Source organism: Chamaea fasciata, unplaced genomic scaffold, assembly GCF_029207755.1.
Source record: "Chamaea fasciata isolate MVZ Bird 193981 ecotype frontalis unplaced genomic scaffold, bChaFas1.0.hap1 SCAF_8, whole genome shotgun sequence".
NCBI classification, from domain to species: domain Eukaryota; kingdom Metazoa; phylum Chordata; class Aves; order Passeriformes; family Sylviidae; genus Chamaea; species Chamaea fasciata.
This window is the reverse complement of record NW_027094093.1, coordinates 11876292-11948224: the sequence shown is the minus strand read 5'-3', so window position 1 is coordinate 11948224 and position 71933 is coordinate 11876292. Positions and strand designations below refer to the sequence as shown.

Genomic DNA, 71933 nt, shown 5'->3' with positions numbered 1-71933 from the left:
AGCTGCTCACACAAGGAAGTTGGAAGTAAATTGACAATAATTTTTCAAATTCTCTCCAAACTGCACAGAAGTAAATTTATGTCCCATCCCATCCCATCTATACCCTCCTGAACATATAAAATATATGCCCTTCTGGTGAAGAAATCAACTGAAAAATCCACCCCTCAGCTTGCATTACTCATTTTCCTACACAGAAAAATTAGGAGATTTAAATTAAGCTGACAGTAATAAAAAAAGCTGTTGGAAATGTTACCAGGATGTGTAAGTCAGACAGGCAATGCCACATCCAAAGGTTCTCATATTTTATTGGTGATAAAAGTAACACCCCCAAGCCCACTGTGGAAAGTCAGATGGTTGGAGACAGTTTTCAGCCAGCTGACACTCTCCTCCAAGGCAAACGCTTTGATTGGGAAAACGGCTGCTAACATTGAGTTTTGCAGTGTCTGTTGTACCAAGAACAATGCCAACCAGGAGTGAAAGGACTACTTTGGAAGCAAAATTCTACACCTCTTCCTTTTCCTTTCATGCTTTCCTTGTGCATGTGGAGAGTCCCAGCAGGCACCCACAGCTGTGGCAATTCCTCTGCAGAGGCCAATTCCTGGGATCACTCCAGAGCACTGAGCTGCTGCAGTCAGTTGTGGCATGGTAAGTTGTGGCAAGCCCTTGCTCTTCTCTTCCAAGGAAGGGAAATGGTCTTGCCATTGCCTTGCCAGGGCCCAGACTCCTTGTCTGACAGCTTCTTAGTGTTTGGAGGGATGTTAATTTTATTAGCAGGCTCTGCAGAGAAGCTTGATGGATGACAATGGCCAACAAAAGGCCAGTGAGGGTAGGTTCGTTGTTCTCCTTATCTGCTGAGTTGTTTAATAATTTTTCACTCCATAAACAAACAAGATCTACAGCAACAATAAACATACAGAGAAATTTCCTTATCCTATACAATCTCACCCTGATGCCTCAATGATGCTATTTCAAAGAGCAGGTACACAAATTCTCTGCACCTCACATGAGAAAATTTGAAAGACTAACATATAAAAAAGACTAAAATGAAGCTTATAAACATTTCATAAAAGAAATAAATAAACAGAAACTTGACATCTGCTAACTATTGTCACTCACAGTTGCTAATTTTGAATTTGGCAGAAATTCCATTTCTAGCAGTATTTTTCTGTATTTTTACAGTCTTACTCAACTCTGAAGCCAAAGAACTCATTTCAGTCAGAACTGCTGCACAGTGTGGGGCCCATTGCCTCTATTTGCAGTGTTTATACCTTTCTGTTTCCTACTGAAGGTTTGCTGTCTCAAAGCAGTTCTGGGTCTGGAGCTGCAGCAAGTAAACTGGGCTAAAACCCATCTGAGCTCTTTCCCTGAGCAGCCAGTGTCAGCTGCAGTTGTTGGTCCTGGCTTGGCTGCCTATTCTTGCAGACTATCACTGCAGCAAGACAAACAGCCATGGCTACTGCTCCTTGCCAGCACTCAAAGAACAAATGACTGAAACTTTCATCTATTACTCAAGTCCAACTTAGTTTTTGCTGGATGACTTTCATGATCTGTCAGTTTCTTCACTACCAACACTTCATAAGGTGAAATTCGCTCTGCATTTCTAGTTATTTACTTGGCTGTTAAAAATCAGACACTTTTTGCATGTGCAAGTAGCTGATACTCTTTCCAAAAATCACTGCTCACTCAGACTAGGCAGATATCTGATATCCCCATTCATAGAGATTTTCTATGAACAGTGAATAAGGGGTGAGGCGTTTGACTCTTTTCCTTTTCGACTGTGATTGGAATTGCTTTTGGCAGATTCCCTTAAGTAATGTGAATGTGTCAGATATTAAAACCTAAAATAAAAATCAGTGAAGCCTTCCAATAAATTACAAGCACATTAAATGCAGTGCTGGCAGCTCTAAAGGTCAGAAACACTGTTTTCTGTTGAATGCTTTTAACTTCCAGACAGAGAAATCCTTTCTGACCCATGCAGCTCAACACCTTAAAACACAGCAGAAGAAATATCACAAATGTAAATTAAATAACAAATCATTTAATTGGCATTTGCCAGAAGGCAATCTTCCTGCTAAAGACAAGTTTCACCCTTTGGACAGGACCATGTTAGCAATCACTAAAATCCCAAGACAGGAACACAAAACAACTCTCCACTTTGGTAGCCATCAGACAATACTTTCAAAACTGTGAACAGTCAGAATTTTGAGTAGATAAAGATTCATGTAAGTACTCAAGGGATTTTCCAAAAACACAAACAAACTCAATTCCCGTGGAAGTTAACTGGCAGAAAGCAGTAAATGAGATTTTCTAATGCAACGAGGGATTTACCCACCATTTCTAAGTGCTTGGATATCTTTCAAACCTAAATAAAGTCCCTTGTGGAACAGTTTTCCAGAAGTGACTCTGGGTGAGTTGTGAACTCCAGTTCAGTGCATTGTGCAAACTGAAGTTAGTCCCCACAGGACAGGAACTGAGAAAACTCTTCACAGTGGGATTTGTGCCTGTTGGGGTGATGACGCAGCCCCTGGATCAACTCCTCAGCTGATGTAAATCAGTGCCCATCAGACCTTTCCAAGGTCTGTCTTTATATGGTTAAATCTAAAAGTTCAGAACCCAAAAGGCACAAAATTTGGAACCCATATACTAATGTTTTTATGTAATGTCAGGCTTGAGGGATCCATGCTTCTATTAGTAGCCACTGAAGGAGAAACTGGAAACTAACATTCCTTTCAGTGTTCACCTAGCAGCAACTTCAGCTGCAAATTCATCTTCCAGTTTGACATTACCTAAGCGCTTAGTTTTGAACTGATTTGTAAGCTTGTGTGTATTGTCCACACACTAAAAAACAGCACAAGCTTACACATTCCTGCACATAAAGAACATGTATACATATTTCTTTAAAAAATTATAAGGAGAAAATGGCAAGCCTTTATTTTGTGATTGATTTATCAGTTCCTGGCTTATGCAGATTGGTACGCATTAGTTAGCAGAAAGCATCTTAGTGGGCATGGGTTGCTCATATATAAGCAAAAATGCAAGTATTCCCTATACAGGAGATGCCTGCCACTGGTCATCTAGACAATATCTTTATAGAGGTGTAGAGGAATTTTTTCCATAGATATATTTCTTCCTCTCCACCCTAAACTGAACTCCCTTAATCCCTCATTTTAGAGCTACAATATGCAACATATATCAAACATTCTAGGTGCCTGAATTGAGTATAGAATTTAAAGCTCATCCTGAAACTTTCTCACATGAAGAAACACCAGGGAGGCATACACAATGCCGAGCCCTGCTTCATGCTGCAGACACTTAATATTCCTCTGAGAGACACGAGCATGAGGCCAGTGTACCCTCCAATCACCCAGTGAAGCCTTTTCCCTGGTTTTTACCAAGGCCCAGTTCCTGCTCACATGAATGGAAATGCTTTTTAACTATTAATAGGAGTGAGTTCTGTATTACAATAGCACCTCTGAGGACATACTGTACCAGGTGCTACATCCATAACAAGTAGGAAGGAGAGACAGCTCTGCCTGGAAGAATATCTATGATCCTTCCAGAACAACCAAACCAATAAATCGAGGTAAATGACCAGCCTTTTGAACAGATGTACTTGAGGCACAAAAAGATCAAGGAAAAGGAGACCAAAATCACACAGGAAGGCTCATCAAGTCCAGAACTGGCTATTCCTTGCCAAGAGTACTCACATCACCACTGCACAAGCTGAACAATTACTTTTACTGCTTGACTGCATAGAAAATGCTCTACATTCACCTCAGGTGATATCCCAAAAGGTGCTGCTCTGTTTGCTCAGACAGTAGTCTTCACTAATTAAAATCAACATTTCAGTACCAGTCTAGAAATTAATTATAGAAATAAGTAAATAAATTAAATCACAACCATGTTATCATCTTTGAAAAATATTTTTTTAAAACAATTAATTGCCAGACACAATAACTGAACACAAAAATCCTCTCTCCAGTGCAAATGTACACCGACTGCTCCAAATCCTCTTTAGTTATTAGGCAACAGGGGCCTCCTCCTTTAATCACAGACATCCCATATCCCAGTCTTTAATTGAGCTACAGGGAAGTTAGATGTGCTGGACAAGCTGAAATGACCACGTTCGTCTGAATCCATGACATTTTCAGCCAAGTTTTTATTCTTAAGATCACAAATAACTAAAACTTTTTTTTTCCCAAGCATGCTGCTATTACAAGGGTTTGAGTCAGCAGGAACATATGCATATTTTTCAGAGAGTAATTTTTCCAGTGACTTAATGTCTGAATGAATTTATCATGAGACATGGAAGTGTCATTAACATTCGCCCCAAGCAAAAGAGTAGCTTTGAGTGTGTCCACACACATTTGCGTCATTCTAGCCACGGTTCACTACCTTGAATACTCATTCCACCAGACTGTTTGGTCCTGGTAAACACAGAACAAGTTTTCCTGGCTCCTGTACTCATTAAACCAAAGGATCATTTTGCTGACAAGTGTGTAGCTGGTGTATTTCAGAACCCCAGAAAGCAATCAGAGGCTATCTCTGAAAAAGTTTCTTTCATACAAGATCACAAATCTGGTTGGCACAGTAAGGGACAGAACTTTGAACTACATAGAGCCTTTCAATAAACCAGAAAAATATTTTGAAGATGGAAAGAGTGAATCTACAAGAACTTCCCAAAGATTAAAGGAAGCTAGGCAGAAGGTGATTTGAAATGAAATTCTGCTTCCTACTAATACCTAACATCTATGCCTTACTTACAAGGCACTGCTGCATTTTTTTCCAAATGCACATGACTGAGACGTATTTGTGAAGCCAAGTTTGTCAACTTTTCCCACAGGCCAGGATAATTTTGTTCCCGTCCAACTGCAGCCAGAGATCTGTTCTGCATCAAGTGCAGATCCTCCCAGAACCTTCCCGGCGCTTTCCCCCCAAATGTCAATAGCATGCAAATGAATTCCACATTCAAATGAGCAGCTCAGTGAATATGACAGAACTGTCCTGTTATTCTAGTTCTGTGACTCGAGAAAAACAAGGCAGTTACACTACCCGTGTGTTACCCTTTATCCAAAACCTCTGTTAAGCACATAGTGGCCAGATTCAGAATAACACACACAACTTAACTGTGTCCTAGTCCAGGAGCTCACTTAGTGCCAGATTAGGATTTATTACTCTGTTAGGTGGAAGGTAAAGGTAGCAAAATCCAGTTTCTAAAAGCAATAAAATGTTGTATGGGTACTGATGATCCAGTTTCTTCACCCTGTGTAAAAGCCTGAATAGGCTTTGTATGAGTTTATATCAGGGTATTGGAATACAGAATTCTCGTCTCCCCTACTTGCTAAGCAGTCAAGTACTGATGGTTCCAATAATCTCCACAGCCTTCCCCTACAGACCCACAGTCACAGGCTGGGAAAGTTCTGCTTTGTTCTCCCCACACCTTTCCATATCAGAGACGTGCACCATGGAAGCTCTGTCACAGCCCATATACAAAGCAATTCATGACAAAGCTTTAAATACTCTGTGATGTATCACATTATGAACTAATACTTTATTGTTTAGTTGTACCAAAACTTATGGTATATTAGAAGCAAGAACAATCTCAGATCTCTCTCTTGCCCCACAGTTTTAACTTTCATTGGATAAATGTGAATAAAGAGATGTATCAAGAGAGACAGACTGAAATTTTTTAAAGGAAACCACTATCAACACCAAATAATGAAAATTTTGAAAACCTGAACCACTTCTGTAAGAGTTTTAAAAACTACTGGCAATTTATAGCTAGATTCTGTTCCAGAAGCTTTACAGTTCCTCCTTTACAATAAGTACATGTTGTACTTCAACACAGTGGGTTTATAGCTCTTAGTATTTTAATTACACAGATTCTCAGAACTCATTTCATAGAGTTGTTCCACTGTACACTGCAAAAATTCAGATACCTTGTGTAAGCTCATGCAACATACATCAAACATACTGACAGTTCTCACAGTAAGAACATTAATAACATTTAAAACTGAATCACTCTGGTCATTATAAAAATCTTTCAATGCTAGTGTCACCAGTACCAGCACTTCTTTTAACTAATCTACGAAGTCCCTCCAATTAGATGTTATATAATTAATTTCAAAGAACAATTTGCAAGGGCAGCATTTTGCTTTCCATCTGAATCCTAAACAATTATTAAAACTTTAATAATTCTTGGATATTAATGTCACCTATTTAAAACAAACATCATCTTCTAGGTAACAGACAGAGTTAATTGTCTTGCTGCAGAACTGGGGCACAAATTTTACTAAATTATGCAATCTCAAGAAGCTGCAATGATCATAAAGTTCAAGAGCAACTCCTGTACTTTAAGAATGCAAAAGTTGTGCTAAAGTCTCACAGATCACTGGACTTCTGCCCATCCTTCTCATAAAAATTAGTATAAGTCCCACTGCATATGCCAAATTTATCCTAGGAAGTGGGAACACACAGAGAAAAATGTTCATGTAAAAAGCATCAGTCTGATTTAATTTTCACATTAGTAAGAAAGATGTCATGGTCCCAGGATGTATCTATGTAATACTATTCCAGAAAAAGCAAATATTAAGGCTTTATGTGATTCACTTTGAAGAAATCCTCAGGCATCATGGCCTAGGAGTTCCAGGAAAACGTAGGTATTGATTTCAGAATAACTCAGCTTATGGATCAAAAAGCTTTTGCTTCCTTCACCCGTCTTTTTTTTTAGGTTAAAGGTGAATTTCTACTCAAGTATGAATCCACTGCAGCCACAGTATCTAGCTGGAGTCCCCTGTTAGAGGCTGACTTAGAAGATTTGAGAAGGCTGTCCCTCCCTCTTCAGCTCCTGTCATATGGGGCACACATTCCTAGGACTTGTCGTGGACGTGCCACAGTGGCAATACACAGCTCTCCTATGTCTGCATCCACACCAACAATGCAACGATCCTGGGAAAGCCACCTGCCCCACAGACCCCTGTGAGAGTGGCCCTGCCACAGCTACACAGGAGAAACGATCCAGTTGTTTCTCCTGACAGAGGGTGTTTGTATCCACAATCAACAGCCCCCCGTCTCATCAGGAGCCAAGGACTCTCCTCTTCAAAAGAACAGCTCAGCTGGTAATAAAAGCTGTTTGATCATCAAGTTCAAGAGTGAGGCATCAATCCTAATGGTCTCAGAGACAAGTCTGAAGCACTCTGACTGCCAGGCTGTATTAAAGCATTCAGCTCCATATGGCACAGTACAAGAGCAAAACCTCTCTCCCGGGAATATTTGGAGCCTGCTGTGGACAGAGCGCTGACGCTGCACATCAGTGAGGAAAACACACTGCAGAGCAGGACTGAAAGCACTGTGTGACCTTGGAAGAGCCTCGTGTCCCTGGGGAGATGCACAGCAGGAGCACATCTCCCACAGAGACCACAGCAGGATATATTTGGAACTATAAATACAACCTAATGTGAAGACATTATATTTTTTTTTATTTACAGCTGTTAGGAACTTGCTCGTATCTCTGAAATCTCTTGGGTCTGTTCTTCCACCAGCCTTGCAAAATGGCCAGGAGCACTCTCCCCAGTTACTAGAAAAACAATAGGAGCAACCCAGATTAAAGGGGGCTCTTGATACAGACTGCTGGTTAATCATTTGCCTGTTAAATTAAACATGTAAACAAAGCTTCATAGCAGAGATGCTCGTTAGGGAGTATTTATTAGCTCTTTCATGTTTCCCTTCTTAAAAGTTATTTCTTTCTTCAGCATTGTATCTTGATGCTAATTTTATTACATTCAGCTTCAGCAATATAATCTTGTAGTATAAAGCTTCACCAGCGGTTATGCAAGAAAAGGAAATTAAGAGAGAGGTCAAAGGCAGATAGATGTCTGTTACAAGGTTTGTCAAAAGCATGTGTGTCCTGACAGATGCTGTGAGTTGAGTGGTAATTACACAGAGCTGAGATAATCACTGGGTAAGCCTGTGTAAAGTAATCTGGTGAGCCCACCTGCACAGGGTCCTATTTCTATCACCACCCTAAGGAGAAGAACTGATGATGGACTGGCACCCTGTGGTTACTGTACTTTGATGTATCTTTATAAATCCAGTGCCTGGCTTTCAGTGGCAACTTTGCTTTTTCTGTCACTTAATAAGACTCACGCTCAGTAACTTTAGAAATGCAGCAGTTAAGAAGATATAAATGTTTTGACGTAATGGTCATGACTACAAATGATTTTTTTTTTTTTATTTCAGCAGCTGAACTGCAAATGTGCACAAGTGAGAAAAACATTTAATGGTGGTCTATCAAGAGGACAGCTTAAAAAATGCCACCAAATGGTCAGGATCGAATAAATAAATTCTAGTTCATCAAAGTTGAGAACAAAATAACACGTAGTTGTCATTGATGCAGAAAGTTGGAAAATGCTCTCTAAAATGTTAACTACGTATAGTTCAACCTAAAATTCTTCAGTCCACCCTAGCAAAGTCTGCAAGGTAAGGTCCTTTTCAGTTATATTGCTGACTATGCCAGTATGACAGATGTTTCCTGTCCCACTGGCTCCATTAGTGCTTCACTCAATTTCTGTGTTTCCAGCAAATGTTGGCTAACTGAAAGGTTTTAATCTTTCTCATTCATGCTATATATTGCCTCTGTATCAGGCCAGTACAGATGCCTCCAAATAAGCTCAGAGCATTAACATTCCAGATTCTTCATCTTTTGCACAAGACCCATGCATCATATTTGTTCTGTGAGTTCTCAGAGATGATTTGAAGATGTTTTTCTGTTTGACATATGCTTGTATCAAGAGCTCCACGCTTTCAGATCTCCAGTAGTTGCTTCAATTTTTCCTATTTTCCACTTCTATTTTCCAAATAAGCTTTTGGAATTGTCACCAGGAGGGAGGATCGAGGAAAAAAGCCCCATAACTAAGTGCTGAGCTCATTTCGCCATATGTGAAGTTGCAACTAGAAGCCAAGGGGTTTTTGTATCATCTAATCTATTGCAGAAAATGCCAGAAAATGGAGGAGCCAAGGACTTACCAGGGACAGGGCCAATATGACTGCACAGAAGGCCAATCCCAGCTGTCAGCAAAAGCATTGGAGAGAATGGATCTGGGCCTAAGGTTTTTAAAGCTGAAACTGGAAGGGTCTTGCCACAAGAAGAAAAACGTGGTTCACGCGACAACATAATCAACTCTATTTCAACACTAACAGTAACCTTTTTAAATTGCTCCCAGTGTAAACAGCCTCTTGAGACAATAATGTTTGGTGCCCATGGAAAAAGGCTGTGGTAAAATGAGAATATTAAATAGCATGAAATACATAGCTCTGAGTGTGTGTGTGTGTGTATGTGTGTGTGTTGATCCATCAGATCACATAACAGATTTAATGATGACCTTGGGCATTTTTATAGATGACTTGGATGAGTCCTCTAATTCGACAGGAAATTGAGCCCGGATACCCCCTACAACACAGATTTTTACAGCCCTTTATTCAGCAGTGCTTTCTGTAATCTTGTTCTGTTTAAATAAGGGGACAGACAATTACAAAGCAATGGCACCAACCAGTAAGTAAAATTATGCCTCTCTACATGTTCACTGGACCCAGGCCTTGTGGTACAGCTAGAAAAATTTATAACAGATTCCCATACAAAAGGTTAGATTCTCACACAGCAAAAACTGATGCTGCTCTTTATTAGGAGGCCTCATAAGGGCTTCCTTTATGCTGTCAACTCTCTCTAACTAATATTACAGACACTTAAGGTGACTTATGAGGATGTTAAAAAGAGTTAATCCACTCTGATTTTATGGCATCTTTATGGATTTTTTGGCAGTTGAGGGGAATATGAAAAGGTTGCAGCCTTCGGCAATAAATAACTAAACTGAGTAAAGCGGAGCACTGTTGTTATGAGTACATGAACTGTCTATTAGAGCTATACCCACTTACTGAAATGAGGGAATATTTTTGATCAGTTGAAGAGGGGAACAGGAAGGCAACCAGCAGAAAGGCAGATAACTAAGGAGCAATCATCCAATAAGCCAACAACAGGAGTCAGGCCCACAGAGAATGGACAGTAAGATGAACCCAATGAAGACACACAGAGTGGAGAATAGTCTACGTGACACACGGGATGTACCTCTCATGTTGAGAAAGCCTCATCTGGGATTTCCTGTTTGTTTGGGTTTTTTTTTTTTTTAATCTTTTATTGCTCTACTTTTCTCCATCTATATACCTTTCACATGAGCTAGAATAGGCATTTAAGAAATTTAGTCTGGGATTCCAGATACTTCTCACCTGACGATTATCACATGCAAAATACATTGGTCTTTCACAGCTAAAATCTTGCGATATAGTCCTGACTGAAACTGTCTAGCTTTAGCTTCCAAATATTGGATGCTACATATCATCCTCTACTAAACTAAGAGCTGCTAGAATTACCCTCCCCAGTTATATATTTGTTAGCAGAAAATAAGTTCTCTCTAAATCAAGACTGAAATGCAGTAAGCCTTAAATCCCTCATCCTCAAATCCTTCCCCATTCTCAAAATTTTTTTACTTTCTACATGTATTCCAAATATCCAACTGACTTTTGAATGCATGGACACCAAAGAGGCAGGTAAGTTACATGTGGAATGATTTTGCCAAAGCTGTTTATAACTTAAATGTCTTCTCCACATGATATTCATTGCTTATATGTCCCACAAGCACTCCACTGAACTGCAGAATTGCACTGGGAATGCACATGCAACTGCTCATTCAGCTGCCCCCCCAGACCCTGCCAGTGTTTCTGTATGCAGTGCTCTGCTAACATTGACCAACATACAGACCCTGCATTTCCCTGTATAATCTCTTCCTCCCCCACTACATGACAGAATAACACCTGTACAAGTACCATCTCAATCCTTGCCAAATACAAGAAAACTTTAATGAAAAAAAACGTTCTAGAGGAACACATCACTGGAATTGGAAATCTAATACAACTCTTACTTAATCTCAGCATTCAGTCACTTCCATCCCTTTATCTCTTCTTGAGAGCATGGTGAACTCTCAAGGTTTACACACAGAGCCAGAGGCAGGCAGGCAGGAAATCAGGACCCTTCACCCCTTTCCAGGGGCTGCAGGGCCTGAACTAGTCCAGAACCAACCACTCCACCACATTACCTATCTGTTGTTGTACAAAACCAATCAAAAGACAGAAGCTCTCCACATGGAAAAATGAGACCTAGGATTTACTTAACAAAAAGATCTAAGTACAAAGCACTAGCAGAAACCCCCTGTGCTGGCTGCTGCTAATACCTGTCAACACCACTGAGATAACATTTGTTTCACACATGTCCTGGCTTGGCAGGCACCTGATTTACATTTTCACACTTTGTATCAGCTTTCTACACACTTGCTCTCTAGCATAGTGTTCATACATCAGCCATGACTTTCATCTCATTTTTCAGTGCTGTCATAGCTAGATTATTGCAGAGGACAAAACTCTTGCTCTGAAGTACACATGCATCAAAACACAGTAACCTTGAGGTAACATGAATTAATGACACACAAATTTTAGGTTAAAAAGCCATTAACCTGTTAATAACCAAGCCTATTTAATTTCCAGACTTCTCCTTACTGCACTCTAATAATGAACTCTGGCTGTTAAACTAAAAACAGTAACCACTAACTATGCCTTGTCTTAACAGAATTGCACTCATTTCTAGCAGTCCTAAATTTGGCCCAGAGGCCACTGAACTTACCAGTCCCATTTTCTGAGGTGCCAAGGTAGGATAGACCTGCACCAAAACCCTCTCTTTTTAACAGTTTATAGTGAGCTGGCCTCCAATTACAAGAGCTAAAACTGTAAGATATGTGTTTACCCACCTTGGAGGATGCAGTTGTGGTAAGAATGCTTTGTGTCATTTGCAGCTCCATGGGCAAGAATGATGGACTGAACGAGCAGGCAAAGATACTTCTGGCAAATCTCTTAACTGAAGTTAATATTGCTTTTCTGTGACCCCTAGAGATGTATCACTGAAGGAATTACACTAAACACTTACGGACTGTGGACTATTTGCAGCCACTAAATAGTATTTATTAACTGCATTATGGCAGAGGTATAAGTCAGAGAACATATATAATACAGGACCACATTCCTCAGAAATTATGATCTAAACTGACGCAAGGGCAAAGTGAAACAGAGAACCGAAGAGGCAAAATGATCTATCCATGGTAAGTCTGTTGAAATATTTGTAACAGTACCAAGGTATTTTGCCTTTCAGATCCTGTTCTACTCTTTTTCTCCAGAACTCTTAAGTCCTACACTGCAGACAGGTAGGGATGTTAGGATTTCCCAGAGGCATCTGTCTGGTGTTAACAAAAGAGCACTTCTGAGTAATATTTAAGCCGTACACGAGCAACTTAGTTGTTGCTACGATTGATAATGCAAGACAGAAAATATTAGCAACTGTTTCTTAACAAAGGAGGCTCCACATCTGCATACGGGGTGGTCAGCAGAGCAGTGCAGAGACACATCAGATTGCAAGAGCAGCAGCTGGATATCTTGAGTGCAAGAACCTTGACAGTCCCCTACAAACAGAGATGTGGAACAGATTACTGATTATCATCCAGACAGATTCCCGGAGAATTACACAGACAGGCAACTTGTAAAGATCTCCAACTGCATGAGTTCCCACAGAACAGAGTTTTACTGGGCAGCAGCAGGCAGCAAACTTCTTGGCCCTTCAGAGTAGCCTAATCTGGACTTCAGAGAAGATTACAAACTCTGGGAGAGGTTATCGCTGACCAATGAAAACAATGTCCCTCCACCAGCAGGATGGATGTTGCTGTCAGGGGTAGTAGGGAAATTTCTCACGCCCTTGTGAATCAGGTTATTCTTATAAGAAACTGGTTTGGAAATGCCGAGAGCTGCACCCCTATGAACTCGCATGTCTAGTATCGGCATCAGCCCAGAAGGCTTAGACATTTGTGTGGAGTTTGCAGTGGATGTTTATAATTGTTACTTGTTACTCTTTCAGCTTTTCTGTCGGATGTCATAGCTGAGGTGGGTTTCTGTAGAGCAAGCAGAATAACCTAACCTATGAGAGGAACCAGCGAGATCTTTCCTGTGCCATTTTCACATGTAACTGTGCTCACATTAAGGTATCCTTAAAGCAGTGTGCAGTTATGCCTCAATCATTAGTCCACTTTGTTTTGTTGAAGCAACAGAGCTCTAGTAGTGAAAGTGTTGGTAAGGCCAAGAAAAAAAAAAAGGATGAGTGGGAGAAATGAGAGGAAAAAGAATAATCTCCTCCACAGACAGAAAAACTTGGGTTCAGAGTCTTTCCCTTCAGAGGCACAGAATGAGGAGTACAGAACAGGAACTGGATGACAATCCATAGGCCTCATTATAGGGAAGAAATTGATATTTGCCCTGCTAGAATGATGTATATTAGTAGATTAAACACAGGTAATAAATGAATACTTTACATCTTCCTCTATGATGCTGGGGCCAACAGACTCTCACTTTGATATAATTGATAGCAGAGCTTACAACTTTCAAAAGGCTCTTAATTCTTAGCACAATCTTGTGATAGCAGTAAGAAAGTTCTGAAAATATCTTACCTGGAGAGATAATGGAATTTTACTTAGAGAATAAGAAAGGCAAGTGACTATAAACCAGGACATGATCATGTACCAGCCCACTATGTGGTGGGAAGGATGGCCTGTCAGACTCCAAACTTCTCTTGGAGCCATGTTTTTCAGTGAGACTTTCAACAAACACAGAGGTGTTTTCTGTACACCACCACACATCTTGCAACCCAGACTTCAGACAAACAAAAAAAAGATTGACCTGACTCTGTTGCTGACTGGTAATGACGCAAATTTGCCAAACTGTGTGACAAAGTCTAGCCCTTCGCTACAAAGCATCTCCTAGCAGCTCAAGTAGTTCTGTTTTGGGTTAAACAGCTGGTTCCCAAAGGAAATGGGACTGTGACAGTCACAACAGAGGAGTAATTTTTGTGCACGTAGGCTCATGTCCTGTGTGACTTGTAAATTTATTAGCAGATTTCAAACAAAGTTGGAATGGACAATTCAGAGTTAAGAGGAAACAGGCAGCTAAATAGAGGACACTATCTTCAGCATCTGGCTGAGGGAACAGCTTTTGACATCACAGAACATAGTTGGAATGCTGCTCTTTTAAATTTTACAACTATAAAAAAGTCAAAGTTTGCATAAATCATGAAGCAGAAATCTATAGAAACCAGATTTGTTACTTCAGTTGTTCTTTTTGTTCCGAAGGAAAAGTTCAAAGCTTTTCTGGATGGGATACTATTCCTACATTGATTTGTCAGTGGTACACGAATCCTATCATAACATCACAGCATATATAAAATGGGGGACTAAATGCTTCCCCAAAGTGATTGAATGATAGACAACAAATACAGTATTTTGCTTAAGAAGTTAAGAGGTTACTTTGGTACAAATACTGGAACAGAAAAAGGTTATTAAAGCATTCTTGGCACCAGCTTCCTTTCTCCCTTGAATTCTTGTTTTAACTCAGTTTTCACTTTAACCTTGCCCTTCACCTTCATGGAATTTCATTGAATACAGAAGAAAGTGTTTTCTTTGCTGCCTGTGGTAACGAAACCTGTTGGTTTTGCTCACTCTGAGATGTAGGTGTGTCACCAACAGAGGATTTTGCTGCCAGCATGACAGCAAATATTGCTGTCAGTACAGCTGGACTCACGTGCCAGAAGTGTGAGACCCTGGGGTCACATAAAGGCATCTAATTATAACGGAGGGCTGCGTGTTTTATAGAAATAATAAAGTTCTACAAGCAAGAGGAAAACAGGCGCACTTCACAAAGGGCTGAGAAAATGTTACTTTGCTGATTTCTACAGGATACTGTGCATTTCCAGTGCTGAAAGTGCCATGTACCCTTCAGATTGGGAAGATGCATCTCAAGCTTGGCTGAAAACATGTCAGAGCCCTGATGGTTTTCACCTGACAGAGGTGCTCAGGGTGCTGTGGTGGAACAAGAAATCTGGAAGCATAAGGGAGAGATTGTCATTCTGCAGTCTTAATAATATAACACTTTAAATTTAATTTCAGGGTTATAAAACAACCTTGAGAAAAGGCTTTCAGGTCTCAAACTAGAGTCTATGGAGCTGTCATGTGCTTTACTGTCATTCTCCTAGTGCCAAGGGTAGAGCTTAAAGAAGATGCTGAAAAGCAAAAATATTATCCTTTCTCCTGGTAGTCACTGATCTCCATTCTCCTCTTAGTCAGAAGATGCCAGTCACAACCCCAGGCCTATTAAGTCACTCTGGAGAATTTCCTATGAGGAAAAGGTGCCTGACTTGGTGGGTCCTGACTGATTGCAAAACCCTTACAGAATCTGTGTTCTGTACACAATTAACAAGATGAAAGTGGACACAGAGCAAAGCAAACCACTAAAGAGGACAAATAGGCTTTTTTCACCCAAGTTTCTCCCTCCCAGCATGAGAAACGATGTGAGCTGTCAAGTGTTCTCATTGGGTAGATTTGCCTCAAACACCAACTACCTTTTCTTCTCCAAATACCTGATGAATCCAACACGGCCACATATGGCACACTCCTTTCCTAATTTAACTCCTGTCTCATGAATCAGATGCTTTGTCAAAAAGATTGTGCTTTGATGCAGATGGAGAGGACTGAGAATGGATACAGAGCTGTTCAGACACTTGCTCAGCTGAGAATTTAAAAGAAAACCAAAACGCTAATGACACACGGGCTTTAATTTGCCATCCAGCATTGGACACATAAGCCACTCTCTCCAGTTCTCCATTAGAATCAAGGACAAATGGCAAATAGAATCAATCCAGGGAAAAATGCAGTCTTTATTTTGCTTTAACCAGAAATTTCAGGAAATGCTTAATCTTCTTGCAGTTTGCACAGAACGGACGTTTATTTAAGCAACAGTATAGAAGCTGACTGGGAAAACAAAGCCTGATATTTTAAAAGATGAAAATAATTACCAATTACAGCAGTCACAGTTCAATGTTCCAAAAGCAGAACAATATATAAAGCTCTTGTCAAATGATTTCTATCCAGCATGAATTTTTGAATTGATATCATTAATCATATTTTAGCCTCAGTGTAAGACAGTTTTTGCAGAACTAATATTATCTTGCTACTAAAGATTTTTTCAACGTAAAAAGATACCTCAACCTAATTATCTTAATGCCATACAAACTCTAGTATCAGTATTGACCTTTTTACTTCCTTCAGAAATCACAATCAACATCCATCCTGCAGATTAATCTCCTAAATTGTTTCCTTGTCAAAGTGTCATGCTTTTTCATTAGTGATTGTAGCTAATTGCAATTCTTCCCAATCTGCTATGCAGCTAATTATCTAAAACAGACTTCACTGCCAGAGTATGCATGTTGTCTCTGTTATATCGTAAAACGTACCAACATTATTTGTATCACCACAGCACTTAGATGTCACTAAATGATGCTCTGCTTTTCATCTGCTAGGTGCTGTACAAACACAGAATTACCTCTAGCACTTCAATATCAATAAAGCCAGTTCACGTTTGAGTGCTCTGGTGCTTGGGTCTGAGCACACGCGTGCAGAAGGCGTTGGATGAAAAGCAGACCAGTCAGTCCTTACTGTCTGGAGGCAGGAGGGGCGTACAAATGAAACCATTTCATCCAGGATCATGAAAAATTACAGAAGGGGCAGCAACTGAACTCAGAATTTTCTGATCCAGGTTTACAGCTTCACAAATAGCTCACTTTCAAGCATTTATATTTCATACATGCTATAGTCCAGACTAAGAAAACCTTGAACTGAGTTGTGATAACACATCTGGCATTTCTTAATTACATAGTCAGAAATACAGTCCTGGTTTCCAGAATATACTTGGAGTACTTTTTCTCTAAAGAGAGAGGAAAAGATGGGAAAGATAGACAACCTGCTAGCAGCAACATGGAAAGAACCTGCTGTATTTATACATATCTTTTTCATGTACATGATTACAGGCAAGAGAAGGGCAAGGATCTGACAGCATTATCCCCTTCACATCAGTGGTGGGCGGAGTGCAGTAAACCAAGATTCTGAAAGTAGCTCCCAAGTAACTACTTGAAACAACCATTTTAACATCTTCCTGATGAGGCACAGAGGGGAATTACAAAATACAACATTCAGGAATAACATTCCCAAAAACCAAAACAGGTTGAATTTTAAAGACTTTGAGAAAACTCATCCAATCCTTTCAAGGCCCAAAGTAATTTAAAAAAATTAAATGAAAAAGTTCACCTGAGATGTTACTGCCCGTTTCACACAAAGCAGGACAAAAGGAGCAAGACTTGTGGGATTCTGGTGGGAAGGGAAATTTAAACAAGAAAATATTAAATTGTTCTTCTAGGGGAGTTTAAATTGGTATAAATTGGAGATGGGAAGTGATTGGGACCGAAATAGATGCTGATGAGATTTTGAAGGAAAGCAGATTCGATGATATGTCCTAAGCCAGGCCATGTCTTTATGAAGCAGTCCACATCAACTAGTGTGTAATTCATCAACATTTCTGGCTTCTTCAGTCAGCTTAGGGAATTTTTGTCAACATTTATCTGAATTTCCCACTCTTCTCCAATAACATTAGACCCCAAGAGATAGGCCTACTAAGGGCCCCAAATCTCTGCTTGTTCATTACCTCCATCATCACTGCAACTTGCAAACACACCCTTTCATGCCAGAGGGGGCTTTCTCCATTACATCTGCTTTCTCTCCATCCTCTTTCCTGGCTTCTGTACCACCACCAGTCTGCAACTTAAGTGACACCAGGACACAGAAAGTTACAGATCGTTGTGATTTATAACCAAAGGAAATTCTGAAAATTATTTGTTGATTGGCACAGCAGGTAAGAACTCCTTGACAAAAAATACTCAGGTAATTGGACTGTTGTAATCAAACCATGTCCTCACTTCCTTGTGTAAGTTTATCTGTCAATAAATGTTCAATAACAGTTATCCCCCATTTGCCCAAAGTTAAATTGGCTACAGTTATTTAAAATACTTCACGTTCAAATATTGCCATGTTATGAAACAGCGCTATAAAACAGAAGTTACTGATATATACTTCTAATTACAGCCAACCTAAAGACCTTTTTGAGTGGAGATTTAGATAATTACTACCAGATTGCTCTTATATTTTTATTTCAGTAAGTCACAGTGCTGCTGCAAATTCATAAAGCAGCTTAGATCTGTTTGTGCTGAAAGATATTAAGATATAAGGGCAAGAAAATATTCACTAAAGTCTAAGGTCAAGGATATGCCATGTGAAATATACACTGAAATGAACTAACTGCAAATAAATACCACATCAAATATTCCAGGAGCTTTACTGTTTATGCCTGTTTAACTTTTATAGATATATAGACACACATATATACACAAACACACTCATATACATGTATTTCCCAAAAAATAAACTTCAGATCCCTGGCAGCATTATCAACATATTACCATTCAGATATTGCATGTACCTCATTCTTTGGCCTGATAGCTATCACATGAACTCTGAAAGAAACAGACTCCTGTTTCTAATTAATAAGAACATAAAAGTGTTTATGCAGAAGGAGAACCTAGAGAGCTTATTACACTGAGGCCTGTTCAGAGCCAGTGTGGTTTTGTCATGTGTATGTTAAAACTGACACAGCCAAGTTTGGTTACAGCCCAGTAGTGCATCTGCAAGTCATTTCAAGTACTTTCAAATGCTGCAATGATAAACTCACAAAGCTCTGTGACCATCTGATGGTTACGTCTGAAAGTGAATGAACAGAAAGGATTCAAAAAAAGGAGAGGATAAATTGCTTAGACTGAATTTGGGGAAGGGTGGGAATGAAGAGGAAGAAGCCCAAAAGATATTTCTAAGGACCTGAGCAGAACTTATTTTGCACTCTTTATTCTACAGAAAGTTATTCCTGCCACATTTATATTGTGGAGGCATAGCCCAAGGAAATATGGTTATTCAGACAGATAGGAAGTGAGTTTCCTTATCACACAGCTGCCTTATCTGACCTCATCATAACTCCCCAAGGGAAAGCACATTTTGGGCAGAGACTGATCCCAGCACTGAACTTGTCTACTCATGACCAAATTTCTGACTCCAGCCTGAGCTAAGAGCCTATTTCCTCTAACACACTGGACAGGGCTCCTTCTCAGATGTTGATTACCATCACAAGAATTAGCCTCACTAGCAGTCCCAAATCAATCACTTCAATGTAAATATTATTTAGAATCCAAGGGAGTCCTTTTTGTCTGTTTTGCTTTGAAGTTAAGAATCTCTCACTCTTACTTCAGATCTCTAAGGAATGAGAAAAATATCTGAAGTTGGATCTGCATTCACACTCTCACTATAGCCAACTCCAATGAATAGTCTTGGTGGTAGAATTGTAGTTTAAAGTCTTTTTGAAATAGCTTAGGGTGTTGGTGACCCTCTAATCTGCTTTATCCATTCATACAAGATCTATTAAAGGACTAAAAGGATGTGGTGTAAGTTAGAAGGAATGTGTTTGGACAAGCACTTTGCACTATGTACTTCTTGGCTATGGCTGTCAGCTTCTTTATAAATTTTTTTTACAAGCAAAGAAATTACTCTAAATTTTCAGCACATATAAAATCCCAGTAACAGCCTCCTTTGAAACACAGAAAAATGTGTATACTTGAAAGAAAAATTTAAATTTGGCAGTTCTACAAGTTTTATTAGTATTCCTGACATTCACATCAACAGAGACCACCAGCTGACTCCTCACTGGTGACACCTCTTCAGAAAAGGCAGGTGATCTCTGTACAGTTTCTACTGGTCAAAAGTCATCAATATATTTTTAGATCTGGATTTACTACTCTCTTTAGCTCAAAACCTTTCCCATCAAATCCAGAAGACAAGTACTTCAGTCAACCACAGCCATGCATGTAGTAAATGTACCTTCAAACCAGCCTCAAGACTGCTTTAATTTACAGTGGTAGCAGTAGGGATGAGAAAAAGCCAGTTAAAAAACTTGACTGGCTTGAGGATTATGTGAGCAAAAATAGCTGTGACTTCTTGCCACAAAATTAGCAATTACAGCCTGGAGGCCTGGCTGTAAGGTCCCAGGACAATGATGATAGATGGACTGTACTGTCTCCATGCTTTTATCAAGGGACTGAAGAAAAGAAGACATCATTTCTCTTTTGTCTGCTCTCTCATATGTCATTAATGGCCACATTTTCCTATAATTTGACTGCCACAGTAAGTGTGAGTGTATGTCCAGCTGTGGATATTTTTCTCACTCCTTAGAGAAGATCTCAATCTTATGGCTGAAAGACAAAGAGCAAAATTAATTGCAATCAAGAAGGTTGAATCTGTGCAGATGAGCAAGGATACATGACTCGAGTTAATGTCTTCCTCACTGTTCTGCAAACTAAAAAACTAATTAATAATAAACAGCAAACAGTTACAGAAACCATAAAGGTATGATTCCATAATGGTAAAAGAATGACAGCCCACATATTGAGCATTACTACTGTCTGCTCATGGTGGATCAACATGAGCCATTTGACTTTGTGTTGGTGAGGGACTAGGCACACAGGAATTTAGTCTACATTCCTGATATGCAATGGCCCTGCACAACCTAAATTCACATTCACAGAATCTCACTTGCAACCAGTGCAGCAAAAGCACTTCACAGGACCAGAGTGAAAGATACAAAGAGAAATCAATGCCCATACAGGTTGCTTTGGCAAGAAGCTGACACATTGCATGCAGACCTTACTCCCATTCTTCCTAACATTCTCAAATGACATCATTGCTTCCTATGGTGCTACTTGTGATTCCTGCAGGTATGAGCAGGAGTGGAAAAAGGTGCAAATAATCTAGAAAGAATCTTGAAAGAAGCAGTAAGAAAAAGGGGCAAACATGATCTTTTTTTTTCCTACTAGTACAGCAAGCAATTTGTCCTAAAGACAGCAAAAGTCACATCAAACAATTATTCTTCTCCTTAAAGTTGAGATCACTACTGGGAGGAGCTACGATCCATGCAGACAAACAGGTGGCCCAGAGTGGAAGCGACACATCAGTGGGACACTGTCCTTAAAACAGGACACATAAAACAAAGAAGTTTGCAAACAGCTGGCTTTTTACATACTCGTAGGTACACGTGGGCAGAACAAGCCCACACAATGTCGGACCAGTACTGCCAAATGACTTCTTCTGCAAAACAACAGTTTTGGGCATATGGCCATGTGACTGAATACAGGGATGAGTCAATCCTAAAACTAGAGATGCTCAATAAACTAAATAATCAAAGGGTTTACATGCTAGTGAACTCAGATAAACACAGCTATAACAACTTTAACTTTGTAGGACTTAAGAGCCAACACCTCTATTAAAAATAGTTTTTACTGTTTACTTCTGTATAATTGCAGGTTTGATAGAAATCCTAAACACTTTGGTTGAGAAAGGGGAAAAGGTGCAGTGACTGAAATCGCAAAAATTGACCACCATTATCAGCTATGCCTGGTATAGAGAGCATTGCACAAAAACACAGACTTCAGTTGCTCAACAAGCAAATTCCTCCTTTTGAAAGTGTATTTCTGGGCTCAAAAATATACAGACTAATGATAAGCATTCAAGAATCTTAAAAAGATACAAAAAACCTTGAAGTATATAATCCATAGACAAAATCATAATTCTTTCCAGTATAAAACCTATGGCTGAGGCGGGTGGGGGAGTCACCCATGTTTGACCACTTGAAAGTCAGGATATTGGCTTTGTCCAAAATGGGCTGGTTAGTATGAATCTATGATTTCCACTACTATAGCTACTCATCTTGTCTATTTTTATGAGCTGTGCAGTCTGTCAAGATTCAGCTAAGTACCTTCTTTTGTCTAGCAACTCCAATAAGGATAGGATTAGAAGACACAGACAGGAGCTTGATTTTTAAATTATTCTCTGGTGCACATCAAACGAGTGTCCCAATTATACTAAACCTATCATACCATCTGTGACCCACAAACATCTGTATTTCCACAAAGGTGCACAAGTATATCTCAAGTAGACAGACTCATTCTTGGACTGTGGGATCCAAGGTGCAGTAGGCAGTGAAAAAAAGGTGATGTCTTGAAAGTATCAGCAAAGCAATAGGCAACTGCTAAAGACCTGGAACAACCTCCTGTTAGGATTATTGAAAAGAGAAAAAAAAAAAAAAGCCAAACACAACCCACTCCCCTCTCTCAACTATTTTATTAAGAGAGACCCATAAGGCTACAAGACATGCCCTTAACTGGTACCAGAGACTAAGTGATTATTCAGGAGACAACTTCCAGCTCCAGGTCAATAGTCTAAGCCATCCCCTCAGTGTCCTGAATGTCTCTGGGATGAAGAAGATTAATTCTGGGAGCACATTTGGCAACTGACTTAGCACAGGTTGTGCCACAGCTGTTCTCTGCACAGCTTTGTCACTGAAATGGGAGATGCCCACGCTGGACCCTCCAGTGCCCTCCTGCACAACAAGCCATCCATGCGCCCCAGAGCTGCCACAACCACAGCAGCCAGCTGGGCTAACCTGCACCCGTGTTTAGACAACATGCACTGCAAACAGGCTGGCCACAATCACATCCTGGACATGTGTACTTTCCCCTTGCTAGCCCGTCTCCATCATGTGCTCTACCATCAGTCTTGAGCTCCCATTACTAATCCCTGTTTTATTTAACTGCTTAGAGCAGAGATCAGACTCAGGAAAAATTCCCTGTAGGGAGTATTACTAATTTAGCAAAATCCTGCAGGGACTCAAAAAATCTGCACTAAAATGAAGCATGCCCTGGAGTTTTCAAAAGACTAGCAGAGTTTGAGAGAAACCAGGTACTCTCAAGCTGTCACTGCTTTTCTTTGCAGAAACCCAGCTTTGTGGAAAAATGCAACATTTTGATTTGTGAATCTGATCCAATTTTTTTAACTGGGCTGCTGTTCAAAGTAATGTATTAAAGAACTTCCTCACTTCAAATTATTTTCCCATTTTAACTTTCTGGAAGTAGATGCTCTCCACTGACCAGGTTTGTTTTTTTGGTTATTCTCTATTTCCAAAAGTAATGACATGCTATTAATTTAAGAGGTTCAGTTCTCAACTCACTATTATGCAGTCATGATTAAATCAGTCAATCATTGATATGAACTTGAAAACCTCAATTTTACTTTTTAAATGCTGTTCCCAATGGCAGTGTATGCAGTTTTTAGTGTGTAACAGGACATTGCATTGGAAGTATGACATAATTTAGGCAGAAGCTTTTTGGCACAGAGCCTCTCACGCCTCTTGTCCTTTTCCTGGATTAGGCATATTTCCTGGAGGATCATTAGGCCCATGTAACTAATCTCAGTAACCATCTATCACAAACTGAAAGAATGGAGCTAGCTGATATACATAGATTACTTCATAAATCACACCAGTCTCAAAGGCATTGCTTGCTGAGCAGTTTTAGAAAATATGTCCTGAGTTGTTACACGTGGCTTTTGGAAGCTAATGCAGTATTTACAAAACTGAACTAATAAGACTAACAGCTGCATTTTCTGCATCAAAATGCTGAAAACTGGCACATCAATTCTCAATATAATAGCTTAAGAAGAAAAAAAAAGCCACTTCACAGAAGCTAAACTCTGAAGTCCCAGATGACATCATGACATCTCTTGAAGGCCAAGCCCAGGACTGCGGAATACAGAAGCACAAGTCCCTTCTGCCCAACCCAAAGACCAGGGGCTTGGACATGCAAAGTTGTTCAGATATCTTCTGAGACTTCCAAGAGCACCTAGCCCAGCTCTGTATTTAAGTGAAAAAAAAAAAAAAAAAAGGATTTTGAGATTCCACCCTGTTTGAGAACATCTGAAATATCCGCTAGCAATTATCAGCTTCAGTGATCTGTACTATGTCAGACCAATTTCTGGTCCCACAGCTAACAGCTGATCGGAGTCTTGATAACATGTTTCTGTCCAAAACAGGTGGAAGACAACCACACTCTATTTTCCAGCATGGGCCAGCTATGTAGAGTCTGAGGGTCTGTGCACCTATTTGGTGCAGAGAAAGCCTGTCTATTATTTTTTATTGATTTTCACGGTATGAAACATGGACAGAGGTCATATTGAAGAGCAACTGCATATCAGAAGCAACGTAGACTCAAATTCTAGCATTTACCCTAGAAACCTCATCCTAGAAACCTCACGGATGTGATCAGAACACCCTTTCAGGAAACGGCCTCACCAGACTGCCCCTGGTAGCTTCAGATTTAGTTTGTGGGAGCTCTGCCCTGTTCTGGGACAGCAGCTCAGGTAAGGACATGCTTTGTGTTTGTAGCAACACAGCTTTAAAAGACACTAAGTTAATGTATTGAGGATTTATGTACCTCCAAATAAAGCCAAGACTAAAAGCAGAAAGAAGAAACGCTGGTCCAAAATACTTGTGTTTTTTTCCAAAGCCTAAACCTGCAACTCAGCTACAATTTTCTTTAGGAGGCAATATCATGTTTGCACTGCAAGTTTTGTCAAGAAAAGATAAGTGATGGTTACGCAACAGCGCAAGAAACTGTTCTAATCTACCTGATGCCTTTAAAATTGCTTCCCCTGCAGCCAGCCTCCAAGACAGAAATAAACACTGTTGCTACAACTGTGAAGAAAAAAAGTGCTGAAGCAATAGTTATAGAGGGTTGAAAATCCTTTTGAAGGTCCCAAAGCTCTATCCCATGTCCAGAACTGCCCTTCAGGCTCTGTGTGGGGGCCGTGGGCTACTGCCCAGAGCCCAGCGCAGCCCACTTGCTCTGTGTGCTCACACTACACAAACAGCGTGAGAGAGCTGGTGCTTCATAAACTGTCTGCTTTCATGCTGAGCAGGCAAAGGAACAGCTTGATTTGTGCTTAAAGAAACAACAAAATTTGGTGTTATTAAGTTACTAGGGTTAACCATGCTTTCAGTGAGCCACTGTCTAGCTTCTTATAAAACACAGCAAAAAATATAACCAGAACAAGAGAACCCTCTTCTTCAGAATGGCATTACGGGATTTTATACTTTTAGATTAAAGAAGAACATTGCTAGAGATATAAAATATAAATGCAGCCATAAACCTATTTTTTGCTTGTACCTCTAAACCTTTCTCTAGGTTTTAAAATGGAGGACTCCTCCTTTGTTTTGAGCACATTTCCTCTGCATTTCATAAGGTGGGGGCTCTCTCTTGCTTGAGAAGGTTCCCTTTATAGAAAGTTAAACAATGAGTTTGGAAAAGTTTTGATTGATAATAACTTACATATGGTGCTATAGAAAAGGAGTCTATTTTAAGTATCCTTCTCCAAGAAGGGATTCTAAAGAGGCACCATGTGTTCCCAACTTGCTGGCAACACTTGAGCCTGCTCTCAGAGCCTGCCTCTGGAACTGCTCCCTGGCTTCTGATGGAAATCATAATCCTAAGAGAGGTGGAAGTACATTTTATTTCCTATGCTTGTGAAGCTTTGAGAGTATGGCAGGGCTGGTGTGTAACACATGCTGTTCTGGAGGGGATTCCTAAGAAACACTCCTACACTGGTCTCAACTATATCAATACAGAGCCACAGATGTATTTCTTCCACACATAAGCCCAGAGAAAAGGAAGGGACACTTTGTTGTCTACTTTCCTCCCTAGTGTTTGCATTTTAAAAATTTATTTAGAATATATTATTACAAGGAAATACATAGCTAAAGAGACATTCTGCAATCTATTTGACCCAACTATCTGAAAAATGAAACTGCATGAAACCTTTTATATTAAGATGAGTCTTCAGGCCTTTCTCACTTTTCATCGAGATCTAATCCTAAAACATATTGTTAAGGGCATCAGACACAGTGGCTTTCAGATAAGAAGCTTGTGTTTCTGGCCATAATCAAGAATTCCAGGAATTCTTCTTTCAGCAAATAACAGGCAGGAAGGACATAGTGACCTTGCAACATTCAACCTGCATCAAGAGCTGCCTGCCAACTTAAATCTTGCCTATGATTTCTATGATTACACAGCATTTCCTTTTCGAAAGAGTTGCATTGCTTTGTGTGACCGTTTAGGATATTATTTACAGAAGGGTGAAATAATCCCTATCAACTTCAGTGATTACAAAACTTGCCAAGAATAAACTAAGATTATTCTCATCAAATTTTGTAAGAAAAGAAGTACTAGCTTATAGTCATTTAAAAACACATTTGTAATGTCTACAGCTATGACAAGTCACTTGGAACAAAACTGAAAACACGCAGAAGGAGAGTTTTCTGCTTATGAATTCTCTGAATTAAATGTGCTTTCTACAAATATATTATCAGCATTGTTCATGTACAAAACCATTTGATCATGGTAACAAGAGTCCTAACAATTATCTGTCACCTGTTACATGTCACTTGATAAGGCAGATGATAGGGTTTCTGTTTTCTGGGTATCTGCAACTATGTATAAGGGAAACAGAACTATGCATACAATGAGTTAAATTTTAAAATATTATCTGAGCTACACTTCCATTTTCAGTATAAGCTGAGAAGTAGGAAACCACTAAAAAAAGTTGTCTGTTTTCCTTACCTCAAAATGCTCTTGACATAATGATCATCAAATGTCAGAGGTTCATAAGATGACTTTCACTGTGATGGAAAAAGATGGTGGTTATCAAAACAGCAAACCATGTTGCCTGGTTTTGGTTAAACTACTTCAGTACTTGCATACTTCTTCCTAGCAGCAGCATGAATTAACTGCCATGGAATTTCATAAATATACAAGCCCAAAGTTATCTCAAAGGTACAACAAAGATTTTTTTGGTCTAAATGAAAACCACCTGAATTTTAATGCAAAATAATGAAAGTGTCATGTGCAAATCCACACATCCAAAGTTCAATATTTTTGAAATTTCAAATCAAAGACTGTATTGGAGCCTTCTATCTGACTCAAAGAAATGTTTTACTAAGTATATTAACTTCATTGACATGCATGTAAGTAAGTGAACAAAACAACGTGGCATTGGGCAGTTCATAATGCCAGCACGACCGTTCGCATCTGAGAGACATTTCATGTCCCTCAGTCTTTTAAGTGATGGGACTGTACAGTATTCACAGCAATAGCTTGTACTGGGAACACCAAATGCATTAGGCAACAAGCTTGGCAGAAGGGCAACCTTCACATCATAATCCTGTGCAATTAATCTTGGCAGTGTGAAGGATTGTGAGATTGATGCCTCACTGCCAGGTCTTGTCATCTTAGAGACATTTAACACTGTGATGTTGTTCTCACCCTTGTGAGAGCTTGTCCTGGTTAAACCATGACAGAGCTGTTCTTTGCCCCTCACTAAATCTTGCCTTTTCCCTTGTGGCACAATGGGATTTGGCAGATCCAGGCAATATCCAAGCGCCCACCCACAACTCCTTTCCCTTGATACTTCCAGTTCCAGGAACGTTTACTAGAAAGGAAATTTATCTCCCTAGAAGAAAACAAGGAGTGGATAAATGCTACCACTAGGGAGCATTTCACACTCTTCATAAACAGTTAATCCTAGCTAGTGCATGCAGACTCACAAAATGCAACTAAGGAAGAACATATGCTTTCCATACATAAACAATAAAAACTTTCCAAAACTGTCTTTCAAGATTGTCTTCCTTCTTCAGCCTGAGTCAATGCATTCTAATCCCAGGGACCTGTCTGCCTCAAGTGATGCTGCATTGTTCCTTGTAGCCTTCTGAAGCAGTTTCCTTTTCTGTGAGCTATGCTTATCACATCCTGTGATTCACTGTGTTTCCAGGAAAGGTTCCCTAGCACAAGTTTCCCTGAAGCCCTTTTGCTCCATTCCTTTCCTCTGTTACTTCATCATGTGAAGGAAGTACAATCACCTCAGGGAGGAGAGATACACCATCGCTGTTCTGTCCCTCTTTATTACAACCCCAGCTGGGAGAGGCCAGAAGACAGTCTGGGTCTTGCATAGCTTGAAACTTCACATCCCAAAACCTAGGACTGCAACCGACTGATAGCTTCAAACCAACACTTCTGTCCTCTGGTTCTCTGCAACATCCTTCCTAAAGCACTTTAAATGCATAATATCCAGGTAAATAACGTACATAAAACCCCCCTGTGGCTGCCTTGCAGAAAATAGGTTTTATTCTTAAAAGAAATAAAGACAGTAAGGTAGCTTTTGAAGAGAGACACCAAACAGATTCGTCACCTGAGAAGCAGCACATGGAGCTCCACACAGGGATTTTTACTTACTCAGGCAGTCAAGGGCACAGCGTTATGGTCATCAAGATAACCCTCTTCCAGATCTTCTAACAGTCATGTAAACCAACAGTAACATTCCTAACAATTTGATCCCAGTTACCTAAAGCTATTCAAAATACACAACTTTCCAGTTTGGAGCCTGTCTCTCTCAGTCAAAACTCCAGAAGTGCTAACAAATTCCAGGTAACAGACCTGGCTGATGGTTAGGAATTTATTCTTAAAAATTCCCTAGATTACTTGTTAGTTCTTCCAGCCTTCCACAGATGTATGCAAGCATGTATGAGTAGAGGTGAAGCACACAGATTATATTCTAGGGCAGGAACTAAGCTGGTCAAGAGGATTTCCTGTTCGTTGAAAAGAAGTGATCCAGTTTCATTGTGTGGCTACTTCTTTGTCTAGTGAGAAGTAAATTTCATAATTGTCATTAAAAGTGTGAAACTCTAGACAGGGAAATACAAACTGGGTTAAATTAAATACAAAGGCATCCTTTTTTTTCATTTGGACACGGATCAAACATTCTGAGGAACAGTCTGCCATACCAGAACACCCTTCTCCACTCCTTTCTTCCTATCAGAAAAAGTAATGGTTGGGTGCTCATCTTGCTTATACTCAAAGGACTCTTAAGAATTCTGGCCTTGCCTTATAGAAGATGTTTTAGTAAATAGTGGGAAGATTTGTTAATAGTTTGGGTTTTTTAAAATACGTGTATATATATATATATATATAAAAATATATTGAAGGGGAATACTGAGAGACTGTCAGTGTTCCCAGTGCATTAGAATTCTCCTGAGTTGGAAGGATTAGAAGAGCTTTCTTTTCCTAACACTGAAAAATGCACACAGTACTTTCAATACTGTAAAACAGAAAAGGTGGAAAATTTTTAAGCCTCAGGAGACAGCAACCTGTAGAATTGCATTTAGATGGTTTTGACTTACAAAGTACAGTTTGGGCAAGAATGTCACCACCTCCTTGAAGCAATATATGCGCCACTTAGGAAAAGAAAATCTCAGGTGCCAACGCACAGATGAAAAGATCTGAGGATGTTTTTTTTTTGTTTCCACAGGCAGGGCTGGTCAGCTGGCTCATGCTTGTGTATTGTTCCCATCTGCAAACACAAGTAAACCCTGCTATCAGGTCCTGGGATTCTCATGGTGCCTCACATGAATCCTAAATCCCAATTCCCTTCAAGCATATGGGGACACTCTTGGTGGCATGGAAGACACCATCCTTATCTTCAACATCACAGAGAAAAGCTTTACACAATGTGCCTTTAATGAGCATATAAACTCAGAAAGTCAGAATAAAACAAACCAAAAGTGGTCAGATCTCAGAGGTTTTAATTAATTATTTAATTAAATTAATTTAATAAACATTAAGCCACTGCTATCAATTTTGACTGTCTGTATTCAGGAACACTGACTCAGAAGAACAACCACAAAAAAACAAGGGGGAAGATGAGTATGTAATTTCAGGATGCCAGCAGCTATGCAGGTGATGGTCTAATGTAACAAGACTTTTTTGGGGACAGGAGGCTGCCTAAGCACTGCTTCAACTGAAGAGACCAGGCTCCACAAAGGAGAACTGCTGCTGAAAGAAGGCAACCCAGTACTGCAGGGTTGATCACATGCAGAGATGCAATAAAACTGGTTTCTCACACTTTCACAACACTCACAACTGCTGAGCCAGGGAAATATCTGAGCAAAGAACCCAATAACCTCCGAGCATTTGTACTTCTCTTGAAGCCCATCCTAGCAGTTTTTTTAAAAATTAGAAAAAACAAAGAACTAATAGAGGGAAGAGGTAGCCAATGGTGGGGCAAGGAGGATGAGTAAACTTTTCTTTGCCCACAATAAAACTGTTTTCAGCAAGCTGCACTTGAGAGCACTGTAGTGAGTGGTGCTACGTGAGGATCCTGGGGAGAGGCAGTTCACACTGCAGCAGTGCTCCCTATGTGGGCGAGCAGGCTTGAGTTTTTATCACTACTGGCTATTTTCTCTTTCCTCTAAGAGGCACAGCTGTTAACCAGATACATGAAGCAGGAAGTATTTCTACTTTCCTTTTCTAGTGCTTTGGGAACAGTTAATGAGAAGTCTGGGTCAGAGCTTATAAATAATATGAAACTTAAAGTAAGCTAACAAATTCCTGCAGGAGAGAGCTTTCAAGAGAATGAGTGCTCTGTTTCTTCTTTTTTGGCAAATAGTACAGTACACAACTTGATTGCTGAACCAAAATACTCTGTGAGTTGCATGGCAATTCAGGCTCTGCCTCTTTTCATAAATGTCATTCATGTGCTTTTCCCTTCCCCTCATCCTGGCTGCTAGGAAGGCTGGACTATGGCCCTCTGCATATCCCAGGGAACTGTTAAATAAGGAAGAGAATGATAATGTAAAAAAATAAGCCTCTGATACTTAAATCAATATTAGAACAGGAAGCTTTAGTCTAGTGTATAGGTCAGGGTAGTATTTGCAATACAAACACTGGACAGCTTGGTTCATGGAGAGGGCTGGCTCAGAGAGCTCCGCTGCTCTGAGGAAAGCAGGATACAGCTGCTCTGTGCTGTAGATACAGCTCTGCTCCAGGCTGCTCCCCACAGAACACCAGAGAGACTATTTTACTGCTCCAAGACTATGATAGGATAGAACAGGCCAGGTTTTATGCAAAGCTGGGGTTTGGACTGCACTCAGAGAAGAGAGGAATATCATTGCTCCTGCTCTGAGACAAAAGTCACATGGACAGTAAGGCTCAAAAACATGTTCCTAGCAGTACTTAAGAAAACTTATCAAACTGGGAAACTGAGGCTCAGATTTATAAAAGGAATCTAAAACTGGAATTATAAAGTTTGCAATGTGACAGGTAATTTTGTTTCAAAAAATCCAAACAAACAAAAAGCTGAACCCTACACAAACAACAAATTCCCAGAAATCCACAGAACTTAAAAAGCAAGAGTGAAACTCTGTAATCCATGGTACTTCTAGGGAATATTTGGCAGCACTGGGGCTAGTACACCCAGCAGCATCTTACCTTGTTGCGTGCCCAGGCTCACCAGAGAATTGCAGAATATTCTGAAGCGCACTGAAATCAAAGAGTCATTTATAAGAAGTTTTGAGCCCTGTTTTACACGAGCTGACATCAGTGAATGGTATTAGGCAGCTGCACTGCTGAAGTCACTGCAAACCATTAGGTACTGAGGCTTTCAGAAAACAGAGTCCTCAGGCCTCAAACAAGCAAAATGCACACTTTAAAAGCACAAATACTGGCAGGGAGGCTTTGACGTCTAATACAGAAACTGTATTGGCCTGAAACTGGAGAACTGTATTCTCCCACTGACTTCAGCAAGTGAACCTGGATATAGCCAAGAACTCCTCCACCCAACCCATTTCCATACGGAAATGAACATAATAAAATACTCTGAAAGCTGCATGCAAAACAGGTTTTTAATTTTTCAGTGGTTTAGAAAGACCAGATACCATGGTTGGCTTACAGGGCACACACACGTAAATATTTCTGTATGAATACAACACTGTTTTAGCAGTGATATATATAGGTTAGGTGTATGAGGAAGATGAGCGAAATTGAAACAATACTTTAAACATCAGGATTATTGTGCCACCATGTCATATATTTACATGTGCTTCCTGACCCTTCCGAAGTGTTTATGCTTTATGCCACATGGGTACCACTTTGATACCCTTTATTTTAAAAACTGCCTACGGATGCCCACACACAGCTCTACAGTCCACGGTTTAAGAATTCTGGCAGACCCATCCCAGGATAATTTTAACTGTGCAGTAGCTTGCACAGTGCTGAAGAAACTCCATGCAGCACAGTCTGCTCTTTCCTGGGAAGACAAAACAAAACAAATCCCTATCTCTCATCAGTGCTCTCTGACCAAGGACAGTATTTCTACATTTCCAAAGTGACTTTTCTTCCACTTCTATTTGGTTTTGCTTGTTTGCATTGGTAGAAATCACCATTAAGAATATTAGGATGGAATACGGCATTGAGAATAACAGAATGTGAACAATGGAAAGCTATTCAAGTGAATGATAATGACCATGCCACATTTAATCCCCTAACACATACAGTGTATTCTTTTTGGGAATTCTGATCTACATTTAGAGCCAGACATACAAGTATCTACTGAAAAGACAATCATTCTAGACAATTTCTAGGGGAAAAAACAAAATCGGAAGAGGAGAAAATGAAGCTTGGAAAACACAGAAGCTAAAACTCAAAACCAGGGCCATTTCACAAACTTATAAGCATAAGAAATTAATCCAAGTTAAGCTGTTACAGCAGACTGTAGGACTAATGTGCAAGTTTTTGATGCATACCAGAGAACCTTGAAAGACAAAAGGCATGTGAATAAAATATGATTCAATAAAATAATTCATGCTGAAATGACAGGATTTTAATTATGTGCAACTTCAGCCCTGTGAATATGAAACAGGAAGCACCTCAGGCATTTAAGGCTCTGATGACAGAAGTTACAAATTTATTCAGTGATTTACTATATGAAACATTAAGTTGGATGCACCATTCGGAAAAAAAATCAAAACCAGCAAACCCAAACATAAAAACCAATACACAGGCAAGCCCAAAAATAACATATATTTAGATGTGGTCTTCATCAATAATCATGAGTACCAGTTTAAAAGTAACTGAAGTGACAGCATAAAGCCACTTCCCTCAGATACCTGTGTGTTCCAAACAGCTGCAGCATCAGCAGGACACTGCAATAGTGCTGCCAAGACTCCACAAGGAAATGGAACAGAAAGGCGGAGAAGAAAAAACAAAATCCGTGAAAGTGCATATATGGATTTCAAAACAGTCTTGTTCAGGACTAACCTGGGAACATAAGAGAGCTCATGTACTTGGAAGAGGGATGTATATGTGGATAAAGGCTCCAAAATAGTTCCCAAATCATTCAGGAAGAAAGCAAGAATGGTAAAACAATTACATATGGTGATGTTCACAAAGAAAACAGGAAATATAGACCACTGGGGAGAAATATAGAAGAATACTAAAACAGGCAGCCTGTTGTGAATGCAAACATGAGATTAGACGAGAAAGTGATTCAAAACTCCCCCACAACAGCTCTTACAAGCCACAAAGCCCAGCAAACCAGCTAAGAAGCAAGAAGGCAACATTATGTATCTAAATGAATCCTTTTAAAATCCTCTTTGCTTTGTAGCTCATTCTACACCCAAATGGTACAGGGAGGGTTTTTAAAGTAAATGTCTAGTGAAAGTTCAAGAAAAATTTAAGCAAAAAAGAAAGATCATGTAAATATAAGTTAAAGGGTCACTGTTTTAGTAAAGCAGCAGGAAAGCTAAAGCAAACAATTAGGTCTTTTGTGCTCAAACAATTGGCTGGATTAGTGCTTGAATGGACAGAAATTTTACGTATCAAATAAGCTGCATTGAGAGTTGGGGTATCAATTTACATATGGAGAATATGACTAGAGATCAGTGCAGGAGGGGGGTTACACAACTGTGACATGGTACACTGGCCAATTTTCAGAATCACTGGCATCTAGACAGGCCTTGACTTCAAGTGACACAGCTCTGCCTGTCCCTGCAGAGACATGCAGACAGGCAGCAAGATAAGAGCTCATGAAAATCTGAGTACAGGAAACTAAAGCTGGCCTTTCTCTGGCATTTTTTAAATGTCTGAATCAGCAAATCTTTCTTTAAGTAGCTTTGAGCATAATCTTTGAAACACAGATTTTATCTTTTTTCTGGGCACAGGATGAAAGAAATAATCACTTAATGCACCATAAAGAAAGCAAAAGGAACAAGAAAGAAGGGAGAGCATACTGAACATAGTAAAAAGAGTAGTAATGCACAAGGTTAAAAACAAGGGGAGAAAAAATCTTTGGTGGTAACATGTGATTGGACAAAAGAACCCCCGTTAAACAAGGAAAGAAATCCCCACTGGTCACACACAGGATCAGAAATAATGCTGGGAAGAAATATCAAGTACTCTACTACTATGCTTAACAGAAGAAATGAGATCCTACAAACTAAGCTTGAGAATTCTTAAGTATGAAATGAGAGGAAATTATTCCAACACAGTAGATAAATACAGCAGGCTCTGCAGCAGCATTCTCAGCTCAGGCTGTTAAAGGCACTGAGATTTTTGAGAAAAGACAATCAACTGATTCTGAGACTGCAATGGGATTAATGCATCTGTGAATGAGTGCCACCAGCTCATCTTCTCAAATACCCACTGCTAGATCTGCAAGGTTAGGAAAGAAGAGGGTTGTATGACAGTAAATACAGTCACAAAAGCCATTTGACTGCAGACTGAATGTATCAGACAGTGTCATGAGAAGGCACTGATTGCAGCTGAAGGGAAGTAAATCCTGGTTTTGCAAGTGAAGGTTTCAGCCCATGTGTCTTCATTTTGTAAAGTGCTCCAGAGACTTTCTCACAACTGAGACAAGTCACTATTAATCCTCCAGAATTTGCTTCTTCCTGATACCCAGGACACCACCTCAGAATCCTACAAGAAATTCTTCTTCCCTCAGGTGGGAGGGAGTTCTCCAGCCTTTTATCTGAGAGAAAAACTTCCAGTCAGAACACCAACCATCTAATAATTTATTTTTCTCAAGTTTTCTAAACTTACTTTCATTTCAGGGCTGCTTCAGGTCTAGAAACAGAATACATAGAGCTTCCCCTTTATATGAATCCTGCATTACCACCCACCTTTGATCTCCTTCCTCTCTCTACTTCTGCTACTATAATTTCACAGAGTTTGCCAGGAGAAACCATTAGATCACTTAAGCAGATCTCCAGTATAATGCAGGCACTAACTTTCACCCAGCTACCCCTGCTGAATCTCAAATACTTCAGTGAAATGAAAGCAAGAGATTAAATTGTACACTGCAGAAGACCCTGCAGCACAAGCTGCACTGGCAGAAAACTGGACAAAAACACATGCAAATGAATCCAACAGGAAACAACAGCCTCCACTGCAGAGAAAGTCAGTGAACATTACCAATTTGGCATTAAAATCCCACTTCTTTCCAACACAGAATCTAAAAGTAGAACATGTAATATGTAAAAATGACGGATAATCTAATTTTTCCCTAGATGCCTGTGCTATGTCTTATGCAATGAACACTTTCTCTAGCCTTGACTAACTGCTGGTGTTTAGGAGAGAATCAAAAACAGGATACAAACAAAAACTACCACAGAACAACGTGAACAAAGGAAAAAGCCCTCCCTTACTCACAGCAGAAATTATGTTAAGATTTTATTGTAATTACTGTCTTAATGCAGCTGATACAAATTCCAACTTCGCATCTGATCTGTACATTTGCTTCGGAAACTTTTGAGTATATACATGGTCAGTTTACAATTCAAGCCACAGTGGTTCTACCATCTTTACAAGTTCTGCTGCAAATGCTTTACTACCTTCTCAGATGGAGGGCAGGAACCTTATGGCAAGATGGAAATCACACAGTTTAATTCTCACACCACTGGGTTTGCACAGTATTTTCACAGGCAGACGTTGCTTCACAACAGCAGGAATGATGCCTTCCAAGCGCACATCTCAGCAGAAGTCCAGGCAGGATTCCTATACAGACAAGCAAGGCACACTGCACCCAGAGCATCAGCAATCTCTCTATTGTTCTACCTTATGAAAAATATCTTAGAAAAAACCAAAAGTGACTTAATGACACTAATAACTAAAATGTAGAAAACAGGCTAAACAGCTCAGAAGGTTCTGCTATAGGGAGCTGAGTCTGAGGTAGGCCCAAGGGACAGTGACCCCATTGATAATTAAAAAGGACAAAGTTCTTGACTAAGCTGATTACAGACTTTAATAATATATGTACTTTGAAAATACAGAATAAGAGATTTCAGGCAGCTTCCAATGACCTCTTCATGACCATTTCTATCCTAATCACACCAGCAATGATTAGATTTTCACCTAGTTAAGGGTCAGTGCCTTGCATGACACGAGTTCTGGACTACAGAAATTCATTTTCACTTGCTCCTTTGTCACTTTATATTGCAATCTCTCAGTCCTGTTCCATATGAAATTATTTTTAAAAATATCCCCCAAAGAATTATTTCTATTCATCTGTTCTCAGTTTATGAAACGAAATACACATTACAAAAATTAACATTACAAGTAATGGCCTTGTCTGGGTGTAGTGCAGATGAACAATGTGGAGGTCCTCAAACAGCACTAACACCATAAGTGAGCACAGAACCCAACGCTGGGACAGCCCCACAGCCTGGAACAAGGTACCCACTTAACCCAATTGCACCACTGAAACTTCCACTTCCAGACTTGGCAAATGGCACTGACCTTATAGCTGCTGTACCTGCTAACTGGTTCCAGGAAGTTCAGAAGAGAGGAATTACCAAGGCATTCTCCCTGCCCCTCTCTTTTTTCACTCTGATTTTTAGGGATGTGCCAGCTGCTAATTAGCATAAGGCAGAAATAGCCTTTAGTTGCTCTGATGCACTGCACCTTTCCCTGGGTTGCCTCTCCCACAGCTCCCCAGTCAGATTAGGAAAGCTCTGCAAACTTAAGGCAGGACCTTAGCTCTAATATTGAAAAGTCAGACTTCCTCCCCATACACAAGCAAAGCTTTTTTATGCAAAAGGTTACCGTCAACTACAAAATGTATTTTAGAGGAACATTCAAGCCTCCACTTGTTTCCAAATACTCATGTCCTTAAGGCAAAGGCATGCATCCTTGGTGAGATGCCACCTCTTCTGTACTTCTCTTAGCTGTCCTGTTCCCTCATAGTGCCTCTTGGCACTACAGCGCCAAGCTCACTACAAAAAGCCTTGTTCTGTGACAGCAGATGAGGGATGAAATGGCACAAAAGAAAATACAGCATGTCTAACTTTAGCTTCCCTTTATTTTTGATGGAGTAACTTCAAAGGCAGCAAAGGAGTTGCAGTCTGCTCCCATTAAAATGCAGAACAGTTTCCCCTGAACAACTTTATATTAGGAAGAGCACACACCACTGAAATCAGACAAAATACACATAAGAGAGGCATTATGATTAAGGGAGTGTTTCCAATAGTGCTGCACAAGTTCACAGTGACTTACCCAACCTCTATTCTATGGCAATACTATAAAAATCCAAAAGGCTGGCACATCAGCAATGGAAAATGAAGGTAAAAGACAAGGAGGGGAACTCCTATGACTTAGGGTGGTCAGTACTCACTGTGCAACAGCATTTACCCAAGCTGCCTTTCCTTAGAAGAACAAAAGCACAGTTGTGTAAGCAATGCTTGCTTTTACAACAGCTAAATACCTCTTCCTGTGTCTGCATGTGGTCCAGTGCCAAGAGATCAGCTATCGCACCCATGTACGAGGGAGAAATGAAACTAAAAGCACTACACACTCTTGTATCCCATGTCTTATAAGCTGTGAGCCATCATGTGACTACAGCCTGTGAGGAATCTCAAAGCCCCCACCTGCAGCCAAAAGAGCACATGGGGCAGAAATCAAGTTTAACCACACCACAAACAAAACAAGCAGGGGAGCTGTGAAGTCTTGAAGGAGTATGATCACTACTGTGATAAACAATATGACTTCTACTACTAAACAGATTTCCAGCCATAAGACCTCAAAATAATTAACTAAATATAACCTGATGATAAGGCCAAGCTTGAACATACCTTAAAAACTAGAGAAAGTTGAATGTGTCCCTAGAAGTAAGCAGACAATGCTGGGACAGGAGGGAAAGGAACAATCAAAACGATAAACGTATTTTAAAATGTGAATATTAAAAATTAGCTTTGCTACCATCAGACACAGAGGTGCCTACATGAATTCACAGGTACAGCACATTTTCCCACATCAGGAATGCAGCTAAATTGCCACTTGAAAATGAGCAGGCACTGCAGAGAGAACACAAGACACTATCGTTGACTCGCGATGAAAGCCAGGAAAAATACAAAGACTTCTTAATAAGACAAATCTAAATTATTTAAATAGCACTTCATGCTTCTACTATTTTATCCTTTACCCCACTTACACTCTCATTAATTTCAGTTACTTCCCAGCCAGAATAGCTTTGTGACCAAGGCCATCTACTGGTGAGTGGGGTGTGTGAATTAATGGGAAGTTTGTTGGCCAGATTTAATTAGTGCTTATCAAGTTTTAGGCACATGTTTTGAAATTGTGCCAGGCAGCTGTTAGGAATTATTAAATATGATTACACTTTTGGATGAGCAAATAAAAATTAAGGCTTCCCAATGCCACAGGGACCTAAAGAACCACGATGTTGCCCAGGGGAGAAGAGTGTGGTACTCAGAATCTGCATCCTGTTATAGTCCAGACACCGCGTCACCTCACTGCTCTGTGTAAAATGAATCAGACATGTAAGTGTTGCTAATAGAGCTATGAATTTTACCCCCAAAATCACTACCAAACCTGGTAACACTGTTTTCAAGAATTAATGGGGTTTGAATGGAAACGTTTGTAGGCTAAAACTGCAAACATTTTAAATGGGGATTTTAGATGGGGATTTATTGGCTGCACGCTATAGTTAAAATTGTACTTGTCCCCAGACATTAGGCAACAGAAATGGACACCAGGCAAGGAAAAGGAAGGGAAATTAAGCACACCCATATCCTTACACCCTGTCATTTCCAAGGTGATGTCTGAGACTAATCAGCAAGGGAAACTGTGAGCAATGGCATGCTATGACACAGAGATCCCCACACTGTTCTACTGTTACCTGCTGAGCATCATTATTCCCAAATCAGGATGATGCTTTTAATAAGACACTTCCTTTAGCCCTTTTTTCAAATTCTGCAACACTTCAAGTTAGCATTATGATTTTTAGAGTAAGCTATTTGAGTGGCAGCACTGGAAATCCCCAAGTTACAAGACAATATTCTCTCCATCTCTGAGATGAAGTAAAGTTAACCCTTTACTCATCCTTTTTGCCGTAAGAATTTCGGGCAACCTCGATAGCACAGAGAAATACATTCACTAGGACCTAGCTTGAAGTAACTAAAATAATTTCTTATTGCTAGTTTTGGATGGGAATATAGAAACCAGAAGTTTTTGGTTTTTTTTTTTTTCTTTTTTCTTTTTTTTTGCATGAACAAATGACACAGAAGAAAAGCTTTTCCACAAGAGAAAGTGTGGATGCCATAAAATGACAAATGCCTATCAGTGGCCATCACTTCAGTCTGATCAATTGCTATGATGATCAGATTTATGACAGAGAATTTATGGATGGCAGGTAAAAGGAGTTGAACTCTCTACATGTGTCCATTACAAGTTGGATTTGGGGCTGGTTTGTGAGGGTTTTTCTGGGGTGGGGTGGTATTTTTTCTTCTTAAGCCAGTAGACTATAAATCCAGTTTAATAACACCAGTTTTATTCCCTGTGGGAGAATGCCATTTTCCAACACAGCAAGCTTAGTAACTTATTTGCCTTTCTGATTTATTTATGGTGCAAAAAATCCATGGGCAGTTCTGTGTCTGTTGGAGATTTGCAGTCTCTGGGATAATTTTTTAATTAAAAGTCAGAAGTGGGGAAAAAACCCCAAACATCGAACTGCTGCCCCCTTCGGCTCCAACCCACAAAACATAAACAACTTCAAAAGAATAAAACAGTGCATGCAAATTTCCAATCACATCTTTTGCAGCAAAAGTGTGTTATCAACTAGTTGATAAGCTTTAGATGTTCCTCTCATTAAGTCATTGGATCAAAAGAGCTGAACTGTGGAAAATTTAATTTATACCTTCAATTACAATTACTGTGCATCACAGTAATTACACTTTACACTTTCAAAACACTGCACTAATGTCTACAACATGTCTTGGCAGGAAGTTAGCTTTATATTTGAAGTTGATATAGAGGATGAAGAAACCTGTTATGATCTCCTGTTGATTTGCATAGAAAAGCTTCCAGCTACTTACACCAGTATTCTCATGTTCCAGAAACCAGAGATAAAGTGACAACTAGGAAACTGTGCAGTTGCAAAATCTAATTGTAAGGATTTGGTCATTTCTTTAACACACATTTCAAACAGAAGACTTCATTTAATTTCACTGTCAGGTTCTCTTTTAAATTCATGTTTTCAACTGATTTTTCTTCCATAATTCTCTAAACTTGGAATTGCGTACATATTACTGAATTGAAAGGAAAGGGTTGGTTTTTTTTTATTTTTCCAAAACATATCTGTTTGATCTATTTTCCCAGTGCAATGCTAAAAGCTTTTTCTTTCTCCAATCCTGGAGCAAATAGCAGCTCTACTTTTCTTGACCTCAGACATATTCAAAAGCAAGATTACCTCAAAATGAACTGCTGAAGCTAGACAAGCTAAGAAGTCCATCTACCTCTATTTCACCTTGCATATTATTCAGTCATATATCGTACAGTCCCTAGGGAAAAAAAGAAACACAAGAAAGTAACTCAGAAGGGTCATCAGTCATTTAAGTGTTGTTTATTTCAAATAGTACCATTTCTTCTCAGAATACAAGAAATTGACACATCCATTACACCTGCCTGAATGAAACTGTGCTGTCTAAATGCCTTGGATGAGCACTGGAACCAATTAAATTTCTACCAGCCTGTTCCAGGAAAAAGGCTTTGCTGTAATGCTGCAGCACAGTGCAAGCTTTGGAAAGAATTTTTGGAAGTCATACATAGAAAATTCATCTTTCTTTTGGAGGATAGGGCAAGAAGAGAAAAAAAAGACCCCAAAAAGCCTGGTATTTGTTACATCAAAACAATTACAGTGATACATAAAAAGGCTGTAGAAGGCATTTATTCTAATAGCCTTGGATGTTCAATCCGTGTAATAGTCCAGTCTGGTTTTGCTCCTTCTGTAAACTCCCTTTGGAACCTGAAAAAGGAAAGGTAATAAGTGAAGAGTTGTTAAAATTTACTTGACCTTAAGGAGCTACTAATACAACAAGAAAGCATGACCAAATATTTTACTTCAAACTTATTGCTGTAAAAGCTACTTAAACTTTAATGCTTATGCCCCAAAATGGAAGATAAAAATCATTTCTATAGTAAGAAACAAAATGCACTGAGTGTTTTGGTTCATATCCCACAGACAGATCAAGCAGCAACAGTAAAGACCCTGATATCAAGAAAGCATTCTGTTTTCACAGCAGGAATATGAATAAATCTTTATGGAAGATCCTGATCTGTAAATACAGGGTTTCTTTAATGGGATGGCAAGTGAAGGGAAATCCGGTGCTCCATATTTTATTTGAAAATTTTCATCTTTCCTGAAGTAGTTTAAAAGGCAACATATTTTCAGAACTACATCAAAGATCAAGTTAACAGTAGTACTGAGTTTCCCTTATCTAAAGATAAGTCTGAGCTTCTAGTTGAATTCTCATGTTCTCAAATAACCTGCATGTGATGGGCAAGAGCAGTGTAATATCATTGCAAATCCAGTCCCAGTCCCACACTGCAATCCATTGCAAAGGCTCTAAGGGAAGTCTCTTAAGGTTAATGGAATCTCAGAAGCCTCCACCTCTAAGTAAGATGCTGAATTCAGCTAAGGGATGGATCCACAACAATCTATCCAGGCAAGAAGTACTCAGGAGTGTTACCTTTGTTCCAGATCTCCTCATCACCTAGACTCCTTATTTTCAATTTCAAATGTGGGTGTAGAAATCCTTGATCACACTGCATTTATCACACAAAAATCCTCACCTGTCCCAGCTTCTGAGAATCTTACTTTCAACACGTTTTGACAACTGTGTAGATATTTTCTGCACTGCTCTGACATCAGTACACCAACACAGACATTATTTATAAGCACTCCTATGAAAACCCATCTTCCTAATGTGTGCTTTGAGGATGAGAAACCTCATTGAGTGCTCCAAATACTGCTCTTCCTTATAGAGAAAGGGTTCCCAATAATGTCAACTCAAAAGCAAGGAAATAACATAATGACCTTAGGGGTATTTAAAAACTTTGGCCCTAAAATCAAAACTGGAAAGCTGGATGAGAATTAACTTAGATTAGAATCAAGGTAAATTAAAAACACTGGATTCTGCAGTGGCTCAGTGGGAGTGCCTGCAGAACTGCCTACCCCACAGGCACCTCATGGACAGGGGAAAAGAAAGGGACAAGCAAGCTTACTCATAGTTTGCTGTTAAAAGATGTTTCTTTTCTTTTGTGTTTTCATCTCCAAACACAATCTGGAAGACTTTGGCTTCACCTGGTACTTCGTCAGGTAGATTAGCACCATTCAGATACCAGAAGCACATCAGGATGCTAACAAACTTTCTTCCTGTTGGAAAGAAATCAAAACTTAAGTTAGATCTCATGTTTCCCATCAGTCAAATACTCCTATTTGCTACCTGGCATATATTCTAGTGAGACCCTGGAGGGACAGCTGACTTCAGGCATAAAGAATACAGGATAGAATAATGTGTGACAAAGCTATTTTATGCCCTACTCATGCTGTTTAGCAATTAATAAAAATACACTCTGTAAAAAAATAAGTATTTTATCACGAGTGTGGTGTGACAGTGTATATAATGAAACTGTAGAAAAATTTTGGTTCCCACAAATTCCAAAGCTAACTACTGACACAGTAAATGTACATAGAGTAGTATCAAACATGGGAGCAAGCTAAGAGGAGTAAAAGAAAATCCTATTTCCTAAACCAGGAAAAATGCTTACTGGGTCTGATAACTTGAAACGCCCAACTGAAGACCCAGAGTTAGACCCACATATCATCTCCACTTGTGTCTGATAGTGAACAAAGCACACAATGCTGGTATCCAACCAAAAGAAAAACTTGCTTGAGCTCATCACTAGCTTAAAAAAACCCCCAAACCAATCAAGGAGTCCTAGAACAAAGTGTATTTCATGACAGAAAGACTAAACCAGCAAAATTTATTTCATTATCCAGCCTTCATTATTCTTCTTGCAGGATGCATTTTCATTGTTGAAGCAAACAGCTTTCAGCAGATATTAGAATAATTGTTTTTGAGTGGTTTCACATTGCTGAGGACTAATAATATAAAATTCTGTACAAAACAAGAAGAATAAGCAAAACCCAAACAGAAGTCAAAACAGTACCATGACGTATTAACAATAATCTCTGTCGCTGGTTTAAAAGGAAATCAAGAAATTTTATATGGATGAATTACAAACAGAGAAACAAGGAATGAGAGACAGCACTCAAAACCACATCTGCATGGAAAATGTCTGTTTAGTAGCAAAACCAGGAAATAAGACTGCTTATTGCTGAAACGTTTTAGGATTCTAAACATACCATCATCATCATAGTAAATGCGAACATCTCCTTCTGTTGTGTACATGATTGCATCAATGTCAGCTGCTAAAGCATCCCTGTGGCTGTCAGGGAGCAAAGAAATCTTTTCCTTCAGCACCTGAAGTACCTAAATTCAGAAAAACTGTCACTTAGTTTTTCATTAGGAAATTTAAGTAACAATCTATTTCTACCGCAGTTCACAAAATGAGCCGTATTGCTAAAACATTTGTCTAACACACGTAACAGCTAAAGTGAGAAATGCACTGGGAAATTTGGGCCCTCCTAAACCCCAATTCAGCAGCACTGAAGAAGGCCCATTTACTGCTCAAAACAAATGAGAAGCAAGCATCTTAAAAATGTTTAAAAAAGGTACTGTCAAACCAGCAGCAGCAACACAAGGCATGCCAGGCCAGAACAGCCCAGTGAAGCTGGCTCCCACAATCACACTCTGCCTTCTCACCGCTGAATCCTCACTGTCTGCAGGTTCCTAAGCTCTTGAGTCAGGATCTTTTAGCTCTCTTCCACAAATTTCTTTGAAAATCAGTTTCATTACCAATGAGTTTATCTTTGTCATTTTGTGATCCACTCTCCATTTGGAGAAAGTTTAAACACTTGCAAATCAGAACAGACTGAAAAATTGTTCCTCTGGTTATTAATGTCCTTATGACACTCACATCCATATTATCTAAGTGTCCTATGATCCACACAGCTGTGTTAAGTAGAAAACGGTGGGGTGCAAAAACTACACAGAGGTAGCACCTCAAACACCATGTAAGAAAGTCAAATCACAAGGAAGGATGAAACTGCAGAACTTATTTTAAACTAATACTCAATTTTACCCTAACCTGATCTACCATTTTTGAATAACAAACAAATGCAGAGGTTACATGGAAGGAAGAGTCAACCTTCACAAGGAGACATTGGTTTCTAGAACATTTTGCAGGTACAAAATTCACTGGCCAAAGAAATGACGAGGTGTGTGGGATCACAGCCTCATCTAGTCCATCCTTGGCTTACATGAAGTCTCTGCATCAATGTAAACCTAAAAAATTTACAGTGACCGGAGCAAGTTCTTTCAAGAGGAAGCAGAGGAGATGCCCTTACAAAACAACTGCAAGAAGCAAACTCACGTTTTATTGCTATCTCTGTTCAGAGAGAGGAAGCAAGACTGTTCAGAGGGGATGCACTAGAACAGCACCAGAGTTTTTGCTGCAAAGGCATGGGTGGCAATAGGACATCCTGTAACAAGGCAGACATAGACCTGGAGTGTCTCCTCCACTTGACTCTGATGCATCTGCTACCTCCATGCCCTGGGAAGGCCAAGACAGCTTCAGCAATTAAAAATTCATAAAAACACAGAAAACACAGCACTGATGTTTAACCAGGTCAGTCATATCCCTGAGACCATGACACAAGACTGAGGCCTTCCAGCCAAAACCAGTAATCAGCTGCATGATCTGATGGGTGTGGGGACGTGTCAGTGCAGCAGGGATGAGCACAAACCAGTTTCTTTCTTCACATAGATTCTGGTGCACAGACTGAGTCAGCTTCAGCCAGTTGCCTACACCTAGAGACACACAGTTCCACCTGTCATCCAGAGCCCACTGCCTTTCCATCCTTCCTGCTACACCAGCATCCTTTCTGGCATTTGGTCCTTATGCTCAACAGCTAAAATAGATTTTATTTTGTTTTAAATACAATTACTTCAAATTAAGTTTCATGCCTTGAAATTAAACATTAAAAAAAGCTGCAGGACAAAAAATTGCCCACTCTACATCGCATTACGCTGTTTTTCCCAAGTTAAACCCAACTGGCAACTGGCAGATCATGACAGGCTGAATGCATCCATGTTACTTTAGAACAGACAGTCAATGGCTGGAACAGGAGATGGAAAGCATTTACCTCTGCTGACACAAGCTCTTCCAGCAGGTCAAGTTTACGCTGAGACAGCAGCTTTGAAACAACAGAAAAGGCCTGCCAAAATAAAACAGGAACAAAAACCAAACATGAACAAGTAACTCTAGGTTGGCCTCTTTTTCAGACAAAACCATAAGTGTTTGACAAGCTACCCAAATATTCCATAATTTAAGGTTTCAATATTTGCAGAGGGTATCACCACTGAAAGGTAATCCCTCCAGCATTACAAGAGTGATTTCATGAACTGATAAAAACATATTTCTTTTCAATCTCTTATTTAAAACATCAAAGTTCCCAATAGGTTCACAGAATTTCAATAGAATTCATAGTTTACAAAAGAAAAAAAGGCTTTGCAGTATTATGTATGTTGCTTTTACTCTTTTTGATAACTCAAACAATCTGTGTCTTTCTCTGTAAATATTTTGATCCCTTGCCCACTTTTCCAACTCATTCTCTGCTTTCAGTCAAAACTGATGCTGCAGCTTACAAATTTTCTTTAGAAATCCAGTTTGGTCTCTTAGACTTCAGGAAGCTCAGCTCTCCTTTCTCCCCTCAACTTTGCAGGTATATCTATATACAATTATGCCTCTACATATTCAAGTAGTGCACTTGTGAAGGACAGTGTATTTAGAACTCTACACCAAGTAAAAACAAACACCAAACCAAAATCCCCCAAAAAACAGGCCAGGGCAAAACAGGTGGTTCTGCATGAGTCAAATTATTTGTTGGAGGTTGTGGGTCTTTTCTTCTCTTGAAATGACCCTAATAATTTTAACATTCTGTCCCCTGATGTGTTGCTTTGAGATGGTTTGTTAGAAGCAAATATAATGAAGTTTCCCAACAGATAACTCTGTAATTTTCATACGACTGGCTTTGAGATACCTATCTCTTTGACACACTCCATTAACAAAGCTTACTGGGCTCATAAATTTGGAGAAATAAATATATACACCAGCTCTATGCCTGTCTAAGCTTTATTATTTCAGGAAAAACCTGCTAAGAGGACACACATTTCTCCCTAAAATCTCTATAATATTTGGAAGCACCTTCCTTCATGCTGCTTTGGGGGATGGCTTAACCAGTTCATTTTAATTGTGGAAACTGGGACAACAAGAAATTCCTGAAGGAAAAAGCAGCTCTGCTTATATCATTTGCCTCAAGGTGTGGTGCTTGGAGCCAGCAGTGGGGAACTCCATGTATTTTACACCCAGGAGCACAACAGAGCTATGATGTCCACACCTAATAACATCAGGCTGGACATTAGGAGGAATTTCTTCATGGAAAGGGTCTTTCAAACATTGAAAATGAGCTGCCCAGGGAGGTAGTGGAGTCGTCACCCCTGGACGTGTTTAAGGAAAGATTGGACAAGGCACTGATGGCAGAAAGTGGTTGACAAAGTGGTGTTTGGTCATAGATTGGGCTCAATGTACAACACAGACACGGAGCTCCTGGGACGGGCCCAGCAGCAAGGACTGGGGGATTGGAGCATCTCTCCCACAGGAAAAGTTTATGAGACTGGAGTTGTTCAGCCTCAAGAAGAGATGGCTGAGAGGGATCTCATCAATGTGTAGAAATATTTAAAGGAGGAGAGTGCCAAGAGTATGGTTCTGCTCGGTGGTGCCAAGCAACAGGACAAGGGGCAACGGGCAGAAACTGATGCAAAGGAAGTTCCACCTGAACACAAGGAAGGACTTCTTTACTGTCAGCATGACCAAGCACTGGAACAGAATGCCCAGAGGTTGGGGAGTCTCTCTCACTGCAGATATTCCAGACCTGTCTGGACACAACCCAGCGCCATGTGCTCTAGGACAGCCTTGCTGGAGCAGGGAGGATGGAGCAGACTGTGCTCCACTCCTACCTCACCCGTTCTGTGAATCTGTGATTATCTCCTCAGTCTTCTCCAGCCTAACTGGTTCTAAAACACCACGAAAGTAACGGCGAGCATCGGCAGCCCCTGGGGAGGGTCAGCAGGACTTTTCCCCTCAGGCCGGCCGCTCTCCCCGCCCCGAGGCCCCAGGCCCGCTCACCTGCTTGGCCCCCCGCGTGAACTCCTCGATGCTGAACTCGTGGTCGAAGTAGAGGCGGATGAGCAGGTAGTAGAAGCGGGTGCGGAGCCAGGCGATGGGACTGGTGATCCTCACTACCACTACACGCCGCTGAGGGCCGTCGGTCCCAGATCCGGCGCTGCTGGCGAACCGAACGCTGGGCTGGGGCGGACGGGTCCGGGCGGGGCCCGGCGGGCCCGGTGCGGCTGCGGCCGGCGGCAGGAGCCGGGCGGAGCCCGCCAGCGCCCGGGCCAGCCAGCGGACACGGCCCGGAGCCGCGCAGCGCAGCGCCATGATGGCCCGGGCCCGCCCTGTCCGCCGCAACTCCCGCTCCCCGGAAACACGGCTGCGGCCAACGCTGGTTCCGGGGCGGGCGGGCGGCGGCTCCGGCCGGGTCAGGGGACGCCAGCCCCGGTCACCCCCGGAGAGCGCGGCGTCCCCTCTGCTGGCCTACCGTGTCCACTTCTGGGCTTCTCAGTACAAGAGAGACAAGGAGCCGCTGGAGAGGGTGCAGCGGAGGCCACGAAGATGAACAAGCGGCTGGAGCATCTGTCTTCGTGGGGAGAGACTGCGGGAGCCGGGCCTGTTCAGTCTGGAGAAGATTGCGAGGGGATCTCATGAGTGCATATAAATCCCTCAAAGGCGGGTGCCAAGATCTCATGAATGCATGTCAATGCCTCGGGTGCCATGAGGATGGTGCCAGACACTTCCCAGCGGTGCTCACTGACAGGACAAGGAGTAATGGCCCATAAACTAAAACACAGTTCCACCTCAGCTTGAGAAAGAACTGCTTTACGTGGAGGGTGGCAGAGCACTGGAACAGGCTGCAGGGAAGTCATGGAGTCTCCCTTCCAGGAGACATTCAAACCCCACCTGGACACGTTCCTCTGTCACCTGCTCCAGGTGACCCTGACGTGGCAGGGGTTGGGCTCGATGGTCTCCTCTCCAGAGATCCCTTCCAGCCCTGACAATCCCGCGATCCGCGGGCTCCCGGCCCTGGCCCAGGGGGAGCGGCAGGAACGCTTCTGCGCGGGCTCCTGTTTCCGGGGGAAGCGGCGGGGCGAGGCGGTGCCGGCCATGGAGCGGCGGGAGCGGGCGGCCGTGGCCGTGGAGCGGCTGGAGCGGGTGACGCGGGAGCGCTTCCTGCGGGACATCTACCCGCGGGTACGGGCCGCCCGAGCGGGACCGCCCCGGCGGGTGGGGCTCCACGGGGCACGGGGACCCCTCCTCAGCGGGCCGGCAAACCTCAGGGGTTGGGTTTGAGTGTTCCCGGAAACGTGCCCTGATCCGTTGAGGGGAACGGGAGCTTAGGAGCGAGGAGCTTCTATGGGCGGATCCTGTCCGAGCTGCTGGCGAGTTCCGACAGGTGATCTCTGTGGGAGTCCATTTCCTTTGGCAGCGGTCAAAAAATGTGACCGTTAGTTTTGTTGCTTTGTCATCTCTTGTTTTACTCCCCCCTCACCCTCCGAGGTGCCAATTAAAAGAAAAAGTGTCTTTTTACTTGTTGTGTGCGGGCTGGATCAAACCTGTTCGTGGTCGTGAGCAGCAAGGAACCTTGATATAGGTGGAAAAAGCTTCTCTCATGAGAACCACAGCTCACAGTCTGCACCTTAACTGTGTGGGCTTTTACATGTTTTGTCCTAAGCCTTGGCTAGAAAGATTAAATCTGTTCCTTTGTCTGGCTGGATTCCTCAGTGGCCCCAGGACAAAGTGTGGGCTATAATTGTCTTTGCCTCTCCATATCCTTCCTTACCCAACTAGAAAAGAACACGTAGTTAATAGAGAAACAGTTCCATAATTTACTGCATTTTGTTTCAACATTCAGCATTTGATTTACATTGCTTGTGAAGAGATTAGTTGTGACCTCGTGTAGTGGCTCCTATGTAGTGGCATTCAGCTAACTTGTTTGCTTGGATGTAATTTGAAAAAGTCACATTTTTTTCTGTTGGATTCTGTGATCATTCACCATTGAAATTTTTCGTTGTTCCTTAGAGAAAGCCAGTAGTGCTGACAGGACTGGAACTGGGCACTTGCACCACCAAATGGACAGTAGATTACTTGAGCCAAGCTGAAGGATCTAAAGAAGTAAAGATTCACGTTTCTGCAGTGCCACAGATGGACTTCCTCAGTAAGAACTTTGTGTATAGGTACTTCACTCCAAGGCCTCTTGTATTTTAAAGGCATGTGCTTATAACTTAAGGATATACAGTGCATCTGTTTGAAGCTGAGGATGGGAATAGGAAGACAGTTTGTGAAAACATTACATTATGTATCAAAGGGTTGTCCTAGATTTCTCCCTCTTCTATTAATTCTGCCCCCTGAATAAATGCAATGGGGGTGAAATGAGGGGCCAAACAGCACCTTAAAAGTGATGCCATGAAGAAGTGTTGCAAAGGAATTTCGTCACAGCACTCTTGTAGGAAATTTGAGCCTGGCACTTGCAGCTGTTAATTAAAAACAAACCAAAACACCCTTAATATCTACATATTTACCTGGTATTTTGTTCTAGTTATATGGTGCATTCTCAGTGTTACTGAATAGTGATGATTTCTGACTCACTGATCCCCTCTGAATGCTGGTGTGTGTGTGCCAGCCATGGTATTCCACTCCAGATACGGTGTAACTAATTAAATCCAAGCTCCTTTCAAAGTTATCATGTGCAGCTTTCAGAATGTTCAAACCACTGCATACCACACATTTCACCAGCTCTTTAATCTTGATGTGGGCCACAAAACCCCTTGATCTCCTCTGGAGCTTCTCTTATGTGACTGTCAAAACATTTCTTCAGAGTTCATCTAATCTCAGTCATGTTGTCCTTCAAGGGTAAAGCCTTCATTTTAGCAGTCCTTTGTTTTCCCCAAGTGGGAACAGGGTGTGCTCAGTCTGTTAAACTTGTAAGCAGGTGGGAGTGTATGCTGTAGGTGTAAATAAGCTACAAGTGTCTGAGTGGAGCCTGTTGTTCAGGGGTTAAACACAAGTTTCAATCATGATGCATTCTGCTCACTGCATAATGAACTTTTGAATCCCTGAAATTAGGTTGTACTTGACTAACTTTGCATTATCTCCATACTTCATTTTCCCTGCTCTGTGTTGGGGTTTTTTAGGATCTCTTGCTGTGAGTTCACATGCAGTTGTTCTGGAGTCTTAGTTTTAGCAGGTTTGTAGACAGCCACATGGTCTCTCTGGTGCTCTGATGGTGTTTCATTATAGCAGGTGTCAGGACTTTCACATACTTCACTTGAAATTCAGGAAGCTTTGACCTTTTCCAAGCAAGCCCCTCATTCCAATCTGAAGAGACAATAAGTAGAAACAAAAGAATAGAAACTCTGAGGACTTAACCTGCAGTTCCATTAGTTTAAACTGATGAACATTGGTTTTACTGCCGTTCTGTTGTAAGTTGCATGCTCCTACCCCTGTTTTTGTGTTGGTTCTGGAACTCATTCAGCCAGGTTGTGATGTGCTGCAGAAATCTGAATGTTTTTCTGCTGTTTTAGCTTTGTAAGCAGGTTCATGGAGAGGTCAAATGAGTGCCAGTGCTACTGTAAGGGGGGAGATGGGGTGATTAGGGCAGATAGCAGGGGCAGAGCTGTGGTAGCACCAGAATGCATCAGTTTAAGCTGTAGTAGAGCTGTGCTCTCACTTTCTTCAGCAGCAAATATAAGTGGACACGATAAAACAGTTTGGCTGAAATCAGAACATTGTGTTTTGTTTGGTTTTCCATTGACTTCAGTGGGTTTTGTATTTGCCTATTCCAAACAAGCCTAAAATGTTTAGAGAATTGGTTTAATTCAGATGCAGGTTAACATTCTAGTAAAAAAGGTAACAGGATCAAGAAAAAATTTGCCTGAGAAAGGTTTCTTCTTAACCCTGGGTACTTGGTGGTTGCTCTAAATGTGATGTTTACATGCAATAATTCCTTATCCAGTGACACTTAGTGAGAGATGGTGAGCTGCATGAATGTAACATTGAATTCATAATAATGAATACATGTCCTGTTGCTGATTGTGCTTGGTTTGCCATTCAGCTATCAACTGATCCCAAAATCTGTAATCTGTATGAAAAGCTTCCATTATGTAGATAAATTTGTAACACTGACTTCAGAGGGACCAGCTCTAATGCCCAGTGACTCTTCTTGCATCTTCTGAAGTTGTCTTTAGTAAATTTAAGGAAAACTCAAAGAGACATTTGAAAATATCAAGATTCCTGTGTTTTGTATCAAAACTCCTGTGTTTTGAGGAGCTGAGAAAGCATATATTTTTAAAAAAAATCCATATAACTGAAAAAAAAGTTATAGATATACAAATGAAGGTAGTTACTGTGTTCCTGCACAAATTCATAGCAGAAAATGCATAGATACGCTATTGAAGTTTTCTTGATGCTGAGCTTTTCTGCTCAAAAATGTACAGTAAACGAGCCTAAAAATGACACACTTAAAAAAACAGTTAAGCAAGTATTGCCACAGTTTGTGTCTTAATTTGACTGTGAAAAATGTTCTGTTCTGTGACTGAGACTGTTCAGAACTCCTAAGCTTAAGAGGGGATCTTAACAAAGTGTATAAACAGTTGATGGAGGCAGATTCTCAGTGGTTCATGGTGACAGGACAAGAGGCATTGGGCACAGGCTGGAATCCAGGAAGTTCTGTGAACTTCTTTAAGACACATGGACACACACTTTTACAGTGAGTGAGAATAGTCATACAATGGAACAAATGGAACAGGTTGCCTAGAGAGATTATGCAGTCTCCATTCTTGGAGGTCCACAGAACTGAACTGGATGCTGTCCTGTGCAAGCTGCTGTAGTGAGCCCAGCTCCTGGCCAGGGGCTTGGACTGGAGGATCTCCAGAGGTACTTCCAGCCTCAGCTACAACGGGATTCTATTTGGATATATATTGGAACAATTGACTAAAGCAGAGAAGTTTCTAAGTGTAGGATTTCTGTCTTGGGAGAACTCTCCAAACATCTGCTGCAAACATTGATTAGTCACCATGTTAAGTTAAAAAAATGAGAGCAGCCTGTTGCATCTTCCATTATATTTGATATGGTAAGGGAGCTTATTATAAATCTAGACTTTAGACCATGTGTTCCTACACTCGTTCATGGTATAAATTCAAATATTTATATTTCAGAACTCTGCCTTTTGATGTATTTGTACGAAGAGCAGCTGAAGTCAAGCACAAGGAGTACTTTCTTACTGAGGTAATTTCCTTAGTGTCCCAGTTTCTTCTGTTGGCTATTTTGCTGGTATATGGAGAGGAAAGTGATGAACTGTAATTTAAAGTCTTACTTCAGTAAAAGACTTGATCTTCAATTTAACTTTCTTGTAGCTTGATACCAAAGGAAAAAATGTGAGAAGTTTTTTCAGATAACTGTGATTGGGAAGCAAATAGTTTTGACTGTAGACATGCTTTTTACCTTTTATGCTGCATGGAATGCTGTAAGTTTTGAAGCCAATCAAAATAGTTTTCTGCATCAGTCTACTGAAGAACTGAAATTATAATCTGCATTTGCTTTGAGTCTGTTCAGTAACAGTAATGCTGAAGCAGTTGACCAGTCTCCCCACACTTTACTCTTCTCCTTTCAGTTAACTTATCTTTCCCATTTCTCAAGATGAGCTGCAGTGATCAGTAAAGAGCAGTACAACAAAGTAGCTGAATTTCTAGATGCCCTTTATTTGTACCATATTTTAATGAAACTCTGCATTAGATAAATGAGAAAATACAAGTTCTTTGTTTAAGTGTTTTGGTAATTCTTATTAAAAAACCCAAACAATTCTCTTTTTGTGTTCTCTTCAGGATGAAAAGTACTATTTGCGATCAGTGGGTGAAGATGTTAGGAAGGTAAATTACTGGAGATTAAAGTTCTAATATTGTAAAGTTGTAGTTTAGAAATATTTTTTAAAACCTGTTGTCATACAACTTACTTAGGGTCACATGATTTGTGAATCTGCCCGGATTTAGGTCAGAGTACTTCAATGTGTCTAAAATAGTTGCTGTTGCATGGGCGCTTGGCTGATCGCTGAAGAGTACATTGCTAAACTCCCTTTCTTTAGCTTTTCTTGTAGACTTGTAAAAGGATTTATGCTGATCTCTTGCTCCTTCAGTGTGATTCCTAGCAGCCATGGTTAAGAGCAGCTCTCTGGCTGTTCTTACTAATGGCATTAAGCAAGTCAATGCTGAAAAGCATTGCTGATTTGCCAATGCTGAAGTTCTAACCCTGTTTCGTATGATTGGAAATGCTTGTGAAGTGCTCCCCCATTTAAATGGGCATAGATGGTTCTCTAAGAGTTATGCCCTTTCCGTTTCAGGATATTGCAGATATCAGGAAGCAGTTTCCTATTTTAGCAGAAGATGTTCATATTCCAGAGTATTTTGAGAAGGAACAGTTTTTCTCTAGTGTCTTCCGCATCAGCTCAGCTGGATTACAGTTATGGACACATTATGATGTAGGTAATACGTGGGTTTAGCATAAAATGTTGCAGATGGCATTACAGAGTTGAGATAATAAGGTGCAAACCTCTGTCAAAGATTAGAGAATAGTAACAAACTTCACATATTTTGAAATAGTGAAATGAACCACATTCAGTGGTGCGGTGAATTTTAAATGTTGCATTGCTTGGGTATAATATCTTAACTGGGTTTATGTCTAAGTCCAGATTTGTAAGATGAAAGGATGTTTTATTTTGTTTCCCCTTTTTTTAACTGTTTTGAGTTTCAATTGAAAATCTGAAACACAGTAACTCAACATTTTTGTCTTTAATATTACTTTCCTTTTTTTTTTTTTACTCTAATGGCCAGTGTAGCATAAATTCTAGTTGTATAATACACTGCCAACTGTGCATTGATTGTGGTGGTTTCTGGCTGCAATGCAATAGATTCCAAATAGGGTTGTCATCTAACATTGTGCAGTGAGTTCTGAATAAATTAATTTATAATTCTTAACATGTGAAGGTTTTACTAGATTAGTTGAAGTCTGTATGTTTATTCACTCAACTTTTGGCTGACATGTCTATTGTTACACTCATCCCAGGTAATGGACAACTTCTTAATCCAAGTCACAGGAAAAAAAAGAGTTGTTTTGTACAGTCCTCGAGATGCACCATATTTGTATTTATCAGGTATGCATGCTTTAGGCATCTAGTTAAGAGTTTGGTGATCTTAGCTTTTCTTACACTTAGCTCGTAAGTGTTGCACAGTAGAAAATAATCACTCACAGATGACTTGGTATAAAAGAAGTCATTTGTTCCTTTAACTCTGATTCTGTGTGCTTTAGTCAAAGGAGAACAGCAGCTTTGCCTGATTATTTTCAACGCTTAACTGAAGGAGTAAAGTGTTCTGTCTGGGTTCAAAATGGTTTTTTAAATGTCTGGAAAAGTGGTTTTTAGTGTTAGTAAGAGTTAGTGTTAGTAAGGTTGCAGTTACGGAACAAATACAGACAACAGGAGAACATCTCTTCAGTGAATGAGGGGTGCCATCGGGTTGCCCTGGTTTAGAGAAATAAAACCAGTACTAAATTTGATTCAAGAGCTGCTGTTTCCAGCAATATGATAATGCTTGGTTACTATTGGAAGAGTGGGAATATTTATTCACTGAAATTTTCCTAGGTACTAAATCAGAGGTGCTGGATGTGGATAACCCAGACTTGGAGAAATATCCTCTTTTTGTGAAAGCCAAGCGCTATCAATGTGTTTTGGAAGCAGGAGATGTGTTATTTATTCCAGGTAAGGAGTAAATAGTTCCTGACCATGGCATGGTAGTAAACTGTCTTGTTTCTAATTTACGGTTTCTGGAGATGGTAAGAGGTTACTAAACCATTTCTCTGTTATAAGTAAGAGCATTGAAAGGTGTTGGCAAAACTCATTTACTTCTTCCAACTGTACAATTAACCTGAAAAACAGTATTATATCTACCTGCAGATCTTACTTTCCCTCAAGTGTACACTGTACACTCCTGAATTTGTGTATTAATAGATTAATACTATAAACTTACCTTCTGAAATCTGAAATTACTTCAGTGACCTGAGTTTTTAAATGACAGAATTTGAGTGAAATACCACTCAAATGATATTTCTGTTCTTCTGTAGCTCTGTGAGGCACATGGTCTGATGAGAATTATGGATGGTAGAGTTACTGGACTTTCTAAAGATTTGTAATCATCTTTGAGTACCTCTACACTTCAGCAATTGTTACTTTTATGAGAAGTTATGGATCAGCATAAATGTCTTGAAAAACTTCTCAAATTTGGTACAATGCAATATATTCATAAGGATATTTATAAATAAACAAAAATACAGTAGTTGAGACTTTTCCTCAACTAGATTTAGTTTGGGCAATTCTGACACTTGCTTGGAGTCACATGGAAGTTTTGGACAATTATTTTGATTTTAGACACTGTTCTTTCTACAGCTTTGTGGTTCCATAATGTAATTTCTGAGGAATTTGGAGTGGCACTGAATGTCTTTTGGAAGCACCTTCCTGCTGAGTCCTATGATAAGACTGACACTTATGGAAATAAAGATCCCATAGCAGCCTCTAGAGCTATACAGATCTTGGACAGAGCCTTGAAAACACTTGAAGAACTACCTGAGGAATATAGGGATTTTTATGCTCGGAGAATGGTGTTACGTATCCAGGAAAAAGCCTATAGGAATGATTATGGATAACGTAACACATTGTAATTCAGCAAGGTCCTGTGCAAGTAGAAAATTTTATGTTAGTTTGAAGACTGTCCATGTGTACTTACATACACTTTCTGTGAGACCAATAAAAACTGTCAATAAACATTCATCTATGACAAAGTTGATCTTTTAGATTTTCTTTCTAGTTTTTCACGTACACAGTGAAAAACGGTCACAGTCTGCTTGATCTGGAGATGGTCTCCTTTCTACAGTGAGACAGACATTTGCAGTGCCTCCACTTATAACTGTACTTTTTTGGAATGTTCTACCTAAATTTTTTTGAACAGAAGTTTTGGTATGTGGCCTGACAGCATGCATGCCTAGAAGTAACTGCACATCTTTGTGAGTGCAACCTCATTAAGTTTTAGGAAGGCCATGGTGGTTTCTGAGGAGGTCCAAGCAAGCCATTGGTGGTAGCTGTAATGGTCACCGTTTCTTTTAAAGTAATAACCCGGCAGTTAGTGTAGGGAGTTTCTTCTCCCCCTTGTAGTGAGAGAGAGTGGGTATGGGAAAAAAAGCAAAAACTAACCATGCCAGGTTCCACTTGGAATTGTGCAGCAGCTTGACTGCAAGGTAAATGACTTACCATTTTCCTAGCTCAGTAATGTATTACTGGGGGGGAAATCTATCTGTTTTGTCACTGCCCCAGTGCAGTCAGACAGCATTGCTGGTCCTGCAGCTGTGAGACACTCGCCACTAATGTGCCCACAAATCCATTCAGATACAGGCCTAGTATCTGCAGTGGAGTTCATAATTGTGGAGTAGACACAGAATCTGTTGGGAGCTGTATTTGATGTACTCTTTGTTACCATATCAAAAGGGGTTTGCGTAGCACCTTTTGGGATGGAACCTGTTGTTTAGGCATTGTAGGTTACTTTTTCAGCAGATTGTGGTGCTTACAAAAGCCCTGTGAAATAAAGGTGGGGATCTGACAAAAAGTCATTGATTCTTTGAAATGCCCCTGCTGTTATTGTGCTGTTTGGGGAATGCAACATTTATCTGACTTAGGTCAGTCTGTTACTTCTAGCAATGTTTTTTGAGAATTGTAACTTGTCAAAAGCTCTTAGACAAAATAAATGTGTAGTGTTAAAAAAATGCTGGAAGAAAGCTTTCTTCAGAAGAGCAGGAGCTTGAACACTGCAGATTATTCTTCTAAACCTGTTCTTCTTGGCAGTTCAACACAGTGAAAATAGTCTGGTACCATGTGAATGGGCACCCAGCCACCTCAATGAATAAGCATGAATGGAAGCAGCCAAGCGATTCTGACGGGCACCATTGTATGTTCTGAGGGTAGAATTTAAATTTGGGATCACAAATAGGTCTCCCAAATTTTGGTTTAGAAAGGAACAAGGATTGCTTGTGCATACTGCTGAGACAGAATCTCTCTGCCCATTAGGCTGGGGTAACCTCTCTACTTTGTTGCACTGGTAATGTCCACGGCCCACTCTGAATTGCAGAGGTGAACAGAGCATATTCTTTGTGTGTTAGGACTGAATGGGGAGGTTCAGAGAGCCTGCAGGGCTCAACAAAGCTGTGTTCCAGCATTGTGCCTGCACAGCCATCACTCTCAACTCTAACTGCCAGCAGCTTCTCAAGATACTGGTACAGAGAAGTACTGTGCTGATGCCTCCTTCTGCCATTCCTTGGATCTCCATTCACAAAAGGGAGGTGTTAGCTTGGTATTCTCAGGCCCCCTCAACACTCAAGTGTAAATTTTATCTTCATGCTGCCAACTTTAAAATGAAGCCTTTATTTAACTTTGAAAGGGTTTCTTCAATTTGTTATTTAGTAACTTCTCTAAAACAGTTGTTCTGAAATGCTATAAAAGAAGAATACAAGCATTTAAAAATGTATTTTCTTAATTTGGATGTAATCTGACTAGTGATAAAAATTTTGAAGTTACTGTGTTAAAAAAAAAAAAATTAAGTTACTTAGTGCTTTATAACCACTGTGCAACATGGTGTGAAGCAGGCAATGAAGTGATTAATGAATAGTGAAAGCATTAAAGGAAAAACTTCCAGATAACATAGTAAGAGAGGACAAGTAGGCACACCTAGAAATCCATTACTGAAATCACACAAAAAAATTAGAGCCACTGACATTTTTGGATGTTTGCCTGTTAGAGATCCTGCCACAATAAAACAGATGAACATGTGTGAACATGTATTAGAAAAATAAATACTGACCATCTTAAGCATTCAAAGCAGCCAACTCAAACAGTGTATTCATAGGAGTTGGGTGATGCAGACTGCCTAGGACTGAAGGATGAGTTGACAGTTACATAAAGACAATGTCTGAAATCAGAAGTTTAAACTTGGCCTACCCCAAACTTTGAATTACCCTAAAAATTTGGTGACTCAGGCATCTAAAATGGAAATTCCTTGCAAGTCAACACTTGGACAGAATTATTTATTCTTAGCCATAGGAAATACAAAGGATCACAAATTATTTCAGATTTCATTTTTTAAAATGTGCTTGCTGTGGAAACATTCAAACAAAAAAACTGATGTCAAAATATTTTTCTTGTCAAACAAACATATAATTAAAAATCTGCCTGTTGTGTTTGTGCTGACAATTTGATGTACTTAGAACACGTTCCTCTCCAGTACCTACACAGGGTCTAGGTTGTGTCAAGTTAAATGCCTAATGAGATAGAGTTTGACTTGATCATAAAGGACCAGAAATACATTTATAAATTTTTTTAAATATGCATGATGAAACTGTTTGTCTCATTCACACCGTTGGTTTCACAAGACTGACTTGACTAAGATGGGAATGATTTTACCACAGTATGGGTGATATTACATCTGATGTGATCCCAATATGCATTACTTCACAACTTCAGGGAAGTTCCTGTAGACCGTCCATTCTCTTTTCCTCTCACCAAAATGTATCTTCCCAAAAGCTGATATCTTCTTGCAAGTGATACAGGTGTTGAAGATGCACGTTCTGAGCCAGTAGCTTTTACAAGGGATTCTCTAAGTTGGTATCACTCAATAAGCAAAGGTTCTGGGGTTATGTGAAGGACAGATGAAGTTTTGCATTTTCTTAGACAGTTACCCAAGTTTGCAGTAAAGCTGTACATTAAGATTTCCTGTTTTACTTTGGGTCAGACTCTACAGTGGGGATAGATTCTGAGCTCTGTATGTAGGAATTTCTGGGAGCAACAATCTCTCTTAAGCAGCGATTCCTGAGAGCAACGAGCAGATGACTCTGTTTCCAACTGTTCAGGTCTGTTCCTTGTAGCAGATTGAAGCCATTAAAAGAACTGCTCAACCATGTCAAACACGCAGCTCCACGTGCAGTGCCACGTTCATACAAAAATGCTCAGAAGCTGTAGCTTGCAGTAATAACACAGATCATAGCAGTGGACAATTTCTGCTGTAAAAACATTTATACTTCAGCTGTCAAGCAGGACATGACTTGCTTTAAACTTCCACCACAAAACCCTAATGTATTTCTCATGACGGGGAATGGGAAGGAAGAGCTAAGCACATGGTCTGTAAGTGATAGAAGAGCTTTGTCTGACACCCAGGCACAGGAGTGTTGCTCAGAGCATAAACTCTGGTGGGGGAGAAGAGCCTTGTCCTGCCCTTCAGCACTGCTCTGTCTCTTGACTGGTTTTTATGTCTTGCAACAGTGCTTTCTTTAGAAACAACTCAGCTCTGAAGTGCCAAGTCTAACAAAAGAACCTAGCAATCGTGACTGAAAGTGCTCTTTTGAGAGCCTACTGAAAGAAAGAAAATTTATTCTGAACCTTGAAGTAATGGCACTCTGTTCCTTTTGAAGTACATAAGGTGTTTGTACACATGAATTAAACCCAGAAAATTTATTTTTTCCTTTTTTATTACCAGTTACTTTTCTGGTCATTTGCCTAAGTAGAATTTGACACTTTTTGGGTCACTTGGAAACATAATCAAGCCCTAATGACAGGAAACAACAAAGCCATTATTACCTTACAACCCACACTACACTGTATCCAAAATGACTGCCTGAATCAGTCTTCCGTGGTTTCCACGGTGATGTGGAACAGCTAATCCACTGCAAGTGGGGGTTTTTTTGTCAGCAGGAGGAGTGAATTACGCTGTTAATGCCGCCAGAATGTAGTCAGGAACAGTATGTCTGGCACTGGAAGAGGCAGTGCCTGTCTGATGCATAGGTGTTAGATGATCTTGCGTTACTGGCTTCATGCTTCATGTTACTTTATTCCAGTTAAAAACAGTCACCCTGCATCTGAAGAGTTAAGAGATCAACAACACCAACAGAAAGCCAGCTTTGGTCTTAGGTTCTCCATCTGCAAGATTCAAATGTGTCTAAATTTTCATGAGGTTATGATCATTAGAAGTTAATTTTTTAAATTTAATCTACCATCATTACAAAACTGAAATGAAGTTTTAACATAAGATTTGTGAAGTAACTTTGAAGGTGATTTAGAGAGGCTGTCTCTTATGGATTGCAGTCTTGAGACACCTGCCTTTGCTTTTGTATTGCACGAGGGCACCAGACATAACAGTGTTTGTGGATTCTCCTAGGCTGCAATGTACCTAGAAGTGTCACTCACAACCGAGCACACACATCCCCAAATTTTCACTGTTAATCAGTTCTTTCTTGTATTAACTGATAAGACCCCATGTAATTAAAAAAAAAAAAAATCAAGGTAAATGAATGGCTATACAATTAACCTCAGTGATTCAAATTTCAGTCTGTACAAAAGAATATTGGTTATGTGCAGAGATGAAGTAACTATTACAGCTCAAAAAGAAAATCCAGGCAAAAGCTGAGTGCATGCTCATGCACAATCATTTTTATCTGTGCATATCCACAATTATAACAGCCTAACTCCTGAACTGACTTAGCAGTCTTATTTAAAATAATTTCTATGACTATCTAAATACATAGCGCTGTTACATAGCTGTTGCTTACCTCTCTCATGTTTGTTTAGAAAAAAAAACGGCTTACCATAAAAGTGCTTGTGCAGGGAGGCAGCAGGATTTAATCAGTGGGAGGACAGAGAAAATTGCTCTTTTCAGCCATGTTAAGGATGGGACCCTTAATCATCTTCCAAAATTAGGGGCCAATACTGATTAATGCATCTGCATTTGCAGAGATGTGATTAAATAGTCCCAGATGGGAAGAAGTTTTCTAGTATTTTAGATTCCCACAAAATAAATCATTTAAGTCATCTGGACAATTTCACAGAATCAAGCCTTGCTTTAAAATAATTTAGCAGTCACAGTTTAGAACATGTTAGTATATCTCAAAATCTGAATGATGTCTTGTCTATTGTACCAGAAACAAGCATGTAATACAAAGAACACCAATCATTACTAGGTTGTACTGAGGACTGTGTAATGTTGCTCATTCCATTAAAAAACAGAAGTGTCTTGAACTACACCAGTATAAGCAGGAGAGCCACCTAACTTTAGGCGTTTACATCCAAGCTTATTAAAAACTGTCTTTCCTGTTAAAGTTGAAAAATGGGCATATGCAAACTATGACCCATTTCATCCTAACATAGAAATGTCCCACCCTTGGCTGCTTCACGCCAGCTTTCCTGTGTTTGTGAGATGCCAGTAAGCTGTTTTAAAATTATGGATCCTGACTACACAAATACAAAGCCTCCTTGAAGAAAAGTTATCAAATAAATATGATTTTTTTAAAGTAGGTTTCCAAAAACACCTGATAAAGCTTGATCCACAAAACTGCACATTCCTTGTTTAATGGTTTTTATACTCACATCAAAGTGGTTTCACCCATCAGAAATAGTTTATTTTCTACATAGTTTGCAAAATTTATTTTTAGCATGCATTGTAGTGAATGACAGAGGCACATTCCAACAGAGTACTACAGCTGTTTAAAGAATGAAAAACAACCAGTCAGTTTTCCCTCCACAACACGAGGTCTCATAACAAGATTAGTTTAACAACAAAGTGCCTATTCTTCAAAGTAATGCAGCAACACTTGAGCCCATTGAACAGTTATTGTAGGCAGCCTCCATCAAACAGGTTAGTATTATTTTCATAGGACAGCCATCCAGAAACTTTTGAAGACAATGTCAATATTTTAATAGCTATTTCCAAAAGCTTGCGACAACGTAGTCCTGTTGTTTTGGCAGGCACAGAATTGTTTAGAAATTGGTCTCTGATCTGCAGTGTTATTGGATTGGGGAAGTGTTAGCACACCCAACTTAGCCTAGTCAGCCTGAAAGTAAGGGAGCAAAAGCAATAGAATGTTCTGGGGGTTTTGTTGGTTTACTTTTTAAAATTTTATTTTATAAGTGGATGGTTAAATATATTTCAAGCCATTTACAGGCTTTCTGTTAAAACCACTTCTTTAGGTGACCCCTATCTCCTTTACAGAAAAAAGTCCTCACATATGCTGCAAATGTTATCAAAAGGACCAAAACGGGGGAAAATGTTCCTTGAAACGCAGTAAAAAGTTGTTATAAGCCTATTAAGATGGCAATCAACAGATAGGATTGAATGAAATCTCCAAGAAACAGCTTAAAATAAAAAAGCAGATGGAACTAAATTTCAGGCTTTTTGAAGTTTGTTTGCATGCTGCACTTTTCTCCGTCAATTAAAATAGATTTCTTTTGATGAACTAGGTACATTAATCTAATTATTAGTGATAGAGTTCTCTTTCAAATTGTAAGGTGCATACTGTATGCATAAGCCTTTCTATCACCCTTAATATTTTGAGAGTTAAGGAAATTTTCTTAGAAGTAAAAAACACTTTTCTCATTGTTCAGTGATCACTGATGTGCACAATTTCTACCCAAAAGTTGTCTACAGGGAACCCTGTAAGTTTTAATGAAGAAATGACTTCTTCTTTAATGAAGAAAGATCACCCAGGACTTCCGCAGTGTAACAGTCACAGGAAACAAGGAGCAGGGCAGAGATGTCACTAAGCCATCAAACACAGAACCGAAGTAGAATAAAATCCCTTTTTTCAGAACCTAGCCACAACTGTCTGTGTAATCTTCACAGTGTTCTGCTAACTTGCTTTTGTATTCCTATACTTCCAGGAAATCCAAAACGATTTGGAGTTACTGGGTCATTGTTAATAGCTGCAGTTGTCTTTAAGAATGATTCTAATCTTTCTATATAAATGGGAAGTTACTTGCAACAGTAGGAATGTTCCATTAATACCATCACTGTCCATCTTTCAGTATTTCTTTCTTATGAACACTCGGGTTTGGTGTCTGAACCAGATTACATCTTCTGTATCAAATCTGGCTGGCTTTCTATTTAATTAGAGGCTGTTGTTTTTCTGTAGGAAAAATTAGGCTCCAAAAATGAGATTTCTGGATGGCTCAAGAAGCAACTACTGCAGTACATTTGAAGGAGATAATAGATTTTAAAACTGAGGCATTTTGAAAGAACTGCAGTTAACACAGTCTAATTTTTTTTAATGCAACTTGTAATAGATCATGTGCTTATGGCTCGATTTAGAGCAACATCAATGCAGCAATTTTTAAGGAAAACCTTGCTACCCCAAGGCAGGGACATCACCTCTTGATGTGATAATAAAGGTATTATTGCTGGTCCTTACAGAAGTTAAAGCAACAGCAAGGTATGTTGAAACAGGGAACAAGCTACACCTTAACATTTCTGGTTACTTAACATAGCTACATCAAAATTTTCAAGCCCCCAGGTGAAATGGCTGTTCACTAGCAGATACTACATAACTAATTAATCAATCACGCTTCAGAGTGACAGAAATGGCAAGGCGCACGTAAGGAAGAGAAATGCATTGGCACTATTATTCCAAAGGTGAACATCTCTGACTTTGTTTCAAACAGGAGAAATGTTACAAAACTGGAAGATTTAATTACCTAATAAAACAGGTTTCAGCAAAATATATAACTAACATTCTTCTTACAATCAATTTCCTTAAGCCAAAAAATTAACCTTACATCTGTGATTTACAAAGACCAATACTTTTAGCCCTGGAAGCCATTCAACTGAAGTATCTACACATCAGAAATTCTCCAGTACTTTAAAGTCCCATTAAATGTAGTATATGGTATTAGACATCCAGGACTAAAAATTCTGCCAACAGTTTAAGAATAAACATTCACATTTAACAAAAACCCCCCCATGTATAGGATTGTTCTTCATAACACTTTTTTTCCAGGAATCAAAAAACAACATCTGTTATAGTTATGGGGTCCCAATATGCCTTTTTTTAAGCTACAGAAATTTATATATACTATCTATTAGCAACACAGAACCGATTTAGTATTCTGTTTAGAAAGCAGCTGCTCAAACCTGAAAATCTAGACAACATTTACAGTGTTAAAAGAGCTTCTACAAAGAATATACTGTTCATATACATACAGTCTCAAAATACTTCATGAACTCTGAAATGGTTGTCTAAGGAGGGGACTTCATCAGCAAAATGCAGTTGATCATTTATTTCCACACCAAATTCTTCAAGTATCTGTACAAATTTCTCATGCTCTCTCCCAATCCATGACCTCATTGTGTCAAACACTTGGTAGGGTGTAACATGAGCGTGGACTTCAATTCCTGTCTCTGCAAGTTCTTTCAGCAGTTCAGGGTAAGTAACCCAAGTATTGCTTCCTCCCGAGTGACCACCATCCAGCCAGTAAATTGCTTTTATGTTTTTTAAGAAGGCATCTGTATTCTTGTCTTTTTTGGCTTCCTTCAGCTCATAAAGCAGCTGGTTCAAAACCACACAACCTTTACTGAAGCCAATCAGAGTAAACGACGCTGCACCTACAGCAGACGGTACCATGAAGTTCACAGCAGAATTATTAGAGCACTCAAAATCTCTCTCCCTTTCTTTGGACGAGCAGCCATTTGTTGTTGGAACAGACTGCGGCTGTGATTTACAAGCAGCTATTTTTGCATCCTTGCTGACACCATGCACACTTTTCTGGGACAGCAGAATATTCTGAGAGAGTCGGAATGCATTAACCAGCAAAGCATGGAGATGCTTGAAAGCTCCAAAGTCAGTGCTGTGCTCTGGTGCTCCGAACATGTTACTTGTCACAAAATTGTCATAACAACTGAATTTGTGCAGGTGCATTCGAGAACACTTTATGACCCAAATAAAGCTATTAGGGAACCGGCGAGCAAGTATGGTAGCAACATTTTCAAAACTCCAGTGCTCCCACTGAAAGTTTTCTGGGTGGCAAGACATGATGTCATGATAGTTCTGAAAAATTTAAAAAAAAAAACAAAACAGAAAAGATGCGTTACTGCATTGTGAAAAGATTCAGCTCCAATGTACTCATAAGAAAGGACTGTGACAGAAAAACATGCATTGGAGACTCTCACTTTTTAGGTTTGGAGAACAAGAAACACATTAAATAAACTTGTATATTTCAATTTGCTTACTTTAATATTTTTACCACATATTTTTAATACCCCCAAGATCAATACAATAAAATCAGCACATGAAAAGATTCATAGCTTTTGTTGACTTCATACAAAAAGAAAATTAAAATATTTTTCAACTTAGTATGACACAGAATACACAATTTTACTGTATTCTCTCCATCTACAAAAATATTGATTATCTTACTACAAAACATAAACACACTTAAAACTTTGTAGTAAGTTTTCTGGATTTTATACAGAAACAAAAATATCCCCTCTCATTCAGCTGTAGGAAATTTTCATTGCCTTATTCACACCCATAAAGGGCATAGATGAAAAGAAATTAACTTTCAAGTCATGAATGAACCTCATGTCTGAAATCTTAATGGCAAAGAATACCAGTCCATCTATTTTACTAAGGAATAATGAAGCCATATGCAAGAATGGCAATCAGACAAGTCTTTGTAGGTCATCCCAATCCTTAAAATAGAAACACACAAAATTCTGCATCTTCATCTGACAGAAGGGAAAGCCTTTTCCCTTGAAGAAGGCACTACCCCGCTTTTGAGAAGCAGTAATGACAATTGAGATTAGCTGGCTACCAGAGCATGTTGTGTTAGAGAGGCAGACCACGTGCTTGGAGACAGCACTTCAGTCTCTGCAATTTCTTGCCAGCTCAAGAGAACACAAGTGCCTTCCCAGGAGAGACAGAGAAAAAAGTCAGTGCCTGTCGAATTCCCAAAGGACAGTGTCTGGGATGTCCATACACCTGCAGAGAGACATGGTGCTCTGCCTGGGAAGGACAACCGGGCACCTTAGAGTTTCGCTGTCTTGTCTCCGTTGACACTCCCTGCCACGCTTTCTGACACTGCCATCCCAGTGTCACCCTCAGGCAGTGCCATAGGGCTGGAGCGAGTCTAGAGAAGGAACACGGAGCTGCTGAAGGGGCTGGAGCACAAGTCCTGCGAGAAGCAGCTTAGGGAGCTGGGGGTGTTCAGCCTGGAGAAGAGCAGGCTCAGGAGGAGCCTTCATCGCTCTCTACAAGTCCCTGAAAGGAGCTGTAGCCAGATGGGGGTCACACTCTTCCCCCGGGCGACATGAGGACATGGATTTAGGTTGTGCCAGGGAAGGTTTAGGTTGAACGTTAGGAAGCACCCTTCACAGAAAGGGTGATTAGATATTGGAACAGATTGCCCACGAGGTGGTGGAGTCACCGTTCCTGGAGGTGTTTAAGGAAAGACTGGATGGACATGGCACTTAGCGCCAGGGTCTAGTCGTGATGGTGTTGGTCATAGGCTGGACTCAATGATCTCCAACCTAAGTGATTCTGTGAAGACGACTCTCCTCCCCTCCACTACTGCTCCGGCTCAGGTTTCCGGAGGGCTCCTTCCCACTGCCTGTGCCCGACCGTATGGGGCAGCGAGATGCTCCGATGGCCGCGGCGGGAGGGGCGATGCCCACCCTGACAGCCCTTCCGGGGACGCGTCCCTCAGGCGCCGCTTTCCCGCTCCCGCCCCGCGGCCGCTGCGCCGCCCGGGCCCCGTCGCTCGCCGCCCGCACCCGCGCGCCGTACCTGCACGTCCCCCGGGAAGTACACGACGTGGTGCGGCGGCGACGGGGCCGGGCCGCGCGGGACGGGCGGCGGCAGCAGCAGCAGCTCGTTGGTGCGGTGCGGCTCAGCGCCCGGCACCTCGGGCAGCCGCAGCCACGGCGGGCTCAGCCGCGCCGCGGAGAACCCCCCGCCGCCGCCCGCAGGCCCCGCGGCGCAGGCGGCCGGCGCCCCGCAGAGGCTCATGGCGCTGCCCAGGCACAGCGCGGCGGGGCCGGCGAGCCCCCGCAGCAGCGCGGCGGCGGCCGAACGGCAGCGCCGGCTCATGGGAGCCCCGCTCCGCGCCCCGCGCACCGCCCGCCCGCGCGCCGCGCCTGCGCGCCGCCCGTGCCCCGCCCCCTGCGCCCCGCCCCGCCCACGAGCCACGCCCACCGCCCCCCTCGAGGGGGACCCGGCGGGGGGCGTCGCACGGCGCTCCCGCCCCGCGATGACGTCAGCAGGCTGTTCAAAAGGCGGCGGCGGGAAGCGCGCGGGGCCGCGAGGGAGCCGGTGTGCTCGCGCCGCCCTCGGCGCTGTCCCGGAGCCGCAATTCCTGAGGGGGGCCGAAATTCCTGAGGGGAGCCGCACCCGGAGCGGCCGCGGGAAGCCTCCTGCGCAGGGCCCCAATGTCTCCGAGTGTGTAGCTGTAGTAAAAATTACAGTAGTAGGAGGGATCTAGCCCCCTACGTGGAGCAGTTAATTTCCACGCCGGAAGGCATGTGTCTTCGCTTGGCTCCTGAAGGTGTATTAAAAAAAGTAAATAAAAAGGTAGCTTTGTAATACTGTCTTTTGTTATGCTTGTTCCGCTGCATTGGAAGAAAAGCTTTACGTGCACTGGTGAGAACTCTGTATTTTATACGACATGCAAAGCAAGGAAGCAGAGCCTTTAGTTTATTTCTAAGCATTCACGGTTCCTTTTTCTAGGATTTTGATATTTCACATATTTATTCCTTTATTCTATTTTCTTATTTTATTTAAAAACACTTGTATGAAAACCTAGAAGCCTACCAAATACCGAGCCTGTCTCCCATTGGCTGAGCCACTCAAGAAAGGAGAGTTAATTGAATGTTAATTGCTTAGTCAAATAATCAAACTATTGACTGTTTTTCTCGTTGAAAAATTAAACAAAGGAAATGCGGTGACGTTGAGGTTAGTTGTTAGTGTAGCAAGCTAGAAACCAGCAGAATACTTTAGAGTGGCTTATTTTTTTGAAGTGTAAGTTCTTGTCTGCGTGTTTTTGTGTGGACTGCCCGTGGAGGTTCAGTTCGAGCGATGATGTGCTCATGGTCTATTTGGCACACTCTTTGGGCTCATGCTGGACGTCAATAATCCTTATATTCCAAAACTCCTCCAGAGAGTGCAGCTGCACCGTGTCATTGAGGATCCCCTTAGAAGCCCAGAAGGAAGCTGTATTGTGATACATACTTGAGATTTCACTGTTTGGTGTGTGAGCAACACATATTTTTCTTCGGTGCAGAAATCAGAAGAAGCTTGATGTGTGGCCCTCTTGATTAAGGGAGAAAGACATTTTAAAACTTTTCTTTCACTTTGCACGTTTATAGGAATAGCAGAGATTAATTAAAATTTTTGGTGATTTAAATTGTATAGGTTCTTTATTAAAATAGGTTTTTTGAGCTTAACGTTACTATTTTTTGTATGAAAATTATCTTTGATATCGTTACAGCTTTTTTCTCAAAGGCTAGGAAAAAATCCAATTTTCGGTTACCAGAAGATGGCGTTGTACGGCGCGATTTGAAAAGTCGGTCTCAGAACAGCCAGAAACATTCAGGTGTTTACTTTGGAATTTCCCTAAACACATACTCTCTCCTGGTTTGAATTTTTGAGATATTGTTGTAGAATGTTTTCTAGATTTTTGTCTCTGAGCATCCCCTAAGGCTCTGATCCGAGTGGAAACTTTCACAATGCCTCTGCTATTGAAGCAAAATTATTTTGGAAAAAATCTCTAGCTCCTTCATTTAACTATTTATTTCAGTTCATGCAGACAGATTTTCTCAGTCCAATTTTGAGCAGTTCAGGTCCATGCTGGCACTAAAACTTAATTAGGTGGGCTATTGGAACTTTCTCACTTCTGTCCACTGTTGAGTACTGTGCTGAAGAAATGCTAGGTAAGATCTGCTAAATGCACACACATAAGAAACTAGTGCTCTGTTTTCTTCATATGAAGTAGATAATTTTAAAAAGTGCCTACAGAAATAGAGCAAAATGCCTGTGCTCTGAAAATCTGGATATTTGGACCTTGATTGCTAAAGTTTGCTTGCACAGGTACAGCTCTATTATGATTATTGAAACTTGATGAAGAAGCAGGCATCCACTGCAGAGAAGTGCTCGGGCAGAAGAAAGTTTTCATGTTCGTAATTATTGCTGAGAAACATGAATAATTACTGTCAGTATGGTGAAAAAAATTCCGTGCTCTTCTCCTCTTGTGGCCTATATTCTCTGCAGTGGTTTCTGCAGATGAGGGATTAGCTTGCCCAGAAGGAATTACAGGCATTATTCCCATTGTGGGGATAGTTACAGCAACCAAAGGGGGTGCTGGTACTTCTGCCCAGAAATACTAATTTAACTGTGGTGTGTTCATGATGCAACTGGTACCAGGTAATTATAACTAATACATAAGGTTGTAGACAGGCTTTCATCTTCATCCAAAATTCTACATGAGCCTTATGGGACAGCATGGAAATTAGTCCGTATCTCAGAATTCAGACACACGCCATGACCAAACTTTGAAATGGACTTTCTTTTGATTATAGGAAATAATGGTGTACGTGACCTGTTTTTCCCACTTAAAATAGAAAGCACCAATTTATTCCTACTCTCAAGAAGTTCCAAGAAATCTTCTATGACATAATATAAATTTTAATGGAGAGTGATTGTTCTGAGTTTGCTTCCAGTCTTTGTAATGCGGCTGTTGTAATATGTAAGTAGACTCAATAATTGAGTGTATTAATCCTTACATGTCACCCAATGGAGGCACAAAATACTGTGTTTTTGAGAGGCCTTTGTTAGCCTTAATTTTTGTCCTTTTCTCTGTGATGCCTCATGTCTCCATTCTTCTGTTTAGTTGTTCTTTGCTTTCTATGCTCTCTATTTTTGTAAAAGGAAAAGTCTTTTCTTTTTTACATGCTGCTTCTCTTGCCACATCTCCTCTTCTGTCCCCACAGCAGCCCTCACAGTTTCCACATACCAGATCTACAATGAGCTGACCTCTGAGCTGCCAGTAAAACAGCCTGTCCTGCACGTGCACTTCACTGCTCTTTTTTCGCTCCTTCTGTATGTTGGACAGGAAAATGAAGTGTATAGTATTTTATCAGACTTTGCAGATGTTTACCCATACATCTCAGGGAGTCTGGCAGAAAGCATATGTATCATGGTTGATTAGCAGTGATGAGAGACATACATATAAAAGCTAATTCCTCTGGGGAGAACTAATGGGTTACTCACCTTTTCAGTGTCTGAGTTTCCACATAGAGCTTTGGGGCTGCCTGCAGGGTGGGTAATTAGTTTAACCTGTCAGATGCAGCCAAATCTGCAGTTTCTGAGTAGAAAGGGTGCCACAGCATAAGTCTCTTTACTGCACTCAAAGCACTTTTTCTGAAATTGGTTGTGTTTCATTGCCTTTATAGCACATATGCTAATCCTGAGCTTTCGTTCAGGGCATGTATACACAGCATAGAACAGAATTCAGGTTGTATACATTTTCTTAGACCAAGAAAACAATCCGTAGTTTGTTTGAATCATAGCATTTAAACTAAAGCACTAATAGGTACTTCACCAAGAGTCTAAGTGAAGAACAACCATCTGCTGATGTGATATCTTTAGCCAAGTATTTAATGTATTTGAATTTCTATCTCTTCATATGTATCAGCTGTAGTATTTCAGGAGAACATGCTCCAGAAAAACATACTTCCTGCCCAACTACCGTGCAGTGTAAATGTACTCATATTTGCAGATCTGTGTATTGTATTTTAGTTTCCTTTTAAACATTTTTCAATGCATATGCGTTGAAATTGATAGTTTGCATTTTGGCAGAGGGTGGGAATGGCTGTGAAAACACCTGTTAAATACTGATGAGAAACTCCTTAGCAGTTGATATGCACCTGTGTCTTTCACTATTGAGAGAAAGTGCCAGGCCTGGCATGTCATTCTTTCAGGTATAGTAACACTTCTAGGACTGAGCTGCCTGCATCTGTGGTGTTGTGTGCACAGAGAAATTCCCAGCGGCTGCACAGTAACGAACACCTAGGTCTTGGCTTGTAGTTTCATTAAGGGCAACAGTTCAAATGAAATTACAGCCATTATGCTGCATTGTAAGAACTAAACAATTTACTTCTGCTGAAATTCCTACTGACAGCTCTGCCTGCCAGCATCCATCTTTTGTGTGGATATAAGATATTCAGGAGATCATAGTGGAGAATAAATCACTCTCTGGGCAATTTACTGAGTTGTATGAAAGTGAGAATAAAAGCTTTTCAGCTTGAAGAGTAAATCCATGTTTCTTTTATGTCAGCTGTGTTGAGAAGCTGCTAAAACACAGGATAGAGGATCTCAGTTTTATTTTTTTAAAACTAAAAAAATCAGAGCGTATGAGGTATTTGGAACTACTGTACTGTTTTAAACACCTTTTCCTCTTTTCTGTTTCCCTGTGGAAATTGGTTTTGTTTAATCTTGATTCTGTCTACCTTTCTAATATCTTTCTATCAGTCATTTTCCATGTCTCTGCTGGCTGCTGTAAGTGAAGAGTAGAACTTGCAGAGCAAATAATCTGGAAGGATTGGGAAACATGCTCAATCAATAGATTAGGATGATTCAAATGAATGCCTCTACTGAAGGAAGCTGGGGGGAATTAATCTTT

General features: G+C 40.5%; 3 protein-coding genes across 4 annotated transcripts; 1 reads left to right on the top strand and 2 right to left on the bottom strand.

Annotated features, from left to right (window-relative positions):
• Positions 1-40643: 40643 nt before the first annotated feature.
• Positions 40644-47764, bottom strand: MAIP1 (matrix AAA peptidase interacting protein 1). Its single transcript, XM_066189658.1, has 5 exons — positions 47432-47764; positions 45390-45461; positions 43488-43614; positions 42344-42494; positions 40644-41084 (listed from the first exon to the last, which is right to left on the bottom strand). The coding sequence occupies exons 1-5, from the start codon at positions 47741-47743 to the stop codon at positions 41006-41008; spliced, it is 741 nt and encodes a 246-aa protein (XP_066045755.1). The 5' UTR covers positions 47744-47764; the 3' UTR covers positions 40644-41005.
• Positions 47765-47839: 75 nt separating this feature from the next.
• TYW5 (tRNA-yW synthesizing protein 5) lies at positions 47840-57144 on the top strand. Of its 2 annotated transcripts, none has more exons than XM_066189657.1 (8): positions 47840-48352; positions 49442-49596; positions 52576-52645; positions 53242-53286; positions 53754-53891; positions 54476-54563; positions 55050-55166; positions 55851-57144. In XM_066189657.1, the coding sequence occupies exons 1-8, from the start codon at positions 48287-48289 to the stop codon at positions 56105-56107; spliced, it is 936 nt and encodes a 311-aa protein (XP_066045754.1). In that variant the 5' UTR covers positions 47840-48286; the 3' UTR covers positions 56108-57144. The 2 variants fall into 2 exon arrangements, with proteins under 2 accessions (XP_066045754.1, XP_066045753.1); XM_066189656.1 differs by lacking the exon at positions 47840-48352 and adding an exon at positions 48520-48613.
• Positions 57145-61825: 4681 nt separating this feature from the next.
• CUNH2orf69 (chromosome unknown C2orf69 homolog) lies at positions 61826-67348 on the bottom strand. The gene is made up of 2 exons (XM_066189652.1): positions 67046-67348; positions 61826-65308 (listed from the first exon to the last, which is right to left on the bottom strand). Exons 1-2 carry the CDS (start codon positions 67346-67348, stop codon positions 64469-64471), a joined length of 1143 nt encoding a protein of 380 aa, XP_066045749.1. The 3' UTR covers positions 61826-64468.
• Positions 67349-71933: the final 4585 nt, after the last annotated feature.

Excerpts from the sequence above, each read along its gene's own strand:
- CUNH2orf69 (XM_066189652.1), bottom strand. The coding sequence starts at position 67,348 with ATGAGCCGGCGCTGCCGTTCGGCCGCCGCCGCGCTGCTGCGGGGGCTC. Across the intron at positions 65,309-67,045 it reads ACTTCCCGGGGGACGTGCAG|AACTATCATGACATCATGTC; the intron begins GTACGGCGCGCG and ends TAAATTTTTCAG.
- MAIP1 (XM_066189658.1), bottom strand. The coding sequence starts at position 47,743 with ATGGCGCTGCGCTGCGCGGCTCCGGGCCGTGTCCGCTGGCTGGCCCGG. Across the intron at positions 45,462-47,431 it reads TCACGCGGGGGGCCAAGCAG|GCCTTTTCTGTTGTTTCAAA; the intron begins GTGAGCGGGCCT and ends TTATTTTGGCAG. Across the intron at positions 41,085-42,343 it reads CTTTTAACAGCAAACTATGA|GTTCCAAAGGGAGTTTACAG; the intron begins GTAAGCTTGCTT and ends TTCCTTTTTCAG.
- TYW5 (XM_066189656.1), top strand. The coding sequence starts at position 48,527 with ATGGAGCGGCGGGAGCGGGCGGCCGTGGCCGTGGAGCGGCTGGAGCGG. Across the intron at positions 49,597-52,575 it reads AGTAAGAACTTTGTGTATAG|AACTCTGCCTTTTGATGTAT; the intron begins GTACTTCACTCC and ends TTTATATTTCAG. Across the intron at positions 54,564-55,049 it reads ACCATATTTGTATTTATCAG|GTACTAAATCAGAGGTGCTG; the intron begins GTATGCATGCTT and ends AAATTTTCCTAG.